The sequence below is a fragment of the Anomaloglossus baeobatrachus genome, chromosome 4 (genome assembly GCF_048569485.1).
Source record: "Anomaloglossus baeobatrachus isolate aAnoBae1 chromosome 4, aAnoBae1.hap1, whole genome shotgun sequence".
Taxonomy (NCBI): Eukaryota; Metazoa; Chordata; class Amphibia; order Anura; family Aromobatidae; genus Anomaloglossus; species Anomaloglossus baeobatrachus.
Window position 1 is genome coordinate 698,131,042 of NC_134356.1, and position 72,089 is coordinate 698,203,130.

A 72,089-nucleotide genomic window follows, 5' to 3' on the forward strand; every position below is an offset into this window, starting at 1 on the left:
ACCATCCTCCAAAACTTTGAGGACTCCACCAAGATGGTGAGTGGTGATGACGCCATTATTAGCGTCACCATACCGCTACTCTGCCTTCTAAAACGGTCTCTGCTGAAAAACAAACATGATGCATTGCAGGCGGAGCGCGATGAGTTGCAGCAAGAAACAGTAGTGGGTGTGGGTGATAACACACAGCCCAGCCTCGTCTCATCACAACGTGCAGTGGAGGACTATGACGAGGAGGAGGATGAAGACATGGAGCAACTCTCCGGCCAAATTGAGGATATGACATGCACACCAGTCATATCCTCGGTTCAGCGTGGCTGGCCAGAGGACAGGGTAGATGAGGAGGAGGAGGAGGAGGAGGAGGAGGACAGCATGTTCAGTCATCTTGTTGGTCAGGCTACTGAAGTCCTGGCTGTTAAGAGTCTGGCGCACATGGCTGACTTTATGGTAAGCTGCCTGTCTCGTGACCCTCGCGTTAAGAACATCTTGGCCGACAATCATTACTGGTTGGTAACACTGTTAGACCCACGCTACAAGGAGAACTTTTTGTCTCTTATTCCCGTGGAGGAGAGGTCAACCAAAATGCAGCAGTTCCGGAAGGCCATACTCACGGAAGTAGGCAAAGCATTCCCCTCACAAAACGCTAGCGGCATAGGTCAGGAATCAGTGGACAACCGAGGCGTACAGCCGAGAGAGGCACAAGTCCAATCCGCCAGAGGTAGGGGAACAGTCTTTAAGATGTGGGACAGTTTTCTCAGCCCCTCACGTACCACAGCCCCTGAGGTGCGGGGTAGTGCCACAAGAAATCCTAAGTTTGCCCAGATGCTGAAGGAGTACCTTGCAGATCGAACAACTGTACTCCGACATTCCTCTGTGCCTTACAATTATTGGGTATCCAAGCTGGACACGTGGCATGAATTGGCTCTCTATGCCTTGGAAGTCCTGGCCTGCCCTGCTGCTAGCGTTTTGTCAGAGCGTGTTTTTAGTGCCTCAGGTGGAATCATTACAGATAAACGCACCCGCCTGTCAACTGAAAATGCTGACAGGCTGACTCTGATCAAGATGAACAAGGGTTGGATTGGGCCAGACTTCACCACACCACCAGCAAATGAGAGCGGAATTTAAAGTTTGCCATGTACCTCCACTCACCCATGGGTACACACTTCTGGACTTTGGATAATCGCTGGACTGCTCCTCCTTCTCCTCATGCGCCACCATGATGATGACCGTTACAAATTGCAATACTTAGGCCTTTGTTTCAGGTATACCCCCAGTGGTAAATTTTTTCGCCCATTCTTTGCAGAATGGACATTACAACGACAGGAGACCCGCTCCTTTGCAATGGGAACAATGTTTTGAGGCCCTCATGCACGTCTCTACCCAGGGACAACATGGAGCCTCCCAATTTTTGGCTGCCCTGCCTAAGGGCTATACTATAATACACCCACTTCCTTAAAATGGACACTTAATGTTTTGAGGCCCTCATGCACGTCTCTACCCAGGGACAACGTAGAGCCTCCCAATTTTTGGCTGCCCTGCCTAAGGGCTATACTATAATACACCCACTTCCTTAAAATGGACACTTAATGTTTTGAGGCCCTCATGCACGTCTCTACCCAGGGACAACGTGGAGCCTCCCAATTTTTGGCTGCCCTGCCTAAGGGCTATACTATAATACACCCACTTCCTTAAAATGGACACTTAATGTTTTGAGGCCCTCATGCACGTCTCTACCCAGGGACAACGTGGAGCCTCCCAATTTTTGGCTGCCCTGCCTAAGGGCTATACTATAATACACCCACTTCCTTAAAATGGACACTTAATGTTTTGAGGCCCTCATGCACGTCTCTACCCAGGGACAACGTGGAGCCTCCCAATTTTTGGCTGCCCTGCCTAAGGGCTATACTATAATACACCCACTTCCTTAAAATGGACACTTAATGTTTTGAGGCCCTCATGCACGTCTCTATCCAGGGACAACGTGGAGCCTCCCAATTTTTGGCTGCCCTGGCAAAGGGCTATACTAAAATAGACCCACTTCCTTACAATGGGCACTTCAGGTTTACAGGCCATCATACACGTCTCTATCCAGGGACAATGTGGAGCCTCCCAATTTTTGGCTGCCCTGGCAAAGGGCTATACTGAAATAGACCCACTTCCTTACAATGGGCACTTCAGGTTTACAGGCCATCATGCACGTCTCTATCCAGGGACAATGTGGAGCCTCCCAATTTTTGGCTGCCCTGGCAAAGGGCTATACTGAAATAGACCCACTTCCTTACAATGGGCACTTCAGGTTTACAGGCCATCATGCACGTCTCTATCCAGGGACAATGTGGAGCCTCCCAATTTTTGGCTGCCCTGGCAAAGGGCTATACTGAAATAGACCCACTTCCTTACAATGGGCACTTCAGGTTTACAGGCCATCATGCACGTCTCTATCCAGGGACAATGTGGAGCCTCCCAATTTTTGGCTGCCCTGGCAAAGGGCTATACTAAAATAGACCCACTTCCTTACAATGGGCACTTCAGGTTTACAGGCCATCATGCACGTCTCTATCCAGGGACAATGTGGAGCCTCCCAATTTTTGGCTGCCCTGGCAAAGGGCTATACTGAAATAGACCCACTTCCTTACAATGGGCACTTCAGGTTTACAGGCCATCATGCACGTCTCTATCCAGGGACAATGTGGAGCCTCCCAATTTTTGGCTGCCCTGGCAAAGGGCTATACTGAAATAGACCCACTTCCTTACAATGGGCACTTCAGGTTTACAGGCCATCATGCACGTCTCTATCCAGGGACAATGTGGAGCCTCCCAATTTTTGGCTGCCCTGGCAAAGGGCTATACTAAAATAGACCCACTTCCTTACAATGGGCACTTCAGGTTTACAGGCCATCATGCACGTCTCTATCCAGGGACAATGTGGAGCCTCCCAATTTTTGGCTGCCCTGGCAAAGGGCTATACTGAAATAGACCCACTTCCTTACAATGGGCACTTCAGGTTTACAGGCCATCATGCACGTCTCTATCCAGGGACAATGTGGAGCCTCCCAATTTTTGGCTGCCCTGGCAAAGGGCTATACTAAAATAGACCCACTTCCTTACAATGGGCACTTCAGGTTTACAGGCCATCATGCACGTCTCTATCCAGGGACAATGTGGAGCCTCCCAATTTTTGGCTGCCCTGGCAAAGGGCTATACTAAAATAGACCCACTTCCTTACAATGGGCACTTCAGGTTTACAGGCCATCATGCACGTCTCTATCCAGGGACAATGTGGAGCCTCCCAATTTTTGGCTGCCCTGGCAAAGGGTTATACTGAAATAGACCCACTTCCTTACAATGGGCACTTCAGGTTTACAGGCCATCATGCACGTCTCTATCCAGGGACAATGTGGAGCCTCCCAATTTTTGGCTGCCCTGCCTAAGGGCTATACTATAATACACCCACTTCCTTACAATGGGCACTTCAGGTTTACAGGCCATCATGCACGTCTCTATCCAGGGACAATGTGGAGCCTCCCAATTTTTGGCTGCCCTGCCAAAGGGCTATACTAAAATAGACCCACTTCCTTACAATGGGCACTTCAGATTTACAGGCCATCATGCACGTCTCTATCCAGGGACAATGTGGAGCCTCCCAATTTTTGGCTGCCCTGGCAAAGGGTTATACTAAAATAGACCCACTTCCTTACAATGGGCACTTCAGGTTTACAGGCCCTCATGCACGTCTGTATGCAGGGGCATTGGTGAATCTCACAATTTTGGACTGCCCTGGCAAAGGAAAATACTACAAAGACTCACTTCCTCAAAATGGGCACATTAGACTCAAGAGGCCTTCATGTACGTCTCTTCTCAGGGACATCGGAGTGCCACACAATGTTTTCACGTAAAATCTTTCATGTATTAATCTCAAAAAGTAACATACACCAGCTCTATCTCACTATTGGGTATGTGCCCTTAACATTTCTGCCATGAAAAATCATTTTGGGGTCATTTTGGAAGGTTTTCTGGTGAGTCCGTAAAAATGGCGTGAAACGCGGACAAAATTGTTCACAGCTGTGACTTTTGAGTGATAAATGCTTCAAGGGGTCTTCCCCATGCTGTTGCCATGTCATTTGAGCACTCTTCTGAGACTTTTGTGACATTTTTAGGGTTTCTCCATGCTGCCGGGGGGTCATTTCACAAAAATACTCGGGTCTCCCATAGGATAACATTGGGCTCGTTGCTCGGCCCGAGTACACGAGTATCTTGGGAGGCTCGGCCCAAGCTTCGAGCACCCGAGCTTTTTAGTACTCGCTCATCACTACTCTCTAATTATTGTTTTACACCTAGGCCTCCAATGAGGACATGGCAGAATCCTCTACGTGTATATGAAAGGTTTGGTAAGGCGTAGTCTAAAGCTCTGAAATTAGAGCCATCTGTTCATAACACATTGTCCATCCTGATAACATGATCATAATGGATAGCAGCAATAATCTCGCAGCCATCCGCAATACCTGATAGTCTGTCATCCACCATCAATAGCACCAATTCCGGATTATCAGAGGCTTTCTGCATTTTCTAGGTCCATACTGAGATAAATGCAATTTAAGAGCTTTGTGTCACAGATGGAAGAACTGTGTCCTGGAGTGGTCAGTATTGGAGCCATGTTTTCAGGTAGTAATGAATGTGCCGCAGCCTCTGACTTATATATACAGATCCAATCTATGTGTGAGCTGGGAGATGGGGGTTTATATTAAATCTATGATTATTGGTGAGGACCCTTGGGTGTATGTAATGGGAAATGAGACATTAGCATACAATTTATTTTAATTGTCCACATCTATCATTGAGTCTCCAAAGATGTTCCTGTTCTGGTTCTCCCTCAGTTGCAGGACTCCGTGTATTGGCGGCCATGCTCCTCTTCTGCTCTATACTTTTGAATGGCGTTATCTTCCCCCAACTTAAAGGACCCCTTTCATTTTCCCACCAAAACTTGTATATTCATTTATAGTTTTATACTTAAACATATATTTAAAAAAAGTATTTTTAAATTCCTTTTTTCAAATGCATATTAGCCTTTTGACTAGTCGATTGGGCATTGATTTCCTTAAACTAGTCATCATCACATTAGTACTCCCCTTTGGACATGATAACATGATTTGCAATAGCCGGTGTCATCGCCAGCTCCTTTCAAATATCTAGCGCATTTTTTACCCACTTCACTGTGCCTCTGAAGCCCTGGTGTAGGCCTCCTGGCTTCAAAGGTGCACCCTGCATCTCCAATCTGTTCCATCTGCCGTTTTCGGCTCCGCCGTGGACAAGTTCCCTGTCGGACATGCGCAGTGCACCTCTGAAGCCAGGACATGTACCCCAGGGCTTCAGAGGCACAATGCGCGATATATTTCTTAAGAGCTGGCGATGATGCTGGCTCTTGCAAAGCATGCTATCTTGCGCACAGGATCGTGATAACATGCTGAGGGGGACGACTATTCTGGGAAAACAAACACATTGTCGTGATTCCTCTGTGCAGGACATCTTGCACACAGGTTATGCTCTGCAGCGCGTTCCTGAACTTCAGAGCCGGCAGTGACATATTTACTTTGTGCAGAGCATCTTGCATTTGGAGATGCTCTGCTGTGTTTCTTTGAGCACTAGCTGGTAGGTTGTTTGACAGCACAGGATTCCATGCAGGTTCTGGGAGATGCTGATTACTCAGGTGTTCCTGGTAATTGATCTATTTCATTACTGGGCATGCTCTCCCAGAACCTCGCCAGTCGTACTCTCTGGTTTTGCAGTTGTGCCCTTAGCTCGTGTTTGTGCTCATGTTCTGATCTAAGTTTCTTGACCCCAGACCATTCATTGACTCCTCTCTGCCCACTCCCTGTTCTTGTCGTTACCTCCTGGCTTCTGACCTTGGGCTGTTATTTGACCACATGTCTGTCTGCTCCCTGAATCTAATGCGTACTCTCCTGGTATTCTGACCCTCGGCCTGTGACTTTACTGCTTTTCTGCTTACTCCCTGTGTACAGTCGTGCCCTCCTGTTTCCTGACCTCAGCTTGCCTGACTACCCTTCCATCTATACTCTCCGTAAGTAGTGACTAGCATCACATACACCCTTGACTAGTTAAAAGCTTAATTTGGATATAAAAAGGAGTTTAAAAATATATTTTTTTAAGCATGTTTAAGTGTTAAACTCTGTTTAGCAAGCAATATACAAGTGTTGGTGGGTTGGAGAGCATCAGGTTCCCTTTAACATTTCGTCAGGTTCCCTTTAACATAGCTGGAAACCCTACCGGCTGTACATTACTCCTGAACACCATAGTGCCATCTTCTTCACCAAACTATGGAACTTTTTTCTCAGCTTTTGTTGTGTAAAAAAATATCCAAAATCTTCAAACAAGATACACCTTTTACTGAGAGAGGTATGATGACATGTATTCCTACTCTTGGTAAAGCCTTGACTTAGGTCTTCATGACCTTCATGATCATTCTAAATTCCGGGTAATGACAATGGATGCCATGATCCTGGGCAAAACCTTTATTATGTTTTTTTTTCAAGAGACTTTTTTTTGCCATATAAAAATGACTCCGAAAGGCTTTGGTCTAAAACACCCTACTCCAAGCACTGTTTAATAAACTTGAGCGAATCATCCCACAAGACCCCGGTTAAGTGGCCATAAAAGTAGTTTGTAACCTCAGGACTCTTGTGATCCTCCTTGGAATCCTTGATTTGTAGGTCCAGTATGGAGTCAAGCTCTTCAGGTGATATATTAAATATAGGAACAATTTTGGTGCTGGTTTGGATTTGGATTTCATGGTGGGCTAGAGATATAGCTGAGAGTCAATGGTGGTTGGGGTAAGGTAACTTTGGGTAGTCACTGCTCCGGCCGGAATACTCACTGGCATCCCAACTTCTCACCAGTATCTAACTTATCTAACAACCTATAAAGCCTCTGAATTTTTTCTGCTACCAGCTGACTCTATGGTGTATAACCATGGTGTTTTCTGACTGCAAAGTCCAGGAAGGAATAGATTCATTGTGCTAGTGGAGATAGAGTAGGATTAGGTAAGCTCGGAAGTGAAAAGTGCCCTCTGAACTCCCTACATCATATTTACCATCTCTCCTGAAATATATTGGAGGTTCTCAGAAAATGGGGAGCGTTCTGGACTCACACAATAGTTGGTAAACCTGGTGGACCCTGTCAACAGCTTCAGTAATTTTCAAAACTTTATTTTGTCGCACTATTTCAGGGAACAATGTGGTAAGAGATGGAGAAGTAGTGGAGAATGGTTGATTTGGGTCATAGAAGTAGGAGCCAAATATGCAGGTCCCATGATGATGCCAGAAGTATGGACTTAATCATTATACATCTACAAACGAATGCATAGGGCAGCCCGATGCATGTGGCTGACTAGTTATTGGGTTAGGTTCCAGTTAGGTAGATCGATCATCTGATAATCTTCTCCTCACTGCTCGATTGGTCACTTGTAAGTTGTTGTCATTCTTCTGCGCTGTTCTCAATGGGAATCAGCTCTTCATGTAATGGTTTCCTGATTAACCTGTCTTCATACTGAATTACTGACCAGCTGAACCTGAGCTGGAGAGAAAAAGTATGAGGAAATGACAGGCCACAAGTTTCCATCTTGGGAATGTCTTATGAAACAGAGAGATCGATTTAAGACTTTGTTATGGTCTACGGGTAGGTATGTGTCGCGCCCCTGAGACTGGGTGCTACAGGGTATTCCGTATTTTATATATGTATTCTTATGTATCGTATAATATCCGTCCAGACAGGCAGAGGTTAACTTGGTAAGGGCCATTTCACATTTGCGCTATTTTAACGGATTCGGGCTCCGTTACAAATACAGTGCAGATCATTTATTTACAGTGGAAGCGCGACATCATGTGGACACAAGCGGATACTGCATAACACACACACGCGCCATAGTAACGCGCTTCAAATGTAAATAAATGAACTGTACTACATTACTGACGGATTCCGTTTGCGTCAAAATAGCGCAAGTGTGAAACTAGCCTGAGTTTTGTTTTTGCTCAAACAGCCTCACACACGTAGTTGAGCCTCCATGACTCCTCTCCTAATGAGCAGGAGCTTCACATAGGCCAGTTCCCATGACAACCTGAAGGGAGGGGGGACCTGAATGTGAAGAGCAGACTGAGGTTTTAGTCAGAACGCCTTGGGACAGCAGAGAGAGTGGAAGCAGTGACGCACACAGCCTTAGTCAGAACGCCTTGGGACAGCAGAGAGAGTGGAAGCAGTGACGCACACTTTTGCAGCTCCCCATGAGGGCTCTCCCTCTCAGGGAGGCAGACAGAGGAACCACCAAGTCCAGACCGGTTCATACACACTTTCCTTACCTGGGTCTAGGTGAGTGGATGGCTGAGGACCCCTAAGCTGAGAGAGCGGACAGCACCAGTTAGGAGGCTCCAGGTCCATTAGCCGGCAGAGCCCTGGAATGGGAGAGGTGGCTATCCGGGATGAAGTACAGAGCCCGCAGCTTCGGGTGGCAGAGTAATGGGTCCCAAGAGTTCCAGTCAGAGGAGGGGACCACCACACGAGCGCCCAGGGGGAGAAGGCCCACAAGCTGCTCTGCAAGACTTAACCTCTGCCCTGCCTGGGAACGAACGGACTCATTGCAGAATATGAAAGAACTGTGAGTAAACAAGATCTGAAACCCGCAACCCAGTGACTCTGACTCTGTTTTTCGTCGCCTTGTGATCCGGCAATTCCCAGTTCCCCGTTCTCCCTCCCGGGGGCTGCTCCACCTGTGGGAAGCGATATCATCCTGGCTGCACCCCAACATCTCCCCCGGCAAGGTACCCTGCAGCGGCGGCCATATCCCTCGCTGCACTCCACAGGTGGCGTAGTCGACATCATCCGTTCCACTCCTGGAGGAGGAAAGGTCGGAGGAAGGGTCCGCAGCAGAGGAGGCCGGGGCCCCAGTTTTTGCGCGATCGTGATTATAATGGCGCTGACACATATTGACAGCGCTATTTAAGGGATTAAAAGGCACAGGCAGAACACAATTCCACTCGTGCCTGGCAGGCACACATGTCAGCTGTACAAATCAGCTGACATGTGCGCTCATCACCAGAGGCTGCTTGCAGCAGCCCACAGGGATTAACACTATGACCGCTACGACGTAATATTACTGCTCACGGTTGTTAAGAGGTTAAACCCCTAACTAAGCTAACTATGTAGCAGCACTGGCACCAGCATCTTCCCTAATGTTTAACATCCACAAAATGGTGCTGACTCCACATGTCCTCATTTTATATGCAAAGGGACATGTGACTTAGGCAGCCAATGACACAACCCCTTGTGTCTGAACCTTGTGGATGTTTGCTGCACAGTGATTGGCTGCAGAAACATCCATAAATTAAGTTGAAAATAAAAAGGTGCTTCTCCCCAGTCTCCGCCTCCTCCACTCATTAAACACATCCTCTGTTCATCATACAGCGCCACAATCCTATCCAAAAGTACAACATGTTATTAGAAAAGCAATTTTGGAAAGTGCAATCAGTTATCAAACAAAACTGAACATTAACGACTTTTGGGGAAAGTGTTCATGTTACCCAGCCTGAGCTGAACAAGCTAAGGCTCATACCACATTTGAAATAGACAAACCTTAATCGAACAGGTTCGCTCATCTCTAGTAGGGAGGTGCAGAACTGTGGAGAAGACGGGTTGATGATGTGGTGTCACATAGTTTTGCACAAACTTCACCAACTGTCATTGCAGTATCGGGCTCTGTTCAGATTGCAGATTCTGACATTCCACCTGATGGGTTCTTTGGTGTCTGGGATCCTCACAAGCAGACTCAGGCATCAACTCAATGTGTGCTAATTAATAGGCAGGCTAGTGTGACGCCCTGGACAAGCCAGGTAGTCACATACATACCAACACACACACCTCCACCCTAGGCAGTTACACCAGCCAAACCAAAAACCCTTGTTGCCTCCCTCCAGAGTCTGATGTCCACACCAGGTGGGGAGGAGCCAGGCGGTTGGCCCCACCCACCAAGGAGTTCACAGGCCTGGAGGCAGGAAAAGTGTCAGTTCAGTCTTGGAGGTGAAAGTGAGAGGAGTGAACACTTGAGGTGTCTGGGTAGGAGCCCAGACACTGACAGCAAGGTTGGCAGATGGTGGTGGCCGTCTGCAGGAGTTGGTGGAGCTCCTCAGAGCCGTAAGGACTGGGGTCGGGCATCGGCAGTCTGCCCGGCCGTGGAAGAACCAGCCGCTGCGGGCCCGAAGGCTCAACCAGTAAGGCCAGCTGTCCATGAGTCCCACGCCTCGGCTGAGGCTGCGCCGTGCTGCCACTGCAACGCAGCAGTTCAGGCCACGTCACCGCAGGACCCCCACAAGAGAGTACCGGTTGTGGCCGGTGTGGGCGCGGTCCAGCGGGGCCCGACCCGAGCGCAGGGGCATGCTAGCGCCCCTTACTGGGACAGGGAGCCAAGCCAGGTGGGCCGAGAAATCGCCGCCAGGGAGCAGCAGAGGGCCGAAGTGATGGCGCGAGTGATTAAGGAGAAGGATGCTCACCGCAATGCCACCTTTCAGGTGCGGGGCCCGGTGTATGAAGACCAAGTCCGGAAGTTTGACCCTCAAAGGGGGTTCGGCTTTATTTACGAACCGGGCCTGTAGGCCGAAGTGTTTGTGGCTCGCCGCGACATTAACTCACACCTCCCAACGGACCACCAAGGTCGCGATCTGTTGCCGGGCGACCTGGTAACCTACACCCGACACTGCGGGGAGAGGGGCTGGTTCGCCCTGGACGTTAAACAGAGGGAAAGCTGCGGTGTGCAGATGCGGTTCCAGCCCCCCTCCTCCACCGTGCCGTCTGGATATCGAGCTGGAAGAGGTCTTGGATGAGTGCGACCTCAAATAGTGGCAGCGGTTCTCCGTTGCAACCAAGTTGTCCCCGTTGGGACCCTCAGCTGAATGAATGAATGAATCCGAATCAACCAAAGTTTTCACCTGATTGTCGTCAGTGATTATCCCGGCCGTTGCCGGCAAGTTGTCCCCGGAGGGACTCTATGTGTTTACCAGCCACATGAGAAACTGCTCATGAACATGGCCGAGAAATGGCAGGCCACCCACAAACTTGTGGGCCTGTAAATAATTTGTGGGCTGGTTTTCCGTCCGTGCCGCCTCCGGAGAGGCAGATTGGAGGAAGGGCCCGCAGCAGAGCAGGCTGGGGCCCGGCCACCACCAGGACCCGTGGTCCTCTTCCGGGGGTCAGGGGTCCCCCTGGACATGGGGTCCCCTGAAGTGACAGCCGGGTGCGAAACACCATACCTGTTCCCGCTCGGATAACCTGGACTAGGACTGGGGAAGAGGGGTGCTGCCCGTTTCTTAGGGGCAGCATCAAGGATCAGGTTATTTGGGTGGGAGAGCGGATGACCATGAACCCGTCCGTTTAATAAAAATGTTTGAAACGTTAAAAGTAATGCACCTCCCGTAAGGGAAGACTTGAAAATATGCGTATGTTGAAGTTTTAATATGTTATTTATCTTTTTACAGTTTTGAAAAATAAAACCGGTGATGGACAAGCCAGGTAGTCACATACATACCAACACACACACCCCCACCCTAGGCAGTTACACCAGCCAAACCAAAAACCCTTGTTGCCTTCCTCCAGAGTCTGATGTCCACACCAGGTGGGGCGGAGCCAGGTGGTTGGCCCCACCCACCGAGGAGTTCACAGGCCTGGAGGCGGGAAAGGTGTCAGTTCAGTCTTGAAGGTGAAAGTGAGAGGAGTGAACACTTGAGGTGTCTGGGTAGGAGCCTAGACACTGACAGCAAGGTTGGCAGACGGTGGTGGCCATCTGCAGGAGTTGGTGGAACTCTGCAGAGCCGTAAGGACCGGGGTCGGGCGTCAGCCCGATGGTACCGTACCGGGGAACGGAGTGAAGCTAAGCACACAGGCAGGGCCATCGGACCCCGACCAGGCTTGGAGCCGCCATCAATAGTCAAATCCGTATGTGACAGGAACCCCAGGGGTTTCCCAACTACTAAGTCCCGATTGAAGGCAACCGTCCACCCAGAGAGGATATACATCCACCGCCACAGGCTAGAGATCCAAGGGCCAGCGCCTGCAGGCAAAAGGGCTCCTACGGCATCTATACGCCGGGGAGCGGACTACCGGTGGGCAACCACAGGAGTCAAGAACATTCTCAAAGGTGCAGGGAAAGACATCCACCATCAGCCGTCCGGTGAGAGCACAACAACAACACTGCAGCCGGCTGCGGGACCTGTCCATCCGGCCGTTTTGGTTTACCTATGACTCTGTCAGTGATTGTCTGAGTGAGTACACCAGTGCCGTCCGGCACCACGCCACGCAGTCTCTGCACCCCAGCCATCCGGCCTCCCCGTCACATCACCGGGCCCCGGGATCACCAACCCCCCTACCCACAGAGGGGACAACATCTCAGCTGCACCCTACCATCTCTCCCGGGATCCCCGTTACCAGCAGCGGTGGTGCCATTATCACCACGACACGTGGGTGGCGTCACGAACAATCTCCCTAAACATACCATCCCCATTTCACTCACGGGTGAGGAGCGCTGCTCGAGTCCCCAGGTCCGGTCCACCGCTCGAACCACCGAGCAGCAGCAGCAGAAGCCCAGGACCCGAGCGTGGCAAGCACGTCCCCTCCGCCCGCGACACTAGCAAGAGTTAATCTCTGCTAGTCTGCTTGCTCCTTTAATCACATGTTGTAGGAAGACCTATCAGATCTGCTCCCCTCTTATTTACACTGTTGGAATCCTTCTACCCATGCCAGCTATAGTTTTTTCTGTGTTGGTCTGTGAGAAGTGGTATCCCAAACTCTCTATGATAAAAGTTGTGTTTAATGGTGCTTTTTCCTTGGTGCAGTTGTATAATTTACCCTTGTAGTTTTGTAGCTTCATTCCTGCTCTTTTTTACTTCCTGAAACTCTTATTGCCTTGTCTTGTGCATGTGTGTGCTGTGTGACAGAGTTTTGGTTCTTCCGTTGTCTGCCTTTTTCTGTAGTTTCAACACAGTCCTCTCTTGTCCCTCCCTGAGGGAGGGGTAGGGAGAATTAGATTAGGACTGGTCAGGAGCAGGGCAGGAAAGAGATTCAGGCCTCCCCAGGGTAGAGCCAGTTCACTGACTGGCACAGGGTAGAGTCAGTGCAGTGACTGGTGAAGGGTAGACCCAGTGCAGTGACTGGTGAAGGGTAGAGGCAATGCAGTGGTTGATGCAGGTTAAAGTCAGTGAAGTGACTGGTACAGGGTAGAGGCAGTGCAGTGACTGGTGAAGGGTAGACCAAGTGCAGTGGCTGGTGAAGGGTAGAGGCAGCCCAGTGTCTGGTAGAAGATAGAGGCAGTGCAGTGACTGGTGAAGGGTAGAGGATGTGCAGTGACTGGTGAAGGGTAGAGCCAGTGCAGTGACTGGTGCAGGGTAGAGCCAGTGCAATAACTGAAAAAGGGTAGAGGCAGTGCAGTGACTGGTACAGAGTAGAGGCAGTGCAGTGACTGGTGAAGGGTAGAGCCAGAATAGTGACTGGTACAGGTAGAGCCAGTGTAGTGACAAGTACAGGGTAGAGCCAGTACAGTGACTGGTACAGGGTAGAGTCAATGCAGTGACTGGTGCAGGGTAGAGCCAGTGTAGTGACTGGTACAGGGTAGCGTCAATGCAGTGACCAGTACAGGGTAGAGCCAGTACAGTGACTGGTACAGGGTAGAGCCAGTGCAGTGACTGGTACAGGTAGAGCCAGTGCAGTGACTGGTACAGGTAGAGCCAGTACAGTGACTGGTACAGGGTAGAGGTAGTGCAGTGACTGGTACAGGTAGAGCCAGTGCAGTAACTGGTACAGGTAGAGCCAGTGCAGTGACTGGTACAGGTAGAGCCAGTACAGTGACTGGTACAGGGTAGAGCCAGTGCAGTGACTGGTACAGGGTAGAGCCAGTGCAGTGACTGGTACAGGTAGAGCCAGTGCAGTGACTGGTACAGGTAGAGCCAGTGCAGTGACTGGTACAGGGTAGAGCCAGTGTAGTGACAAGTACAGGGTAGAGGTAGTGCAGTGACTGGTACAGGGTAGAGGTAGTGCAGTGACAAGACATTTTAAAGGCTTGAACATAGACTTACAGGGTAGCTGTCTATTTGTTACTTGCATGTTCTTCAAATGCAACCCCAAGACTTTGAGCATGCTGTCTAGAAGTTATAGTAGTACCTCAGAGATGGAAATATCAGGATTAGGTATGTTACTAGAGGGTGGAAGCACAAGAAGCGCAGATCTTGAAAAATTGTATTTCAAAAAGAGAGAAGTTAACAATATAATTTCCATTACAATGGTCAAATCTATTCATAGAAAAGTAATGCGCAGTCTAGCATCCAATGAAAACATTCATGGAATCCCATATCTTACATCACATCCATACATGCACTTTACAGGATGAACAAGGTTAGGTTTGGTCCAATTCTTGAACTGGACCCTAAACATGCAAACACTGTACGTCTTACTGTCTGACTGTCCTAATCTCTATGGTTGTGTCATCAGATCTCTCAATATTTGATCTTGGTCATGATTTTACTTGATTGTTCATATTTTGATAGCAGACACTTTTTTAGAACCGTAATTCTGTTCCTTGGATTCTATAGACTTATCTTTCCATTTCTAAGACTGTTCCACGCCCGGGCACAGACAGTTACAATGACCATTTTTACTTCATGGTTCCTCAGACTGTAAATGAGAGGATTCAACATGGGTGTGATGATGGAGTAAAAGACGGCGACCACCTTATCTTGTTTCCCAAAGTTCTCAGAAGGACGTAGATCAGTGAGGAACACAGACACATAGAAGATGGAAACGCAGATGACATGTGAGGAGCAAGTACTGAATGCTTTCTGTCTGCCCCTGGTAGATTTTATCTGTAAAATTGCCACCAGGATATAGATATATGACACAAGTATGGTGGCCAATGAACCTATGGTATAAGATCCTATAATGGAAATCATAATTATATCACAGGTGAAGGTCTTAGAGCAGGAGAGCTTGAGGACTGCAGGCAGGTCACAGAAGAAGTGGTCAACAAGGTTTGGACCACAATATCGAAGACTAAATATCTAAATATACATGAAGCCTGTATTGAACATGGTAACATGCCAAAGGATAAAGCAAAAAGACTCAAAAGCATGCATTTCTTCTCGGTGATTATGGACACATAGCTAAGAGGGTGGCAGATGGCAACATAGCGATCATAAGACATATTCGACAGGAGAAGAACCTCTGTAGCTGCAAATGTAGCAAAGAAGAAGAACTGAAGAGCACAACCATAAAATGTGATGACCTTTCTTACAGAGACCAGGTCACTAATCATCTTAGGAGCCACAGATGAGGAGTAGAAGAGATCCACCATCGAGAGGTAACTGAGGAAGTAATACATCGGCGTGTGGAGCGCAGACGTCTTATAGACAATGGTGAACAATCCAATGTTGCCCACCACAGTAATGAAGTAAACAAGGAGGAAGAATATGAAAAGGAAAATGGCGACAGACGGATCATGAGTCAGTCCAGAAAACTCAAACATGGTCACTTGGGTCTTGTTCATGTCATTCATATCTGATCTTTCTCTGTTGGGATTAAATCAATGACATTAATAACCAAAAGGGTAGAATTGTAAAAAATCAATGTGACAGGTCACCATATATGATCAAGTCCTAATGTGCTTGTCTACTCAATGGATTTCCTGATACGGTGAATGCCAGGTGGGTCATAGGTGAAAGTATGACTTGGACCTCCAAAACCCCGTGTATAATTAGCTACCAGGGTTGGGATTTGTTGCTGCTGAACCTTTTATATCTAGACCCAATCTCATAGGATGAGAGACAGGTTAGGTGTTTTAGTTGAGGGATATAAAAAAATGTCCCCAAAGTTGAAGGAATCAATGAATCGAATCAATGTTGAGACCTTATAGCCTGGATCCCACCAATGAAAGCTTCTGATGTGCTATGTAGCTGTGACATTTTACTAGCTTTCCAAAAGATTTTAATGTCAGGAATTTATCAAAGATCCTGCGGTTACACAAAGTATCAGGCACCTAATAATTGTGAAGGAGCCCAAAAGCTTTAATGACCAGCCTAGAAGTATTAATCCGACCGTGGAACAAACAATCCAATTTCATGTCTGTAAAGGTAACTCCATCTACTGTACATCAAAGGGTTACCACCACTGAAAAGTATTTAGGTTTCACGGCAGAAAGGACTTTTTTTTGGCACCTCAGTGTATAGTATCCTAGTAATCTGCATGTAACGTGTGTATATGAGAAGAACGACACAGTAGAGAAGTAGAGAAATGAGACGGTCGGCTCCAGAGACTGATCTAGCAGAAAACATTGCGTGTATAGGGTGATGGAAAAAACCTCATCATAACCTGCATGCAAAAAAGATATTGGAAAATAAGGTAGGTAGTGATGATGGACATTGTGATGGTGGAACTGGTGTAAATGTTGATAGTGGCGATGATGGCTTTGTGGTGAAGGCGATTCTTATAATAACTGTAATAGTAGGGATGACAAAAATGGTGATCATGACAATGGTTATGGTGAGGATGAAGATGTGATGATGGCCATGGTTGTAGTGAGGATAAAGACGGAGATGATGAAAATGGTTGGAATGCGGATATAGATGGTGATAATGACAATGGTTGGAGCAAGAATGAAGATGTTGATGATAAAGATTTTCTAGTAAGGATAAAGATTGAGATGATAATGAAAATGGTTATGCTGAGGAAGAAGATAGTGATGATGACAGTGGTTGTTAAGATGAAGCTGGAGATTATAACAATGGTTGTTGCGAGGATGAAGAGGGAGATTATGGCAATGATTGTGGTCAAGATGAGCATGGTGAAGAAGACTGGTTGTGGTGAGGATAAAAATGGTGTTCGTGGTGGAAGTGAGGAAAAAGATGATGATTAGAGTGGTTGTTGTGAGGATAAAGTTAATGATAGCAGTAATTGTTGTGAGGATGAAGATGGTGATGATGACTGTGCTTGTGGTGAGGATGAAGATGAAGATAATAATGTTGATGGTTGTGATGAAATTGGTGATCGTGATGAATATGATGGTAACGATGAGGTTGATAATGGTGGGGATGACCATAGTGGTGGTGAGAATGATGATGGTGATGTTATGGATAATAATGGTTATGGCGGTCCTGGTAGAATAGTTGAGGATGACGTTGATGATGATGAATGAAATACATAGAATAACACACAATGACAGGACTTCACACTTCTGGTGTCGCAGTGTCACCTTCTCTCAGGAATGTGATTTTCTAGATGGATTCCCACATCTCACAGTAGACATCGCCTGACATGGCACATTGATTCTGGCTTCTTGTCCTCTGCGTCCTTATATAACTGACCTCATTATCTCGGTATTACTGAGGTCCCCCGAGGCCCATTTATTGAAATGAAGGAAGTTCTGGATAATTACATCTGAGTCTGCAATTAACAGTTCACTTCTATGTATCTTCATCGTCATCTCTGGTCTCTGTGGATTTTTCTGTTATATATTATTAGTTCACAGCCTCATACATAGAACATATCCAGTCCCTAGAGGCCTAATGCCAGTCACGTAGAGCTGGTCAGACGCTTGGACGGGCTCAATTCGAGTAACGAGTATGATGGAAGTCAATGATTGGACACCTCGTCTCTGTGCCCACATACAGCCAGCCATAAACAGAGCATTTCTGGGGAACGGTGGGCAGGGTTTTTTCTTGGGACACACTACATACCCAGAGAGAGACATTTGGAGACTGCAAGAGGCTCTCACCAGGGGGCCGGATCATATCATTCACTGGAGCAAGCTGGCACGTCAGCAATGTTCACCCTAAATTGGCCCCAGCTTGTTTATCTATCTATCTCTATCAAAAAAATTTTAAAAAAACTACCTCATGTTGGCCTAATGCATATTGATCTGTATGTATTGGAACAACTATTGTTTGTTTAATATGATGTGATTTTATGTCAGCATGCATATTGTTCAGATGTTAACAAAGTTAAAAAAAAAAAAGGTCCTCATTCACAGACAGGATGTTCCTCCTTCTTCTCCCAGTGTGTATTCTAGTGTGGAGCTGGAAGCTGAAGGTCACAGCAGATCTCTCTCCCTCTCCCGGTGTGTGTATTCTAGTGTGGAGCTGGAAGCTGAAGGTCACAGCAGATTTCTCTCCCTCTCCCAGAAACCAGACTGATCCTATTCTCATGTTGTAAGCTGGATGTTTTTAATTCTCAATAAATGAACATTCTCTGTTGCTCGCTGTGGACATCACGCTGATTAACCTGCTGCTAACAGGTTATGGGCCCAGAGGCACAGCAGTCCCAGACCTCCAGAGCACAGAGATAAAAAGACAACAGCGAACTGAGAAGAAGTAAAGATGGCCTCCAGCAGCAACTCAGCAAAGTTTACAGTGCCAAGCCTGAATAGCCAGAACTACCAATCCTGGAAATTCAAGGTGAAGATGCTGCTGATAAGAGAAGGTACGTGGAAATATACTCAGGAGTCTAAGTCTGACCCAGTACCACAGGAATGGCTACAGATGGATCAGAAAGCACAGAGCACCATATCACTCAGCATAGAGGATGATCAGATTGTGCATGTGTGTAAGTGTGAATCTGCAAAGGAAATGTGGGAGCAGCTGCAGAAAGTACATGAGAGGATAAATCTAAGTAATAAACTCTATCTAATGAGAAAGCTGTATCAGTCTAAGCTGCACAATGACCAGGACATGCAGGACTACATTAGAAACACTCTAGAGACCGTAGAGCGCCTGCGGGGCATTGGGGAAAATATGAAGGACTTCCATGTAGCAGCACTACTACTTAGTGGTCTCCCAGAAAGCTATGACCCGCTTGTAACTGCACTAGATGCACGCCCAGATGATGAGCTTACATTGGAGTACGTCAGAGGAAAGCTTGTAGATGAATATAAGAGAAAGACAGAAAGTGTGAGCGGCAAGATATGCAACAAGGAAACACGTGAATGGTTTGTATGCAAGAAGCCAGGTCATTTAAAAGCTGAATGCAGAGTCTGGAAAGATAAAATGAATCAGCTGAAGAAGCAAAACAGTCAACAAAGAGTTAAGAGCGCTGTATCTGAAAATAATGATCCTGTAAATACTGAAGCTGCATTCACATCAGTCAATGCATTTAAATCAAAGCATGCGGGGTGTATAGATTCTGGTGCAACCAGTCACATGACCAATGACAGAGACTTCTTTACTAAGCAAGTCAGAGAAAGTGATAATGGCGAATGGTCAGTGTATGAATTCAGAAGGCATAGGAGATGGTTATATTGATTGTAACATCTCTGCAACACAAAGCAGAAGGATCCATGTAAGGCTATGTGCACACGTTGCTTTTTTTTCTGCGCGGAAAAAAACGCACCCTCTGGCAGAGGAGAGAATTGTAAACAATGCTTTTTGAGAAACAACGCATCGAAAACGCATGCGTTTTTCATGCGTTTTTCATGCGTTTTTTTAGGTGCGTTTTTTAAGACTTGTCAGTGTTAATAAAGTTGGTTGAACACAGACCTTTGGGAAAAAAAACCTGTGATGTCATTTCCTTCTTCTCCACATTCTCTACATTCTCCATTGTGGAAAGAGAGTGATCTTGGCTGTTATAAAAAATGCCACAAACCACAGGACAGATACGTCTGCGCAGGGCCCAACGAAGTCGGCTGCTTATTCTACTGTTATTACTTTGTCGTCGTAGACGCCAGGTAATTTTTTGGCCAAAATTGTATAATGTTTCTGTTTTCTTTATTGTTCTCTATTAACCAATACGATATGTTGCAGGCAATGACCAAAAGGATGTGGGTGCATCCTCTCGTTATGGCACGTGAGCAGAAAGGCCATTTCACCTTACTGTACAGCGATTTAAGGCGGTGAGCAAAACCTAGTCTTTTTATTTTGCTACATATGTATATCTTTATGTAATACCATATTTCTATATGGGTCTCTATAGGTTATTTTCCTTTTTTTGTTGACATATACAATCTGGATCTAAGGCTATGTGCGCACTTAACGTTTTTTGCCGCGGATTTCCTGCGGTTTTGCTGCATGTTTCGCTGTAGAAAATGTTCATAACATCTCTGCAGTGATTCACCAGCAAAACCTATGTGAAAAAAAAAATGCTGTGCGCCCTATGCGGAATTTGATAGCTGCATGTTTTGCAACGGGATTCCCGCTACTAAAACAATTGCATGTCACTTCTTTTCCGCACGTCGCTGTGTGATTTCACTCCATTGACTGCAATGTAATCGTGAAATCCCGCAGGGAATAACGCAGGCAGCAAATTCTGTGCAGTTCATTGCATTTTCATGCGTAATTCACAACGGTATTTCGCGGTTTACCTGCGGTAATGTACATTGCTGCCCTGCGATTTGCAGGGAAGTGATGTTATTATGACAGGAAGAGGAAGTGGAGCAGGGAGTAAACACACACACATCACAGACCCAGGCATAGAACTTACACACACCACTCACACACCACTCACACACAGACATATAGAATACACATACAAATCAAACGGACAAATTTAATAAAAAAAAAGACGTGTGCTCCGCCTTTTTGTACCGTACAGCCAGGTAAACACACAGCGGTGGCCCGGTATTCTCAGGCTGTGGAGGGCGGGGGGCAAGGTTAATGCCCCCCCTCCTCCTGCAGCCAAGAATATCAGCCGCAGCTGCCCCGGGACTGTCGCATCCATTATGCAGCAGTACCGGAGTGTCCCCGGCTCTTCCTGTTGCCGTGATGCAGTGGCAATCAGGGTAATATAAGTAGTTAATGGCTGCGCATCGCCGCAACCAAGTCCAGGCTTGATCATGGCAGCGTCTATGTGACAGCTGACATGATCAACCCGTAAGTAAAGTGAATAAACACACACACCGAAAAATACTTTATTTTAAATAACACACAAAAAAGTGTTTGTTTGAGCTCTGTAATCTCTGCTTCTGGTTGTTACTGCCCAGGTTTTTTTTCTAATTATTATTTTTTTTTTTTTAAAAAAGCTATCCAGACAAATTCATTTCTTTTTGTCGGCTACCCATCCACGCTTTTGATCGGCTACTATCAATGGTCAAAACTGAGCTAACATATAAGGACAGTGTGATGCGACAATCTATCTCTGCTGAGGAAAGACTGCTCATCACCTTGCGGTAAGTTGTAATGTACTATATACAAAACACTGTTTTTTGTTGATTGTGTGTCTGCTACAGGAATCTGCACCCTTGCATGTTTATTCTCGACATTTTGGCCACACTCATGTGACACAGGGAATGACGTAGACTATGCTTTGATTGTAAAAATGTTAATGTCGCACAAATTAATTTCACAAAAAACCTGGCTCCATTAAAGTCAATATAGCTGTTACACAATGCAGCCTGCACTTGAGGAGAATGCGCAGCCACCACCTTTTGTATGTAATGTTTTCTTGTCAGAACACAGCCAGCAATAAAAGACACAAAGAAATACACACAAAGAGATAGAAAGAGAGAGGGAGACATCGAAATAGTGGGAGTGAAAACAAAAGAAATGTCACGTTCAACACAGTGTAGTGAACCTACTTGACATGTCTAAACGAAATGGGTGAATTCAATTGCAAAGTATGTAATTTTTGAAAAATGTGAAAAACTGGTTTTAATTTCATTTTCTTTTCTTTTCCAGATTTCTGGCCACTGGAGAGAGTTTTGCATCCCTGCATCTTCAATTTCGGGTTGGTAAATCTACCATTTCCAAAATTGTGAGGTGCACATGCAACGTGATCTGGCAGAAGTTGCAGCCCATAGTGATGCCTTCCCCAACCGAGGAAACTTGGCTACAGGTTGCAGCAGGCTTTCAGACTGTGGCCAACTTCCCCAACTGCATAGGTGCAGTTGATGGCAAACATATTAGGGTTCAGAAGCCACCGCGATCAGGATCACATTTTTTTAATTACAAAAAATATTTTTCTGTGGTCCTCATGGCGGTGGCTGATGCCCATTACAACTTTGTGGCCATTGATGTTGGTGCTTATGGCAGTACGGGAGATTCTCGGGTGTTGAGAACATCACAGATTGGACTGCAAATTCTTCGAGATTGCGGAACACTCCCAGCCCCTCAACCTTTGCCGGGCTCCACAGATCCAGTCCCCTTTGTGATGGTATCGGATGAGGCCTTCCCTTTACTAACAAACCTGCTGCGCCCATACCCACGGAGAGGACTGGATGACCGGCGGAGGATTTTTAACTATCGGCTGAGTCGTGCACGTAGATATGTGGAGTGCACCTTTGGAATCATGAGTAGTCAGTGGAGGATCTTTCACACAGCCATCCAGTTACAACCAAGCACGGTTGATGCTGTCATAAAAGCGTGCTGTGTGCTCCACAATTTTGGTCGTCAGTACACCAGTGATGTATTTGAAGAAGCACAGGCACGAAGCTTTATGCCAGTATTAACCGTTTCTGGTCGGCCAAGTAACTCTGGTGTCTCTGTGCGAGATACCTTCACTGACTACTTTATGAGTCCGGAAGGTGCCGTGCACTGGCAATACTCCAGTGTCGGTGTTGTGCAGCCGGATCAGCAGAGAAGACAGGAACCCGCTTGAAAGACAAGATGTTACAAGTTTTTTTCACCAGTCATTAGCATGGGACACTTTGGCCGGCGACCTTTGTGCTAACAGTCTGACATGTTTGTGTTTTTTGAATTAAAAATGTGTTTTTAAAGAATGTTGTTTTTATATTTAAAACCTTGAATGTTTTCAAAACCTTGCATTTAAATAACACACACACAGCAAATATAGTGTATAACAATATATTTATTAAACTTTTTATTACTAAACAAATATAAGTTTGTTATTTAATGAAATGATTAATTTAAAGATTAAAAAAATCTCGCGAGAAGTACCCGCCCATGGCTTCCGAGCCTTGGGATGGCCCTGACATCTGGTGGTCAGTAGGGTCAACTGTTGCTTGGCTGACATGTTGCAAATATGTGTTGCTAGGTCTCACATGTGAAGCAGGATACTGTTGGAAGGGTGTGGTACAGGTAACATGTGTGACAGCTGATCGTTGCGGTATAGCGACATTTTGTGGTGGCTGTCGTTTCAAGGTAAACATTTTTTCGACACCACACACCAATTCACCCGCAGTGGGGAACGGCCCTTCTTCCTCAAACCCAGCAAGCAAGCCACAAAAGGCCGTCATACAGGCCGATTGTTTGGCTTTGTTGTTCAGTTGCCTCAAACGCTTGGCCATGCTTGAAGCAAAAGTATCAAACTCATCTTCCGTTGATGTGTTTTTAAGGAATTCCAAAGTTCGGTTGGTCAGGGGGTCATTTGGTTTGGTACTAGCCAGTGTTGTGGGGTTTTTTCTTTTTTTGGCTCTCTGGATCTCACGACCACCAGTGCCAGAACTGGGCGCAGCTGTAGAAGACCCGCTTGTGGTGGGACAGAGAGGGTCTACACTTATTATTGGCGGCACCACCAATTCTTCTGAGGCATGGCTTGACTGGTCTTCATTGTCGTTGGTGCTCTCAAGCGCAGGCTCCTCTGGCTGACCAATATTTCCTTCTGTCCTGTGAATACATAACAAAATGGATGTAATCATGAATTTACCAACTTTTTTTTTTTTTTTTTTTAAAACTTACTGGCGTAACACTCTTCCGCTGCACAAGAACTGCAACTCCTCCTGGTATGCAATATGTGTTTTGGAAGGCGAAGCACCACTTTTGTTACATTCGGAGATACACTTGAAGAAGCGGTCCTTCACTGATCTCCATCTTTTGCGGATGTCACTTTCTTTAAAAAAAAATAAAATAAAAATATATATATAAATAAATACAACACATTTGTTACAAATATAGTTTCCCATGGTAGGAAGCATCATTGCACATTACCAATGTTATTCTGAAGATTGGCATCGGCCTCATGCCAACGTGGGTACAGCTCCCGGCAGACCGTAATCCAGCTATTTTCCCTCAGCTGCTTCTTGCTGTAGTCTGGTGAAGCCATATCCCATAAGCATGGCATAGACTCCACCTAATAAACAGAAAATAGTGACTGACATGAAATCATAACACCCATGTGCTTGAAAAAAAAAAAAAAAAAGAAGGGGAAACTATTATAAAAAGGATGGATAAATAGAAAAGCATAGAAGGATGGATGGATAAACAGAAAGAAAAGCATAGAAGGATGGATGGATAAACAGAAAGAAAAGCATAGAAGGATGGATGGATAAACAGAAAGAAAAGCATAGAAGGATGGATGGATAAACTGAAAGAAAAGAATAGCCTAGAAGGATTGATAAATAGAGAGATGGAAAGAAAAGATAGATAAGTACTGAGAGGCAACAACAAAATGTGGACCCCACAGGTTGTTTTCCAATTTTTTGTGAGCGCAGGGATACCCCACATGTGGCCAAAAACCTGTTTGGATAAATGGGAGGGCTTGGAATGGAAGGAGCACCATTTTAATTTTGGAAAAGTTGAAATAAACTTTGCGCACCATGTCACATTAGCAGGGCCTCTTGGGTACCTATACGTCAGAAAACCCCCACAAGTGACCCCATTTTGGAATCAGCACCCCTCAAGGATTTTATTCAGGAGTATATTAAGCATTTTGAATCCACAGCTACTTCCCCCAAAATGTAGCTGTAGCAACAATATTCTCACTGTTGGGCTATGTGGCCATGATCCAGCGACACGGCGTCTAGCACACAGTGTCAGCCTTCCTGCAGAGATGTGAGTGTTGCCCACGGGAGAACGCAGCTGCCCATGCCCACGATTTGGGTTCAGGCTGCTGTGGAGCTCTATGCTACCTGCAGAGAACACTCATCTCCGCAGCATAAATTGACATGCTGAGGGCTCAGGAAGCTGCGCCACCGGTCGGTTTATGCTGCGGAGAAAAGAAGCACAGTGGGCACGAGAGTTCTAAAAATCCTTCCACTGTGCTTCTACTGCACAACGCAGCGTCATGGACGTAGGGAAAACACTCTGCGCCCAAAACGCTGCAAACCCCGATTGTGGACATCCAGCCTAAAAAGCGTCAATGGAGGTCAAATATATATACAACGTCCCACCCCCCCCTGCATATTCTAAGCTGACGCCCTTTAGTACCTTTCATGTGGCACTAAAGGGTGCCTAACCTAGTTTTTATCACATAAACAAAAAAAAAAATGGCGTGGGGTCCCCCCTATTTTTGATAGCCAGTCAGGGTAAAGCAGACAGCTGTAGCCTGCAAACCACAGCTGGCAGCTTCATCTTGTCTGGTGATCAATTTGGAGGGCTCCCCAGGTTTTTTTTTTTATTTATAAATAAAAATAAATAAAAAAAAAATAACGTGGGGTCCCCCCAAATTAGATCACCAGCCAAGGTGAAGCTGACAGCTGAGGTCTGGTATTCTCAGGGTGGGAAGAGCCATGGTTATTGGACTCTTCCCAGCCTAAAAATAGCAGGCCACAGCGGCCCCAGAAGTGGCGCATCCATTAGATGCGCCAATCCTGGCGCTTCGCCCCAACTCATCCCGCGCCCTGGTGCGTTGGCTAACGGGGTAATAAATGGGGTTGATACCAGATGTGTAATGTCACCTGGCATCAAGCCCAGCAATTAGTGATGTCACGGCGTCTATCAGACACCCGACATAACTAATTGACAGTAAACAAAAGCAAAAAAAGACAACAAAAAATTTTTTATTAGAAAAAAAACACTCCCCAAATCATTCCCTTGTTCTCCAATTTAATAAAAAAAATGGGTCCGCAGAAATCCATTTGGATGTCCCACGTCGCCTCTGGACCTTCTAGAATATGGGGGCACGTTCAGGGAACGTATCCCCCATTTTCTAGGAGGGCAGACCTTCCATTTGAGGAGAGTGGGTGCAAAAATCTGCACCCACTCTCCCCGGGTCACAGCTGCAGACTGCCGAGCAGCCAGCACAGCTCACACTGAACACAGTGCTGGCTGTCAGCTGCTCTGCTCATGTGACCGGCCAGCGTGCACTGTGAAGGAGGAGGGAGCCGCGGGGGATCAGCGCTGCGACCGGACAGGTATGTATGACACCGGGGGGAATTGGGGTGAACGGGCAGGGCCTGGGTGCATTTTTCTGTCGCATGTCTCAAGGCACATGCGACAGAAAACATAGGAGTATGGCGGCCGGTGCGCTACTGTGCGCGCGGCCATTTTGGACTTTCGGGAGGGGGTTGGGGGTCGTGGGGGAAGTAGGTGAGGGGGTTGCGGGACACCGGGGGACCGGAGGAAACCGGGGAGGAGATTTATCTCCCATTTGGCATGTTTGATCATGCCAGATGGGAGATAAATCATTTTTTTTACCGGCGCTGTCATTGATCATCCGTATACGGTGTATACTGGAGATCTGGTGAGCGGGGACCGGGAATCATAATCTCCAGGGTCTCAGCTACCCCCGGTAGCTGAAATCCTGGTGATTTTCTGAATCTTGGGGGCGCTCTACCATTTTTCCCGACCGCCGTAAAAAAGCGGCGGATCGGAAAAAGTACCTTACCGCCGTTCAAAGGCGGATCGGCGGTAGTTAAGGGGTGAAAACAAAAAACACTACATACTCACCAGACTAATGAGCTTAGGGACATCCATCTTCCTTCTGTTGTACCACGCCATGGCCCACAGATTACTCAGGAATGGCGATTCCTCGGGAGTCGGGACAACAGCTAACCGGCTTTCCAGGACTTTTGCCAGGAAGTGAGGTCAACAGGAAACCTCTTGACCTCACTTCCAGGTTATATGCCTGCGTTCTGGCGTGCCGATAAAGCCCGCGGACCGCAACAAAAAAGCAGGTCCATGCGGTGTAGCTGCGTTCTGACCCCACATCATTGATTTCAATGGGGGAGAGAACGCAGCCACAACGCACAAAAGAAGTGACATGCTGCTTTTCTTTCCGCACCGATTTTTGGCATCCAAAACGCTGCGGAAAGAAACGCAGCATGTGCACTGATTTTTCAGCTTTCCCATACACTTTGCTGGGAAAGCTGAACGCATGCAATTTGCCACTGAAACGCTGCGGTTCAAAACGCAGCGTTTCCGCGGTAAAAAACGCAACGTGTGCACACAGCCTAAAGGATGTGCTATACAGTTAGGTCCAGAAATCTTTGGACAGTGACACAATTTTGGCGAGTTGGGCTCTGCATGCCACCACATTGGATTTGAAATGAAACCTCTACAACAGAATTCAAGTGCAGATTGTAACGTTTAATTTGAAGGTTTGATCAAAAATATCTGATAGAAATTGTAGGAATTGTACACATTTCTTTACAAACACTCCACATTTTAGGAGGTCAAAAGTAATGGGACAAATAAACCAAACCCAAACAAAATATTTTTATTTTCAATATTTTGTTGCGAATCCTTTGGAGGCAATCACTGCCTTAAGTCTGGAACCCATGGACATCACCAAACGCTGGGTTTCCTCCTTCTTAATGCTTTGCCAGGCCTTTACAGCCGCAGCCTTCAGGTCTTGCTTGTTTGTGGGTCTTTCCGTCTTAAGTCTGGATTTGAGCAAGTGAAATGCATGCTCAATTGGGTTAAGATCTGGTGATTGACTTGGCCATTGCAGAATGTTCCACTTTTTTGCACTCATGAACTCCTGGGTAGCTTTGGCTGTATGCTTGGGGTCATTGTCCATCTGTACTATGAAGCGCCGTCCGATCAACTTTGCGGCATTTGGCTGAATCTGGGCTGAAAGTATATCCCGGTACACTTCAGAATTCATCCGGCTACTCTTGTCTGCTGTTATGTCATCAATAAACACAAGTGACCCAGTGCCATTGAAAGCCATGCATGCCCATGCCATCACGTTGCCTCCACCATGTTTTACAGAGGATGTGGTGTGCCTTGGATCATGTGCCGTTCCCTTTCTTCTCCAAACTTTTTTCTTCCCATCATTCTGGTACAGGTTGATCTTTGTCTCATCTGTCCATAGAATACTTTTCCAGAACTGAGCTGGCTTCATGAGGTGTTTTTCAGCAAATGTAACTCTGGCCTGTCTATTTTTGGAATTGATGAATGGTTTGCATCTAGATGTGAACCCTTTGTATTTACTTTCATGGAGTCTTCTCTTTACTGTTGACTTAGAGACAGATACACCTACTTCACTGAGAGTGTTCTGGACTTCAGTTGATGTTGTGAACGGGTTCTTCTTCACAAAAGAAAGTATGCGGCGATCATCCACCACTGTTGTCATCCGTGGACGCCCAGGCCTTTTTGAGTTCCCAAGCTCACCAGTCAATTCCTTTTTTCTCAGAATGTACCCGACTGTTGATTTTGCTACTCCAAGCATGTCTGCTATCTCTCTGATGGATTTTTTCTTTTTTTTCAGCCTCAGGATGTTCTGCTTCACCTCAATTGAGAGTTCCTTAGACCGCATGTTGTCTGGACACAGCAACAGCTTCCAAATGCAAAACCACACACCTGTAATCAACTCCAGACCTTTTAACTACTTCATTGATTACAGGTTAATGAGGGAGACGCCTTCAGAGTTAATTGCAGCCTTTAGAGTCCCTTGTCCAATTACTTTTGGTCCCTTGAAAAAGAGGAGGCTATGCATTACAGAGCTATGATTCCTAAACCCTTTCTCCGATTTGGATGTGAAAACTCTCATATTGCAGCTGGGAGTGTGCACTTTCAGCCCATATTATATATAGAATTGTATTTCTGAACATGTTTTTGTAAACAGCTAAAATAACAAAACTTGTGTCACTGTCCAAATATTTCTGGACCTAACTGTATGTGCCTAGTCTTCAAGGTAATCTATTATCTGTGAAAAAGCTCACAAAACAAGGGAATGAAGTTACATTTAAGCACGATAGCTGCATCATCTCAAAGGAGGGTCACACACTAGCAAAAGGAAAAATCAGAGATGAACTGTATCAGTTGAAATGTAAAGAGTGTGTATACACAGCTAAGCAAGAACTGCACAAGAACTGTATTCATGTATGACACAGGCGGCGTGCGCATAGAGACCCAGAAGCAATAAGAAAGTTATTTCAAGAACAATTAGCTGATGATATTACAATTGATCCATGTAACCAGACAATGAAAGCTGTATGAAAGGGAAAATGTCCAGAAAGGCCTTTCCTAAGAAAAGTACTACAAGAACAGAACAACCACTAGATTTAATACACACGGATATCTGTGGTCCAATGCGTACTCAGACCCCTAGAAAGAAGAGATATTTTCTTACATTTATTGATGACAATTCAAGATACACAGTTGTCCATCTACTTCACAGCAAAAATGAAGTTCCAGAGAAACTTGAAATATATCTAGTTGAAGTATATAACAAGTTTGGGAGAATGCCAAAAATTCTACGTGCAGATAATGGGACTGAATATACAGTGAGGATGAGGTAAACTCCTATTGGAACACTTGATGAGCTGGGGCACCTCATCCTCACTACAATCCTGAAGTGCAGTTTCTTCAAATTCATTTAAAGGCACTTGGAACGCTGAAATTGCTGCTTATAATTTAAGCCTCTATTAAAAACCTTTTTGCTTATGGATTGAAAAAAACTCTCCAGGTATCTGAAAAATCATATTGCAGTGATAGTTTCAATTGGCATTAAATATCATATGCCTTGAAGCATCACTTAATATACTATGCTAAATTTAATAATTGCTCTACTACCGGCCGGGGTACTGCAATCAGACACCTGGTATCTGTTTGCTGCACTAACAATCACTTATTCTTTATTTTTACTTTTATTTTTATTTCTACCATATGTGGTTTATTCTTCTTTCTTTTTCCTTGTTCTATTGTGTGAATTGTTTTGAATAAATTTGTGTCTAAAACAAAAATAGCAATAAAAAGTATAAAATATTAATAAAAAAACCTCTTATCAGCGCTGGTTTATTGGGGATTTTTTATTTTAAAAAATCTCAATTAAAATTCAGTCCTGGATGGAGTATGCTGAGCCTTGTAGTTCTGCAGCTGCTGTCTGCTCTTCTCCATACAGACAGACAACAGCTGCAGAACTACAAGGCTCAGCATACTCCATCCAGGACTGTATCATAGTATCATAGTATCATAGTATCATAGTTTTAAGGTTGAAGGGAGACTCTAAGTCCATCTAGTTCAACCCGTAGCCTAACATGTTGATCCAGAGGAAGGCAAAAAACCCCAATGTGGCAAACAAGTTCCAATGGGGAAAAAATTTCCTTCCTGACTCCACATCCGGCAATCAGACTAGTTCCCTGGATCAATACCCTGTCATAAAATCTAATATACATAACTGGTTATATTGAATTTTTCAAGAAAGGCATCCAGGCTCTGCTTAAATGTTAGTAGTGAATCATTCATTACAACATCATGCGGCAGAGAATTCCATAGTCTCACTGCTCGTACAGTAAAGAATCCTCGTCTGTGATTATGATTAAACCTGCTTTCCTCAAGATGTAGCGGATGCCCCCGTGTTCCAGTCGCAGGCCTAGGTGTAAATAGATCTTTGGAAAGGTCTCTGTACTGTCCCCTCATATATTTATACATTGTGATTAGATCCCCCCTAAGCCTTCGTTTTTCCTGTCTTGGTATTGCAGCCCCCCATTCCTCTAATAATCTTGGTCGCTCTTCTCTGCACCCTCTCCAGTTCAGCTATGTCCTTCTTATATATCGGTGACCAGAATTGTACACAGTATATAAGTGCGGTCGCACTAGTGACTTGTACAGAGGTAGAACTATATTTTTTTCATGAACACTTCTACCTCTTTTAATACATCCCATTATTTTATTAGCCCTGGCAGCAGCTGCCTGACACTGGCCACTAAAGTGAAGTTTACCATCCACCCATACACCCAAGTCTTATTCTGTGTCTGTTTTACCCAGTGTTCTACAATTAAGTACATAATCATAAATGTTATTTCCTCTACCCAAGTGCATGACCTTACATTTATCTACATTAAACTTCAATTGCCACTTCTCAGCCCAATCCTCCAATTTACATAAATCTCCCTGTAATATAAAATTATCCTCCTCTGTATTGATTACCCTGCAGAGTTTAGTATCATCTGCAAATATTGAAATTCTACTCCGCATGCCCCCAACAAGGTCATTTATAAATATGTTGAAAAGAAGCGGGCCCAATACTGACCCCTGTGGTACCCCACTATGAACTGAGACCCAGTCCGAGTACGTACCATTAATAACCACCCTTTGTTTCCTATCACTGAGCCAGTTTTTAACCCAGTTACACATATTTTCCCCTATCCCCATTATTCTCATTTTATGTACCAACCTTTTGTGTGGCACCATATCAAAAGCTTTTGAAAAGTCCATATACACAACATCCACTGCATTTCCCTGGTCCAGGCTTGAACTTACCTCTTCATAGAAGCTGATCAGTGTGACAGGATCGATCCCTCATAAACCGATGTTGATACTCTGTCATAAGGTTATTTTTCTTGAGATACTCCAGTATAGCATTTCTCAAGAAACCCTCAAGGATTTTACCAACCGTAGAGGTTAAACTTACCGGCCTATAATTTCCCGGCTCAGTTTTTGTCCCCTTTTTGAATATTGGCACCACATTTGCTATGCGCCAGTCCTGCGGTACCGACCCTGTTATTAAGGTATCTGAGAAGATTAAAAATAATGGTCTATATATCACAGAACTCAATTCCTGTAGTACTCTGGGGTGTAGCCATCCGGGCCCGGAGATTTGTCAACCTTAGTGATTTCGAGGCGGCGGCGTACTTCCTGCTGGGTTAAGCAGGTAATATTCAAGGGTGAATTTATGGCATCACTGGTCATGTCATCTGCCATGGCATTTTCTTGTATAAAAACCGTAGAAAAAAAGTCATTCAGCAGGTTGGCTTTACCCTCATCCCCTTCCACCATTTCACCAAGACTATTTTTAAGGGGGCCAACACTATCGCTTTTCAGTTTTTTACTGTTTATGTAGTTAAAGAATATTTTAGGATTATTTTTACTTTCTCTTGCAATGAGTCTCTCTGTCTCAAACTTAGCTAACTTAATTTGCTTTTTACATATTTTATTTAATTTTCTATAATTATATAATGCCTCATCACTACCTACCCTCTTTAATTCTTTTAAGGCTTTCTGTTTTTCTTTTATTGCTTCCCTTACAGCTCTATTTAGCCATAGGGGTTTCCTCCTATTTCTAGCATGTTTGTTCCCATAGGGTATATTTTCTGCACAAGCCCTATTCAGGATGCTCATAAAAGTCTCCCATTTGCTTTGTGTACTTTTATTACTTAGTACATCATCCCAGTTTATTGCACTAAGATCATCTCTCAACCGTTTAAAATTTGCTTTCCTGAAGTTTAGTGTCCTTGTAGCCCCTCTACTAGACATCTTACCAAAGAATACATGAAAACTTATTATTTTGTGATCACTATTCCCCAAGTAACCCCCAACTTGTATATTTGATATGCGGTCTGGCCTATTGGTTAGTACAAGGTCTAGTAGTGCTCCCCCTCTTGTGGGGTCCTGGACCATTTGTGAAAGGTAATTATCTTTCATTGTTATCAAAAATCTATTTCCTTTGCTGGAACTGCAAGTTTCTGTTCCCCAATTTATATCAGGATAGTTAAAGTCCCCCATAATAATTACCTCTCCGAGACTCGTTGCTTTATCAATTTGCTTTATGAGGAGATTCTCTACCTCTTCCATAATATTCGGCGTCTTATAACACACCCCTATCAGTATTTTATTATTCATTCTCCCCCCCTTATCTCCACCCATAGGGACTCTACATTCTCAGTACCCTCACATATGTTGTCACGCAGGATGGGTTTTAAGGATGATTTTACATATAGACACACACCTCCCCCTCGCTTATTTGTACGGTCATTCCTGAATAGGCTATAACCCTGTAAATTAACAGCCCAGTCATAGCTCTCATCCAGCCATGTCTCTGATATCCCCACTATATCATAATTTTCTTCCAACAATATTAATTCTAATTCCTCCACCTTATTTGTGAGGCTTCGGGCATTAGTGTACATGCACGTTACGTATGACTCTGTACCTGTATTCCTGCTTACTGTATTAACTGTCCTAACCCTTCCCCCCGTACCACCCCCAATTTCATTACTTGTGCCCTGGTCACTATCTGCACTACATTCCGCTTCTATAAAGTGAATATCCTCGCCCCCCATTCCTAGTTTAAACACTCCTCCAACCTTCTAGCCATTTTCTGCCCCAGCAGAGCTGCACCCTCCCCATTAAGATGCAGCCCATCCCTAGCATAGAATCTGTAGCCAACTGAAAAGTCGGTACTGAAAAGTATGCAGAAGTTTTTTGCCCCCTGAAAAAATTATGTGGGCTTCGCCATATTTTTGTATGCTAGCCAGGTACAGCAGGCAGGTACGGCTGCCCCCAACCCCCAGTTGCCTATTTGTACCCAGCTGGGAACCAAAAATAAAGGGAAGCCCTTTTTTTATTATTTCATGAATTTCATGAAATAATTAGAAAACAAATGACGTACTCTTCGCCCCATTTTTGTGTCCAGCCAGGTACAACTAGGCAGCTGGGGATTGGAATCCGCAGCACAGGTTGGCCTGAGCTTTCTGGGCCCCACTGCTGCGAATTGCAGTCTGCAGCTGCCTCAGAAAATGGCACTTTCATAGAAGCGCCATCTTCTGGCGCTGTATCCAACTCTTCCAGCACCTGCCTGCTATACCTGGCTAGCATACAAAAATATGGCGAAGCTCACGTCCTTTTTTTGTAGTTTTTTGGCAAAAAAAAAAAAATTCTTCCCTGGATTTTCCATTGCCAGTGAAGGTAACACCAAGCAGTGGGGGTTAGCAGCCAGTAGCTGCTTGGATTACCCTTAGCTAGCAATACAAAAAATGCAGCGGGAGCCCATATATATTTTTTTCAATTATTTATTTAAATAACTAAAAACAAAATGGGCTTCCCTGTATTTTGATTGCTGGACATCACAGTGCTGTAAAAATAAATCTTTAAAAAAAATGACGTAGCGCTCCGCGGTATTTTTGATTCTCAGCGCAGATAAAGCAGACAGCTATGGGTTGCCACCCCCATCTGCCTGCCGTTACCTTGGTTGGCAATCAAAATACAGGGAAGCCCATTAATTTTTTCTATTTAAAAAATAGTTAAAAAAAAAATGACGTTGGGTCCCCCCATTTTTGATAGCCAGCTAGGGTAAAGCAGACGGCTGTAGCCTGAAAACCACAGCTGGCAGCTTTACCGTGGTTGGGGATCCAATGTGGAGGTCCCCCCAGGCTCTTTTTTTATAATTATTTTATAAATAATAATTACACAAAAAAAGTAGGGTCCCCCCCAAATTGGATCACCAGCCAAGGTAAAGCGGACAGCTGTAGTCTGGTATTCTCAGGGTGGGAAGGTCCATAGATATTGGGCCTTCACAGCCTAAAAATAGCAGGCCGCAGGCACCCCAGACGTGGCGCATCCACTAGATGCGCCAATCCTGGCGCTTCACCCCAGCTCATCCCGTGCCCTGGTGCAGTGGCAAACAGGGTAATAAATCGGGTTGATACTAGCTGTAAAGTCACCTGAGATCAAGCCCAGCAGTTTGTGATGTCATGGCGTCTATTAGATACCCAACATCATAAACTGTCAGTACTAAGAAAAAAAAAATCGACAAAAGAAATTTATTTGAAAAAACAGTCCCCAAAACATTTCCTCTTTCACCAATTTATTGTAAGAAATAAAATAAAGGGGTCCCACGACGACTCTGGACCGTCTAGAATATGGGGGGAGACACTCAGGGAACGTATCCCCCATTTTCTAGGAGTGCAGACCCTTCATGTGAAGAGTGTGGGTGCAATGAATCTGCACTCACTCTCCCCGGGTCCACAGCAGCAGAGTCCATGTCGTAATGGTTGCTACCAAAGCTGCAATGCCCTGCTCATGAGGTAAGGGCATGCCTAATCAGGAGAACTATTCTACATTTCCAAATATTAGTATTTGCTGATATTATTGCTATTCCACCTACTATATATTGGGGATAGGATCTTGGAGATGGAATACCCCTTTAAGTCCAGTTATCCAGCTGAATGAATACTTAACAACAGAGCTCGCTATTTAGATGTGTTTTCTTGTGGCGTATAACGGACTCTCATGTTTGGTAGTCGTTCAGCAGGGAAACTATAAAAGCAAATCCCTCCATTTGGAAATGTAATATATAGCTCTCCTGATCAATTATGTTCCTTACCTCATGAGCAGGGCATTGCAGTAATAATAATAATTTATTCATTTATATAACGTTATTATTTCCATAGCGCTGTATGTCTTTGGAGTGTGGGAGGAAACCGGAGTACCCGGAGGAAACCCACGCAAACACGGGGAGAACATACAAACTCCTTGCAGATGGTGTCCTTGGTGAGAATTGAACCCAGGACCTAAGCGCTGCAAGACTGCAGTGCTAACCACTGAGCCACCGTGCCACCCATTTAGCTTACAGATGCATAACCACCACTCACTGTGTCTGAACACAGGAAGCTGAGCTGACAGCCGCTCTGTGCATGCAGCAGCGTCTATTGTGAAGGAGAGGGCCGTGGGGGGATCAACGCTGCACAGTTACCGTGGGACACCGGGGAACACCGGTGGGGTTATAGGGGGTGACCTGGCAGGGCCTGGGGAAGAGTTTTCTGTCGTATGTGTCATGGCACATGCGACAGAAATCAGAGGAGTAGGGTGAATGCGGCTGGCGCGCTGCTGTGCGCGTGGCCATCTTGGATTTCTGGGAGGGCATCAGGGGGGCACTTTGGCGACACCGGGGGACCGGAGGGGACCGGGGAGGAGATTTATCATGTTTGTTCATGCCAGATGGGAGAAAAATAATTTTTTACCGGCGCTGTCATTTACTGTAACGTGATCATCGGTGTACGGTGTATACCTGTGATCACGTGAGCGGGGACCGGAAAAACCGTCCTGAATCATGATCTCCAGGGTCTCAGCTAGCCCTGAAACCCCGGAGATTTTCTGATGCTGGGGGGCGTTATTCACTTATTTCTGCCTGCTGTTTATAAACGGCAGATCAGAATAAGGCTACATTAACACGACCGATCCATTTTTGCGGTCTGCAAAAAACAGTCCGTTTTTTTTTCACGGGTGCATCCGTGTGGCATCCGTTTCCGTTCCGTACACGGTCCGTATGTCATCTGTTTGTCATCCGTGTGCCTTCCGTTTTTTTTATGTACTGCAAAAAAACTGAAGGAGGGTAAATGCATAAATTTACCCAGGATCCATAGCTTCATCCTACATGAGGCGGTCACATGTTCACTCCAGTGCCATTTTCTACTGCTTTTCACAGCGTAGAGCGCTCTGGTGATTTTCTTGTGCTTGTGCACTTCATATCAGTCTTTTCTGTCATTATAATGGCAGAAAGACACATAATGTCCCACTCTCCTGCATTTTGTAATTTTGCACCCTTTGGTGCCTTTCATGTGGCACTAAGGGGAGCTTAGCCTTGTATTTAGCCAAAAAAATGAAAAAAAAATGACGTAGGGTTCCCCCTATTTTTGTAGCCAGCTAGGGTAAAGCAGACAGCTGCAGCCTGCAGTCCACAGCTGGCAACCTCACCTTGGCTGGAAATCCAAAACTGAGTGCACCCCATGCTGTTATTTTAAATTAAATAAATAATGTGTGCAGAGTGCCAGGTGGGCGGAGCCTAGCGGGACGATGTGTGCAGAGTTCCAGGTGGGCGGAGCCTAGCGGGACGATGTGTGCAGAGTGCCAGGTGGGTGGAGCCTAGTGGGAGGATGTGTGCAGAGTGCCAGGTGGGCGGAGCTATGTGTGCTGGCGGCGGAGTGCGACGTGGGTGGAGCCTAGTGGGGTCATGTGGCGCTGTGGACATCAGTGTCGTGGACTGCTTGGCTAGGGACAGGTGAGTGTGATTGTGTGTGTGTGTGTGTGTCTGTGTGTGTGTGTGTGTGTGTACATGCCGCGGGCAGGAGGGGGCGGAGTGAGCTGAGCGGGGAAGTGTGGGCTTCCTGCACGTAACTACGATAAATATTGGGTTACTAACCAAAGCGCTTTGCTTGGATACCCGATGTTTATCTTGGTTACCAGCTTCTAGCAGGCTGCCAGTGATGGCTCCTGCACACTGTAGCTGTAAAAAGCCCTGCTTTTTGCTGCTAGAACCGTTCTCGAACGTAACTAGAACTATCGAACTTTTAGCAAAAAGCTCGAGTTCTAGTTCATTCTAGAACAGCCCCCAAAATCACTCGAACTGCGAACTGGAGAACCTCGAACAGCGAACCGCGCTCAACTCTAGTCAAGACACTATCTGATTCAGTGCCACAGTCATGGGATGAAATGCAAAAACTACCTGTCCATGAAAGAACAAAGTGGATCAATGCCGCTAATGAAGAAATGAACTCGCTTCATCAACTTCAAACTTGGAAACTCACTGAGTTACCACAGGGTAAAAAGGCAATCAAGTGGGTATTTAAAACCAAATATGACTCTGAAGGTAAAGTCCACAGATTTAAAGCAAGGTTGGTCGCAAAAGGATATTCTCAAAAGTATGGCGAGGACTATGATGCTACTTTTTCCCCAGTCGCCAAGCAGACAACATTTAGAGCCTTGATGGCCGTAGCTGCTGTACAAAAGATGTTTGTCAGACATTTGGATATCAAAACTGCATTTTGAAATGGTGACATTGAGGAGGACTTATACATGACTCAACCTGAAGGTTATATAAAGGAAGGTGAACAGAATCTTGTTTGCAAACTACAAAAATCTCTTTATGGTCTTAAGCAATCGGCAAGAGCATGGAACACCAAAATGAACAAAGTCTTGTTAGAATAAGGATTTAAAAGAGGTCAAGCGGATCCATGCTTATATACGAGATATACAGATGGAAAGTGGATGTACATTCTCTTATATGTGGACGATGTAATTGTAGTTCATAAAGAAGAAGCCAAAATTGGGAAAATTACTGAAATTTTGAACCAGCATTTTGAAACAAAAGAGCTTGGAAATGTGACATATTATCTAGGAATCCATATCCAGAGAGAGGAAGATGGAAGTTTTCTTCTACATCAAAGTGCAAAAATTAATTTAATTTTGAATCAGTTTGGAATGAAAGAAACCAAAGGTGTATCAACGCCAATGGAATCATCCTACCTGAGACTGGAAGAAGATGACCTGTGGCCTAACAATGAGAAATATCGACAGGCAGTGGGGGCACTTCTATACATATCGACTATGACTCGACCAGATATTACAACAGCAGTTGGAATATTGTGCAGATATGTGGAGAAACCGCGCCAAAAGGACTGGAATGCCGTTAAAAGAGTTCTCCGATATTTAAAAGAGACACAAGGTGTAAATTTAAAATTATCTGCAGCAGGAAATCTAAAACTCACCGGCTATGCTGATGCAGATTGGGCTGGTGATTCGCATGATCGTAAATACACAAGCGGATACGTATTGAAACTTGGAGAAAGTTCAATCTCCTGGTCTAGTAGAAAACAAGTATCTGTTGCTTTGTCATCTACAGAAGCTGAGTATGTGTCCGCAGCCTATGCAAGTCAGGAGATCATTTGGCTAAGACAACTGATGGATGAGCTTGGTAAACCGTTAACTCAGCCAACGGTGATATATGAGGACAACCAAGGATGCATTAAACTTGCATGCAGTGAAAAGATCAGTGCTAGAACTAAGCACATCGACGTCAGATATCATCATCTACATGATTTGCTAGATCGTGGCATAATTCAGTTTGTTTATTGTGAGACTGATAAAATGATAGCTGACATTTTGACCAAGCCATTGCCACGACCTAGGTTCCAAGGATTGAGAACCACTATGGGACTAACAGAATAAGTAGTTGTTGAGTGGGGGTGTTGGCCTAATGCATATTGATCTGTATGTATTGCAACAACTATTGTTTGTTTAATATGATGTGATTTTATGTCAGCATGCATATTGTTCAGATGTTAACAAAGTTAAAAAAAAAATATCCTCATTCACAGACAGGATGTTCCTCCTTCTTCCTCCCAGTGTGTTCTTTCTAGTGTGGAGCTGGAAGCTGAAGGTCACAGCAGATTTCTCTCTCTCTCTCCCAGAAACCAGACTGGATCCTATTCTCATGTTGTAAGCTGAGATGTTCTTAATTCTCAATAAATGAACATTCTCTGTTGCTCGCTGTGGACATCACGCTGATTAACCCCGCTGCTAAACACCTCAGAAAGGCTTGGTGAACGATTCTCCCATCTATCAAAGGCCAGAGGTACAAAAACTTCACACTTTAGCCTTTATTAAGAAACCTGAACTTACTATAAGGGCCCCATGGTGTTGCATCTATGGAGTAGCTTCTGGCTAGAAGAGCAAGCCTAAGCCAAGCATTGACAGAAACCATGTACAGAAATAGGAGATAAAGCCATAGTCTCAAGATGAGGTGAGGTAGTAGTAGCAGGAGGTCGGGTTTAAACAAGTTCACATAAACTAAAGTCAGGTCAGGATGGCGGGACTATAACACCAGGACCCGATGGAGATAGTAATAATTAGCATGTGTGAGTGTGTGACATCTTCCTATCATGCTTGCACAAGTACTAATTGGCTTCCTGAGGAACCATTTGGCGAAATGCATTGAGGTGGAGCTATAGAGACATTTGATGGATTGATAATGAAAGCTTCTAATTGCTGAGTGTGATATCTGAACCTTCAGACATGCAGTTGACCTCTTCCGAATCTACAGTTGCCCAAAAAGTATCAGTTTAGGCAGTTTATGGTGGTGCAGGAAGAGCTGTAGGTTATTGTAGTCTAGGTCTTCAGGGGATGCACCCCAGTGAGTGAGAATAGTTATACAGTTAGGTCCAGAAATCTTTGGCCAGTGACACAATTTTGGCGAGATGGGCTCTGCATGCCACCACATTGGATTGAAATGAAACCTCTACAACAGAATTCAACTGCAGATTGTAACGTTTAATTTGAAGGTTTGAACAAAAATATCTGATAGAAATTGTAGGAATTGTCACATTTCTTTACAAACACTCCACATTTTAGGAGGTCAAAAGTAATTGGACAAATAAACCAAACCCAAACAAAATATTTGTATTTTAAATATTTTGTTGCGAATCCTTTGGAGGCAATCACTGCCTTAAGTCTGGAAACCCATGGATATCACCAAACGCTGGGTTTCCTCCTTCTTAATGCTTTGCCAGGCCTTTACAGCCGCAGCCTTCAGGTCTTGCTTGTTTGTGGGGTCTTTCCGTCTTAAGTATGGATTTGAGCAAGTGAAATGCATGCTCAATTGGGTTAAGATCTGGTGATTGACTTGGCCATTGCAGAATGTTTCACTTTTTTGCACTCATGAACTCCTTGGGTAGCTTTGGCTGTATGCTTAGGGTCATTGTCCATCTGTACTATGAAGCACCGTCCGATCAACTTTGCAGCATTTGGCTGAATCTGGGCTGAAAGTATATCCCGGTACACTTCAGAATCCATCCGGCTACTCTTGTCTGCTGTTATGACATCAATAAACACAAGTGACCCAGTGCCATTAAAAGCCATGCATGCCCATGCCATCACGTTGCCTCCACCATGTTTTACAGAGGATGTGGTGTGCCTTGGATCATGTGCCGTTCCCTTTCTTCTCCACACTTTTTTCTTCCCATCATTCTGGTACAGGTTGATCTTTGTCTCATCTGTCCATAGAATACTTTTCCAGAACTGAGCTGGCTTCATGAGGTGTTTTTCAGCAAATTTAACTCTGGCCTGTCTATTTTTGGAATTGATGAATGGTTTGCATCTAGATGTGAACCCTTTGTATTTACTTTCATGGAGTCTTCTCTTTACTGTTGACTTAGAGACAGATACACCTACTTCACTGAGAGTGTTCTGGACTTCAGTTGATGTTGTGAACGGGTTCTTCTTCACCAAAGAAAGTATGCGGCGATCATCCACCACTGTTGTCATCCGTGGACGCCCAGGCCTTTTTGAGTTCCCAAGCTCACCAGTCAATTCCTTTTTTCTCAGAATGTACCCGACTGTTGATTTTGCTACTCCAAGCATGTCTGCTATCTCTCTGATGGATTTTTCTTTTTTTTCAGCCTCAGGATGTTTTGCTTCACCTCAATTGAGAGTTCCTTAGACCGCATGTTGTCTGGTCACAGCAACAGCTTCCAAATGCAAAACCACACACCTGTAATCAACCCCAGACCTTTTAACTACTTCATTGATTACAGGTTAACGAAGGAGACGCCTTCAGAGTTAATTGCAGCCCTTAGAGTCCCTTGTCCAATTACTTTTGGTCCCTTGAAAAAGAGGAGGCTATGCATTACAGAGCTATGATTCCTAAACCCTTTCTCCGATTTGGATGTGAAAACTCTCATATTGCAGCTGGGAGTGTGCACTTTCAGCCCATATTATATATAGAATTGTATTTCTGAACATGTTTTTGTAAACAGCTAAAATAACAAAACTTGTGTCACTGTCCAAATATTTCTGGACCTAACTGTATCCCTCCTACTAGGGTAATCTCAGACCTGGGCATTTTCATTGTCCCCACAAGCCCCAGAATGGGTTTCTCTTCTTCTTTGATGCCTAAAGCGGGCTTTACACGCTGCGACATCGCTAATACGAAGTCATTGGGGTCACGGAATTTGTGACGCACATCCGGCCACATTAGCGATGCCGTTGCGTGTGACACCTATGAGCGATTTTGCATCGTCGCAAAAACGTGCAAAATCGCTCATTGGTGACATGGGGGTCCATTCTCGAATATCATTACTGCAGCAGTAACGAAGTTGTTCCTCGTTCCTGCGGCAGCACACATTGGTACGTGTGACACCGCAGGAAGGAGGAAGCTCTTCTTACCTGCCTCCCACCCGCAATGCGGAAGGAAGGAGGTGGGCGGGATGTTACGCTTCTATTGGGCGGCAGTTCAGTGACGCTGCTGTGACGTAGCTGTGTCACTGAACGAACCGCCCCCTTAGAAAGGAGGCGGTTCGCCAGTCACAGCGACGTCGCTACGCAGGTAAGTATGTGTGACAGGTCTGGGCAATGTTGTGCGACACGGGCAGCGATTTGCCTGTGTCGCACAACCAATGGGGGCGGGAACACACACTAGCGATATCGGTACCGATATCGCAGCGTGTAAAGCGGCCTTTAGAGCTAATTTATGATGAACCTGACAGAATCCAGGTCATTGCGGCTAAGATCATGAACTTTATGCACCACTGCTGACTATAGTCCACCATGTCCACCAAAGGCCAGTGGAATGATGTGTCTGTGGCGCCCCAGGACCTGGTCGCCACAACAGCATTGCCCCTCCAATGGTGATGCTGAGCCTGGAGGTAATTGGGAGGTCTATTGGCCAGTAAGTTTAACATCCAACGCAGTTCTCCCTCAGACCAGTAGGGGGAGCTCTGAACCTGGAGTTCCAGGGAGCATTCCTTAAGTCTGGCCTGAGGGAGGAGTTAGTGGTCAGTCTGTAGAGAGAAGTGATATCAAGCAGACGCAGAGTAGTGCTGTCTTGTGGAACTGGGGCCTGGAGCTGGAGTAGCTTGGCCCAGTGAGGCAGGAGGAGCACAGAGGCAAAGAAGAGACTCGGACATCGGAGTCTGTGGCCACCAGGGCCTAAAATACTCCCTGGTAGCCGAATCCGAAGGGCAGGAGAGCTGCAAGCACCTGGCCCATAAACAGCTCGAAGGTACAGCTGCAGCATCAGGGCCCGGTGTGGACTCCAGCAGAGAAGCACCAGAGAGGGCCTGTGCAGCCTACCACAGAGGGAAAGGGACGTACCACCGGTCCCAGCAGCAAGAGGGCCATTGCTAAATCCAGAGAGCAGGGTCCTATCACAGCAAGGAAAAGAACAGGAGTAGGCCTCATACTCATCTGGCCAAAACGACAGCTCAGTTACTTCCAGGCCAGCCGGAGCCCTCTACCACCTGTAACGGTCTCCCAGGACTAACCGTTTGGGAAGTAAAAGAGGAGAAGGTAAAGAGACTGTTGTTTGTGCCTGTTTCTTTCATTGCCTGTCGGCCCTGCACCGTGTTTTCCACACCACACCATAGACTCTCACGAGCACCAACAGTGTCCCCGGGGCACCGCTTCACCTGTGGGGAGCAGTACCACCATTGCTGCCATATCATCACCCCGGAGGCCTTACACAGCAGCGGCGGCTTAATAGCCGCATACCACAGGTGGCGTCACGAACACAAACTTTATTAACCAAGCCACATATAAAACTGACACCCACGAGGGCCACGGAGTCGGGCCCCGCCACCACTGACGACCCCCGGACTAGTCCGGCCCGGCACCGGGTGTCCCATAGCCCTGGGGTGGGCGAGTCATGTCCCTCAGATGTCAGTTTCATAGAGGCCTTTCAAGGATCTTAACCATTTCACGCCATGGCCATTTCCATTTTTGCTCTTTTGTTTTTTACTTCCCTTCTTCCAAGTAGAGATAAGCGAACCTGTTCAATAAAGGTTCACCAATTTCAAATTCGGTACGAGTGATAGCCCTGTTCGGATCGGGCTCGGTAACATGAGCAATTTCCCCATGAGCAAAGTTCATTTTTATTCGATAACTGATAGCGTTTTCCAAAAATGTTTTTCTAATAACATGACATGCTTTTGGATAGGATTCCTCTACCTCTCCTAGGGCCTCTACCTGCGCCCTCAACCTCTCCATTAATGTAACACTCATTCCAAAAGTGCAGAGAGAATCCCCCCAAGTCTGTAGAGCTCAGCCGGGCCACAACACAATCAGGTAGTGCTGAAATTAATCTGCACCGGAGATCGCAGTCACAGAGCTACAGAGTTGTGGACCGCTATCCGGGCCGAGTTTGATCAATGGCTGTCTCCACTGAATCTGGAGCCAGGGAAGACCATATGCGATAACAGTGCAAACCTGTTGGCGGCCCTACGCCTGGGCCACATCACACATGTGCCTTGAATGGTTCACGTCCTCAACCTGGTTGTACAGAAATTTCTAGCCCACTATCTCGGGCTGGATGCGCTGCTACAGAAGGCACAGTCGGTGTGTGCTCAATTACGCCACCCGAACCTCGCGGCTAATTGACTCGCAACTAGAGATGAGCGAACCGGTCGCGGTTCGGCTCGAGGTTGGTTCGCCGAACGGACCTCCCGTTCGAGTTCGGTTCGTCGAACGTTCGACGAACCGAACTCGAACTGCATAGGAAACAATGGCAGGCAATCACAAACACAGAAAAACACCTAGAAAACACCCTCAAAGGTGTCCTAAAGGTGACAAACAACTCAAACACATTGGAAAGTGACAAGGACATATACTCATGCGAAAACAAAACAGCTGGACAAGGAAAAAGAGGAGGACACACAGATATAGGCATGGCACGCCCTTCTAAAATCATGTAAAACACCGCAAGGTGACTCCAAGCGGAGTCTCCATTTTTTCCAAAAATTGGGCCACACACACCCACCCCTTCAGTGGCAGCAGTTGTGCCCCAGTTGTACACTTCACAGCTACATTTGCATCAAGCACATTCAAAAATACGCCATTCTTATCCATCCCCAGGATGACACCGGGGTAGGTAGCAAAGTCTTTGCTGACCCATGACTTGTTCATCTTGGCTTCTTTTAAAAACAATGTAAGCAAGGGTTACTCCAAGCGGAGTCTCCCTTTTTTCCAAAAATTGGGCCACACAGACACCCACCCCATCAGTGGCAGCACTTGGGCCCTAGTTGCAAACAGGATGTTTTGATTTGCATCAAGCACATTCAAAAATACGCCATTCTTATCCGTCCCCAGGATGACACCGGGGTAGGTAGCAAAGTCTTTGCTGATCCCAGCTCTGTTCATCTTGGCTTCTTTTAAAAACACATCAAGCAAGGGTTACTCCAAGCGGAGTCTCCCTTTTTTTCCAAAAATTGGGCCACACAGACACCCACCCCATCAGTGGCAGCACTTGGGCCCTAGTTGCAAACAGGATGTTTTGATTTGCATCAAGCACATTCAAAAATACGCCATTCTTATCCGTCCCCAGGATGACACCGGGGTAGGTAGCAAAGTCTTTCCTGATCCCAGCTCTGTTCATCTTGGCTTCTTTTAAAAACACATCAAGCAAGGGTTACTCCAAGCGGAGTCTCCCTTTTTTTCCAAAAATTGGGCCACACAGACACCCACCCCATCAGTGGCAGCACTTGGGCCCTAGTTGCAAACAGGATGTTTTGATTTGCATCAAGCACATTCAAAAATACGCCATTCTTATCCGTCCCCAGGATGACACCGGGGTAGGTAGCAAAGTCTTTGCTGATCCCAGCTCTGTTCATCTTGGCTTCTTTTAAAAACACATCAAGCAAGGGTTACTCCAAGCGGAGTCTCCCTTTTTTTCCAAAAATTGGGCCACACAGACACCCACCCCATCAGTGGCAGCACTTGGGCCCTAGTTGCAAACAGGATGTTTTGATTTGCATCAATCACATTCAAAAATACCCCATAATTAACCGTCCCCAGGATGACACCGGGGTAGGTAGCAAAGTCTTTGCTGACCCATGACTTGTTCATCTTGGCTTCTTTTAAAAACAATGTAAGCAAGGGTTACTCCAAGCGGAGTCTCCCTTTTTTCCAAAAATTGGGCCACACAGACACCCACCCCATCAGTGGCAGCACTTGGGCCCTAGTTGCAAACAGGATGTTTTGATTTGCATCAAGCACATTCCAAATCCACAAGCATTTACTCTCTCCAGGATGACACAGGGGTTGTAAATTCCTTCTGGATCCATGACTTGTTCATTTTGATGAACGTCAGTCTGTCCACATTGTCACTGGACAGACGCGTGCGCTTATCTGTCAGCACACACCCAGCAGCACTGAATACACGTTCAGAGACAACGCTGGCAGCTGGACACGACAAAATCTCCAAGGCGTAACTGGAGAGCTCTGGCCATTTTTCTATGTTTGAAGCCCAAAAGGAGCAAGGCTCCAGTTGCACAGTCATGGCATCGATGTTCATTTGGAGATACTCCTGTATCATCCTCTCCAGCCGTTGAGTATGTGTCAGACTTGTTGTCTCTGGTGGCCTTGCAAAAGAGGGTCTAAAAAAATTATGAAAAGATTCCATAAAATTGCTGTTACCGGCACCAGATACGGTCCTACTGGTACGGGTAGACTGGTGAAGATGACGATGCCGTCCCATGTTTGTCAAGTTACAACTGGGAGATTCCCTCCCTGCACCTGCATGGTTGTTTGGTGGAAAAGCCGAGCTAAGATCGAGTAACAGCTTCTGCTGATACTCCTGCATACGTGCGTCCCTTTCTATGGCTGGAATTATGTCACAAAATTTGGACTTGTACCGGGGATCTAATAGTGTGGCAATCCAGTAGTCATCATCACTTCTAATTTTGACAATATGACTGTCATGTTGGAGGTAGTGCAACAAAAAGGCACTCATGTGTCTTGCGCAGCCATGCGGACCAAGTCCACGCTGTGTTTGTGGCATAGAGGTGCTACCCGTTCTTTCTTCCTCTGACATCTCCCCCCAACCTCTTTCAACTGAAATTTGACCAAGGTCTCCCTCATCCGCTGAGTCTTCCATGTCCATGGACAGTTCGTCCTCCATTTCTTCATGTTCTCCTGCACCTTGCTCAACATTTCGCCTGCTACTATGCGCCCTTGTCGATCCCTGTTCCCCATGGTCCCATGCCTGCTGCGTTGGTGATGATGAACGTCTGGACCTTGGTGATGTTGTTGTCCCTTGCACATATGAATCCTCCTGTAGTTCCTCCCCTTCATGTTGTCCCACCCCCTGACTCCGAATAGTGTTTAGCGTGTGCTCCAGCATGTAAATGACTGGAATCGTCATGCTGATAATGGCATTGTCAGAGCTAAACATATTCGTCGCCATGTCGAAACTGTGCAGAAGGGTGCATAGGTCCTTGATCTGAGACCACTCCATCAGGGTGATCTGCCCCACCTCTGCATCTCGTTGGCCCAGGCTATACGTCATGACGTATTGCACCAGGGCTCTGCGGTGCTGCCACAGTCGCTGTAACATGTGGAGAGTTGAATTCCAGCGTGTCGCCACATCGCATTTCAGGCGATGAACCGGCAGGCCGAAAGACTTCTGTAGCGATGCAAGTCGCTCAGCTGCGGCGCTTGAACGCCGGAAGTGAGCAGACAGTTTTCGTGCCCTGTTCAGAAGGCCATCTAGGCCGGGATAGTGTGTTAAAAATTGCTGCACGACAAGGTTCAACACGTGAGCCATACAAGGTACGTGTGTCACCTTGCCCAGGCGAAGGGCCGCACCCAGGTTTGCAGCATTGTCGCACACGGCCTTACCAGGCTGCAGGTTGAGTGGAGACAACCATTTATTAAACTCGGACCGCAGAGCTGACCACAACTCCTCAGCTGTGTGACTCTTATTACCAAGACATGTCAAGCTAAAGACCGCCTGATGCCGTTGCGCTCGGCTGCCAGCATAGTAATGAGGCGTGCGTGATTCCTTCTGCGCAGTGAGAACGCTGGTGGCCTGACCAGGCAGGCTTGGGGCGGAGGTGGAGGACCCAGATGAGGTGGAGGATGCAGAAGCTGTGGCGGAACTTGGACAGACAGAGGATTGACACACAAGTCGTGGGGACGGCAAGACTTGTGCAGCAGACCCTTCACCATCTATCACCATAGTTACCCAGTGCCCAGTCAGCGACATGTAACGTCCCTGTCCATGCTTACTGGTCCAAGTATCGGTGGTGAAATGCACCCGTTCACACACAGAGTTTCTCAAGGAAGCGGTGATGTTGTGTGCGACATGCTGGTGTAGCGCGGGCACACCTTTCTTAGAGAAGTAGTGGCGACTAGGCATCTGGTACTGGGGCACAGCGACAGACATAAGGTCTCTAAAATCCTGTGTGTCCACTAGGCGGAAAGGCAGCATTTCGGTAGCCAACAGCTTACAGAGGGATAGAGTCAACCTCTTAGCTTTGTCATGGGTCGGAGGAAGTGGCCTTTTATTTGACCACATCTGAGGGACAGAGATCTGGCTGCTGTGTGTAGACGGTGTTGAGTAGGGTGTCCCTGGAAAAATGCAGGTTTGTGAGGAAAGTGCAGGCGGAGACATGATGTTGCCTTCATCCAACGTTGGTGCTATCGATGTCTGAGAGAGCTGTACACACTCACTTGTTTCCCCTTCCAAACCAACTGACGACCTTACAAGCAAACTGCCTGTTGCGGTTACAGTGGTGGAAGTTTTGCGTGGAAAAACAGGTGTGACAGCTGTCCCCACAGTCCTAGAAGATGAAGAGCGCGCGGATGCACTGGAAGGGGCGGGCGGTGGATGGTTCGCTCCGCTAGCCGGCATTGCAGCACGGTGAGCTTCCCACCGGGACTTATGATATTTATTCATGTGACGATTCATGGAAGAAGTTGTCAAACTGCTGAGGTTTTGACCTCTACTAACAGAATCATGACAAATGTTACATATCACATGAGTTGGGCGATCTTTTTCGATGTGAAAAAAGGCCCAGGCTAGGCAAGGCTTAGAGGCCATGCGACCTGTTGATCCACCCCGAATAATGCTCATAGGCAGAGTGGTGGCTGAGGATGCAGTTGTAGACGTGCTACCAGTGCTCCGACTCTGTCCAGGAAGGCGCAAGGTAACTTCGTCGTCGGTTGCATCCTCCTCCACCGCCTCTGTTGACCTCCTCGAGTGCCTGACTGGGGGTTGACAGTAGGTGGGATCTAGAACGTCATCATCAATTGTTGTGTTCGCACTCCCCTCCCCCTCAGACCGAGCCTCTTCTTGCCCTGACCGAATATTTAAGTTGTCATCCCAATCGGGTATCTGCGTCTCATCTTCATCAGTATGTTCCTCATTGTCTATAACCACAGGTGTTACAGTTTGTGACAAAGGGTCAACATTATGCTCAGAAACTTGGTCCTCACGGCCTGAATCTGAGTCACAAAGGTTCTGGGCATCACTGCAGACCATTTCCTGTTCTGTACTCACTGTAGCTTGGGAGCAGACCTCTGATTCCCAGGCTATAGTGTGACTGAACAGCTCTGCAGACTCAGCCATCTCAGTTCCACCATACTGTGCAGGGCTGATGGAGACTTCAGAGCTGGGAGAAATCAAGTGTGATTGGGATGACAACTCAGAGGAATGGTGTTTTTTGGATGCGGTACTTGAAGTGGCTGAGAGGGCACTTGTTGGACCACTTGAGATCCATTCAAGCATTTTCCTTTTTTGCCCATCATCTACCTTTGTTCCTCTTGTTCGTGTCCGTAAAAAAGGGAGCACATCGGATTGTCCACAATAAGTAGTAGACATCTTACTTTTGCTAGTAGATGGTCTATCTTCAGCAGATGATAATGGAGCTTTGGCACCTTCCCCACTGACAAAACCTTTTTTGCCTTTTCCACCACGCCTCTTCCCCTTTCCACCAGCATCTGTCATTTTGCCACTCATGTTGATTGCGACAAGATTGTGGACTGAAAATGTGGTAGTAAAAATTGAGAGGTGGTGAAGATTGCAGTGGTGGTCTAGCTTTATTAACAGCAGAATAATAAAGAATAAATATCCCTGACAATGTAACTTAGTTATAATTCGTTGGAGTGTGCAACGCAGGCAGACGTGCTGCAAATGTCTTGGCACTAGTGGGACTATAGCAAAGTCCAATAGCCACGTATAGGATGCCACTAGGTACACTGAGTGTGTGCTAGTATAATGGCTTAGTTATAATTAGTTGGAGTGTGCAACGCAGGCAGACGTGCTGCAAATGTCTTGGCACTAGTGGGACTATAGCAAAGTCCAATAGCCACGTATAGGATGCCACTAGGTACACTGAGTGTGTGCTAGTATAATGGCTTAGTTATAATTAGTTGGAGTGTGCAACGCAGGCAGACGTGCTGCAAATGTCTTGGCACTAGTGGGACTATAGCAAAGTCCAATAGCCACGTATAGGATGCCACTAGGTACACTGAGTGTGTGCTAGTATAATGGCTTAGTTATAATTAGTTGGAGTGTGCAACGCAGGCAGACGTGCTGCAAATGTCTTGGCACTAGTGGGACTATAGCAAAGTCCAATAGCCACGTATAGGATGCCACTAGGTACACTGAGTGTGTGCTAGTATAATGGCTTAGTTATAATTAGTTGGAGTGTGCAACGCAGGCAGACGTGCTGCAAATGTCTTGGCACTAGTGGGACTATAGCAAAGTCCAATAGCCACGTATAGGATGCCACTAGGTACACTGAGTGTGTGCTAGTATAATGGCTTAGTTATAATTAGTTGGAGTGTGCAACGCAGGCAGACGTGCTGCAAATGTCTTGGCACTAGTGGGACTATAGCAAAGTCCAATAGCCACGTATAGGATGCCACTAGGTACACTGAGTGTGTGCTAGTATAATGGCTTAGTTATAATTAGTTGGAGTGTGCAACGCAGGCAGACGTGCTGCAAATGTCTTGGCACTAGTGGGACTATAGCAAAGTCCAATAGCCACGTATAGGATGCCACTAGGTACACTGAGTGTGTGCTAGTATAATGGCTTAGTTATAATTAGTTGGAGTGTGCAACGCAGGCAGACGTGCTGCAAATGTCTTGGCACTAGTGGGACTATAGCAAAGTCCAATAGCCACGTATAGGATGCCACTAGGTACACTGAGTGTGTGCTAGTATAATGGCTTAGTTATAATTAGTTGGAGTGTGCAACGCAGGCAGACGTGCTGCAAATGTCTTGGCACTAGTGGGACTATAGCAAAGTCCAATAGCCACGTATAGGATGCCACTAGGTTCACTGAGTGTGTGCTAGTATAATGGCTTAGTTATAATTAGTTGGAGTGTGCAACGCAGGCAGACGTGCTGCAAATGTCTTGGCACTAGTGGGACTATAGCAAAGTCCAATAGCCACGTATAGGATGCCACTAGGTTCACTGAGTGTGTGCTAGTATAATGGCTTAGTTATAATTAGTTGGAGTGTGCAACGCAGGCAGATGCGCTCTGCAAATGTCTTGGCACTAGTGGGACTATAGCAAAGTCCAATAGCCACGTATAGGATGCCACTAGGTACACTGAGTGTTTGCTAGTAAAATTGCTTAGTTTAAAAAACTTGGAGTGTGCAATGCAGGCAGATGCGCTCTGCAAATGTCTTTGCACTAGTGGGACTATAGCAAAGTCCAATAGCCACGTATAGGATGCCACTAGGTACACTGAGTGTGTGCTAGTATAATGGCTTAGTTATAATTAGTTGGAGTGTGCAACGCAGGCAGATGCGCTCTGCAAATGTCTTGGCACTAGTGGGACTATAGCAAAGTCCAATAGCCACGTATAGGATGCCACTAGGTACACTGAGTGTTTGCTAGTAAAATTGCTTAGTTTAAAAAAGTTGTAGTGTGCAATGCAGGCAGACGTGCTCTGCAAATGTCTTTGCACTAGTGGGACTATAGCAAAGTCCAATAGCCACGTTTAGGATGCCACTAGGTACACTGAGTGTTTGCTAGTATAATGGCTTAGTTATAATTCGTTGGAGTGTGCAACGCAGGCAGATGCGCTCTGCAAATGTCTTGGCACTAGTGGGACTATAGCAAAGTCCAATAGCCACGTTTAGGATGCCACTAGGTACACTGAGTGTGTGCTAGTATAATGGCTTAGTTATGAGTTGGAGTGTGCAGAGGACAGGAGGGTACAGTGGCAGGATTGTGGGGCTCTGGGTAGAGGAATGGAAGCCTGCCTTTCTATTCCCTCCTAATGGTGAAATGCAGGGAGGAAATCCCTGACCTGGGCTACACAGACGCTGTTGCTGTTTGCAGGACCTGTCACCTATGGCTCTCTGACCCTGCCGGTTTGAGCCCTTAAAAGGACTGCTAGAATGTGCTCTCCCTAAGCTGTCTAACGCTGTGTATGCAGCGCATACAGCTGTATCGGCGATAGGACTCAGGAGGACGGAGCTGCGACAGTGATGTCTGACACCAAAGACGCAGAAGGCAGATAATGGCGTTCGTGAAGAAAATGTCCGGTTTTATAATGCAGGGACATGTGACATGCAGATCCTATCACACATGCCGTTGCTTCTCTGGCTCAAAGTCCACTTAGCTGTGTGTGTGTCTGTGATTGGCTGACATGCTGGCCCGCCCCACAAGACGCGCGCGCTTAGGGAAGGAAGACAAGAAAAAAAAAAAAAAAATGGCGATCGCCATTATAGAAACAGCAGTGATCTGAAGGCGCTGTTCCCGCACAGTATACACTGAAATGTGATAATAGTTTGATTCACAGAGTGACTTACACTATTACAGCAGAAACCAAGCTAGGATTTAGCTGTTTTTTGGCTGCTAGAACCGTTCTCGAACGTTTCTAGAACTATCGAGCTTTTGCAAAAAGCTCGAGTTCTAGTTCGATCTAGAACATGCCCCAAAATCACTCGAGCCGCGAACTGGAGAACCACGAACCACGAACCGCGCTCAACTCTACTCGCAACATTACAACAAAAATCTTTCGGTCTTATCGGATTTGCGATATGCCGACATATTGGAATTCCACTCTGCAGTGCACATGTTGCAGCAACTGTGGCAGCAGCACCATGCCCTGGTGCACTATGCCATAAGGCATAGCCTGGGACACCGCAGTACAGATGTAAGGCAAATCACCATGGCGGATTGGCACAGATGAAGTACATCTGCATCCTCTTTTACAGTTTTGAAATTTCTATAAAGATGTTTAGTGCTGACGATGCTGTCATCAGCATCACGTTTCTGCTAACCTACATGTTGGATCACACTTTGAATAGCCTGGGGAGGAGGTTGGGGTCCCAGAGGAAGAGGAAGAAGCAGAGGAGGAAGAAGCAGAGGAGGAAGAGGAAGAAGCAGAGGAGGATGAGGAAGGGATACCATGTCCTGTAAGATCTGAACAGTCATCGCACAGACCCTCATGGTAACAGACAAACTGGCAGTGAAAGTGCAGGAGTGGAAGAACAAATGGAGGAGGAAGAGGTGATGGGCGCAGAAAACTCCGGAGATGAAGATATTGATCCTGTCTCTTTTGTCAATGGTTAGTGGGAGGGAATAGAGGAGATAAGCTTGAGTGTGGTCCCGCCATCAACACAACATGGACTTGGACCTCATGGAAGCGTCCAACACATGAGCGCCTTTTTACTGCACTATCTGCAACATGATGTCCATATTGTAAGGCTTAGCAATAGTACTGACTACTGGGCTGGCACTCTGTTAGATCCATGGTACAAGAGTAAATTTAGCAAGATGCTTCCTCCCTGGAAAGTGATGCACAGATGCTGGAGTATCGAAACAAGCTTGTAGACCATCTTAACAGTAGTTTTCCACAAGACAGTAGAGAGGCACAGAACGTGCATTGGAAGATCTAGAATTCCAACCATTTTCAGCAGCAGTTCAAATGGCAAATGCAATTTCTGTGATTTGTGGGACACATTTTTTACACCATCGCATGTACAAGCAGAACAGAGTAGAAGTCTGAGAGACAGTCAACAACTGGAGAGCATGGTGCAGGAGTATCTAGAGCTCAATATCGATGCCAAAAGGGGGAATTGGACCCTTTTGCATTTTGGTCTTCAAAAATGGAAGAGTGGCCTGAGCTCGCCAGTAACACCTTTGACGTTTTGGCCTGCCCGGCAGCCAGCGTTCTCTCAGAACGTGTCTTCAGCGCTGCTGGCAGTGTATTGATGGATAAGTGCATCCGGCTGTCCCCTGAAAGTGTAGACTGCCTAACTTTAAGAAAGATGAACAAGTCGTGGATGTCCAATGACTTTGCCGTTCTAGTCCCAGACTGTGAAGACTAGGAGATGGTGTAGTGCCAGGAATCAGGGAGTACCAGCCCTACGCCTATCTGTCGTCTTGCTGTCTCTGGTGAAGGTAGAAATATTTGTTTAGGTCTTGTTACATAGCCAGTCCCAAGCATCCAGGTTGCTTTGTTGGACTATTTGTAGTCTGTGTCAATTGTTGCCCATTTTCCTGTTGCCTGACTTTAATTTTTGGAAATGGGGCGACTCCAAAAAGGGTCTCAGAATTGTGTCTTGTCTGTACTGGCAGGGGTGTGGGAGCAAGAGGCCTAATCCTGTCACTCATGCTTCTCTTGATTTTTAAAATGAAAATGCCATTCCACATCCTGTGTGAAAGTCAACACAATCAGGCAAACCTTAAATTAATGAACATTGGAGAATGCAGTCACAGCTGCAGAGTTGTGGACCACTATCTAGGCAGAGTTTGATCAATGGCTGTTTGCACTGAACCTCTAGCCAGGGAAGGCCATGTGTGATAACGGTGCAAAACTGGAGGCGGCACTATACATGGGCGATATCACAGATGTGCATGGCTCACGTCCTCAACCTGGTTGTACAGACATTTGTAGGCCACTATTCTGGCCTGGATGCACTGATGCAGAAGGCATGGTCTCTGTGTGCTCACATTTAAAAATGGAAATGTCAGGCCAGATCCTGTGCGTAAGTTAATGCAATCAGGTAGTGATGAAATTAATATGCATTTGAGAATGACGTCACACAGCTGCAGAGTAGTGGACCACTATCCAGTGTGGGTTCGATCAATGGCTGTCTCCACTGAACCTGGAGCCAGAGAAAGCCATGTGCGATAACGGTGCAAATCTGGTGGCGGCACTACGCCTGGGCGACATCACACATGTGCATTGCATGCCTCATGTCCTCAACCTTGTTGTACAGATATTTCTAGGCCACTATTCAAGCCTGGATACGCTGATGCAGAAGGCACGGTCGCTGTGTGCTCACTGTTTAAAATGGAAATACCAGGCCACATCCTGTGTGTTGCATGGCCAATACTTCTCTGCTGTGCAAAGACATTATGGGGAAATGGGGGTGGGGCAATTGATGCCAATGTTCTGCTTTCTGCCTGAAGTGTTTTTAAATCTCAAGAATCCAAGATGGGTCTCCAAGGTGTGTCTTGTCTGTACTGGCAGGGGTGTGGGAGCACCAGCCCTATACCTGTCTCTTATTCACCTCAATATTACCTATGTTAATATTTTAGGAAGGTAATGGCTATGCCAAACATTGGGGCTGCAATGTAAAACTTATTTTGCTGTTTTGGAAGCTTTTTGACACCCCTAAAGGTGTTTTCTGTGCCTTAGGTTTGGCCTCCAATTGAATTCAATGGGGCCTAATCCTGTCACTCATGCACTTTTTGATCTTTAAAATGGAAATGTCAGGCCACATCCTGAGTGTTGTATGGACCATACTTCCCTACTGTGCAAAAACATTTTGGGGAAAGGGGGGAATTCTTGCTTCTATTCAGCTGTTTGCTTGAAATGTTTTTAAATCTCAAGACTCCAAGATGGGTCTCCAAGTTGTGTCTTGTCTGTACTGGCCGGGGTATGGGAGCACCAGACCTACACCTGTCTCTCATCCACCTCAATATTTCTCATGTCAATAGTCTAGGAAGCTAATGACTATACCAAAACAGTGGGGCTGCACTGTAAAATGTATTTTTGCTGTTTTGGAAGCTTTTCGATCCCCTCATATGTGTTTTCTCTGCATTAAGTTTGGGCTCCCATGAATCCAATGGGGTTCAAAAATGTTCGGAGTTTGGTTCGGCGAATATAGCGTTCAGCAAGGTTCGATGAACCGAACTTTGAAAGTTTTCATCCTCTGTAGTAGCGATGAAGCCTGAGAAATCCAGCATTGATTGTTTCTCACCACTTTCGGCACAAAGTGACAAATTTCAAATGTGCTCAAATTTTGTAGGAACGTTTTGATTTGTATCATAAACTTTGATGCACATCTCATGTACTTCATGATTATAATACATATTGGGTGTTATAAAATAAATCAACTGATACTCCATCTGGACTCAACTTTTTCCCGGCATGCAACATCCCCTTTTCTCTCTGCCAAGACTTTCAATGCCAAGTAGCTCTATTGTGCCATGATTTGTATCTCCTGAGGTCAGAAGGGGACATCGTAAAATGGGCAAAAGGAGTGGCCAATGGGCTCGGATGGTGAGACACTTGTGCAGCCAGGGGAGCACCAATTTTTTTTATTCTGGGTTACACACTATGCATATTCACTACAGAAGTAATCTGTAACATCCATGTCTCTATATCCTTCATATGCAGCAAACAATAGACGACTGATGCCACGTTCTGCTGAACTTGTGCTTATATTTGGAGGCTAAACAGAAGAAACTGATGTGTAGGTTAGAATTAGCGATGAGTGAGTGTGCTCGCCACTGCCCGTTACTGGACTAGAGTACCGAGTACACCGTGTGCAGAATTATTAGGCAAGTTGTATTTTAGAGGATTTTTTTTATTATTGATCAACAATTATGTGCTCAATCAACCCAAAAGACTCAACCCAAAGCTTAATATTTTTGGCAGTTGGAGTGGGTTTTTTTTAGATTTGGCTTCTTAGGAGGATCTGTTTGTGCAGGTAATTACTACTGTGCAGAATTATTAGGCAACTTAATAAAAACCAAATCTATTCCCATCTCACTTGTTTATTGTCACCAGGTAAACCAATATAACTGCACAAAATTTAGAAATAAACATTTCTGACATGCAAAAACAAAACCCCAAAAAATTAGTGCCCAATATCGCCCCCTTTCTTTCTGATGACACTCAGCAGCCAACCATCCATAGATTCTGTCATTGCTTGATCTGTTTACGCTCAACATTGCGTGCAGCAGCCACCACAGCCTCCAGACACTGCTCCGAGAGGTGGACTGTTTTCCCTCCCTGTAGATCTCACATTTTATGAGGGACCACAGGTTCTCTATGGGGTTCAGATCAGGTGAACAAGTGGGCCATGTCATTATTTTTTCATCTTTTAGACCTTTACTGGCCAGCCACGCTGTGGAGTAGTTGGATGCATGTGATGGAGCATTGTCCTGCATGAAAATCATGGTTTTCTTGAGCGATACCGACTTCTTCCTGTACCACTGCTTGAAGAAGTTGTTTTCCAGATACTGGCAGTAGGTCTGGGAGTTAAGCTTCACTCCATCCTCAACCCAAAATAGTCCCACAAGTTCATTTTGATGATACCAGCCCACACCAGTGCCCACCTCCACCTTGCTGGCGTCTGAGTCGGAGTGGAGCTCTCTGCCCTTTACTGATCCAGCCTCAGGCCTATCCATCTGGCCCATCAAGAGTCACTCTCATTTCATCAGTCCATAAAATCTTTGAGAAATCAGTCTTAAGATATTTCTTGGCCCAGTCTTGAGGTTTTATCTTCTGTTTCTTGGTCAGAGGTGGTGGTTTTCGGCCTTCCTTACCTTGGCCATGTCCCTGAGTATGGCACACCTTGTGCTTTTTGATACTCCAGTAACGCTGCAGCTCTGAAATATGGGCAAACTGGTGGCAAATGGCATCTTGGCAGCTTCACGCTGGATTTTACTCAATTCATGGGCAGTTATTTTGCGGCTTTTTTGCTCTACACGCTTCTTGCGACCCTGTTGGCTATTTGCCATGAAACGCTTGATTGTTCGGTGATCACGCTTCAAAAGTTTGGCAATTTCAAGATTGCTGCATCCCTCTGCAAGAAATCTCACAATATGGACTTTTCAGAGCCCGTCAAATCTCTCTTCTGACCCATTTTGCCAAAGGAAAGGAAGTTGGCTAATAATTAAGCCCCCCTTATATAGGGTGTTGTGTCATTACACCGCACCCCTCCTCATTACAGAGATGCTCAGCACCGGAGTTACTTCATTGGTAGTTGGCTCTCAGCTTATACAGCTTGGAGTAGGACGACATGTATAAAAAGCATCATGTGATCAAAATACTCATTTGCCTAATAAGTCTGCACACAGTGTGTAATGGAAGTCAATGGGAAATACAAGCATTTGCAATCTCCATTGCTCGGTGCTCGATGGAGTAACTAGCACTGCTCAGCACGCTCGGGCATCACTAGTTAGAATGCATTGGATGTAACATTGTGAATTGAAGATCATTTCTAACAGTGGATAAAACAACCCTAATTTACTGAATCTACCAAAATGTTAATTTTGTCAGATTTGCTCAAAATCGGACAATTCAATTTGCATCTAATTTATTCATCAGTTATGTTCTGTTGTCTTCCAACCCCAATTATAAACAGATCGATTGGGAGGGTGTTAAAAAGAACCATGCACATCTACATGCGCCTATCCCCTCAGTTGTCTCTGCCGCTGGATCTCTGCTGTCTGTCACGGGATGGCAGGCGATAACAGAGGTCCTATAATGGCCCTCAGGCTAGGGGGCCCTGGCTGCCCATGATCCCAAAGATACGTCTGAAGGTGACCATGTCTGAGTCGCCTTCCTAACCCTGCTCCTGACCAGCCCTGATCTAGTACCCCCTCCCTGCCTGCCGCGGGAGGGGGGTGGCCGGGACAGGAATGTGTAAACACCAACAGTGATAGACAAACAGGGGACTCCAAAATTCTATCACACACCACGCTTACAAAGAGTAATCAGACAGCAAGGGAGGAAATAACAAGACAACAGGAGGAATTCCACACACACCAAGCAACATGCAGTAAGTCATCAGACTGGAAAATAACAGCACACAGACTGGTGTAGCAGAAAGCTATAGTTGGCAAGGGAAGACATATTCCTCCATCTTAAAAAGGTGGGAAGTACCTATGGTAGATCTCCTGCAGCATTTGATCAAAAAGTAACCAGAAATTAACTGATGTTAGTCCAATCACTAATGAGCACACAGCTGGTCGATGCCTGAGTCTGACTGTGCAACTCAGAAGTATGGTGAGACGTGACAGAGTCTGTGGTCTGAACAGCGTCTGATGCTGCCATGAAACTTGTCAAGTTTAGGGCAACACACCGTTTGACACTCTTTCTCTAAACACCCGCTCTGCTCCGGTGCCGCTTTTCCGCTCCTCTTCGCTTTACACCAGCCCTTCACGACGTTCCATCATTACGATGTCATGATCATGCACAGCAGGACGTCAGAAAGAGCATAAGTCTTACCAAGGAAAGTAATAGCAAAGAGTGAAGAAAAGCCCAGAGCGGAGGCGTAGAAAGACCGAAGAGCGCCAGCGGGTATTGTAGAAGCAGGACAGGTGGAAGGCTAGATGACTATGATTTTTTTGTATTTTTGTTACCCCTTCTGAGCTCATATGAAATCTTCTTCGCTGCTGTTTTTCTGGATTTGCATGAATCAAACTCCCAAAAAAATCAGAATTTGAGAGTTTTGGGAATTCACTCCTCCTTGATAATTATATCATTTTTAACTCCACATCTGCTGTAATATGCACAGAAGCTGCAACACAGATTTATAGATGGAAAATATATTCTGTGATTGACTTCACCTAAGAGGATGAAAAGGACACAAAAAAGAATTCCCTGTGTAGTGCGAAGACTGTGTACGGTCCGGGGATCACTATCGTGTAGAGGTGGTGTTCATTGAGCATTTCCATAATCTTTATTGGACTCCATGGAATAGTCAAACTTTAATTACCTCCTGGCCATAGACCCACCACTCTCAAGGAATGGGGAAAGGTTTGAGTCTTTATTTGTATTATACCCCAAACAACCAAATAAATACATAATAACGTCCCACCATAAACGTTACCACCATGAAGATTTACAAATTGGGCAACACCTACCAACCACTGACAATCATCACAACTTTCACAATTTTGTTCTTATCCTAATATACCATATTTTTAATTTTATAAGGCCCACCAGATTATAAGACGTACCCCAAATCAAGAGATAAAAAAGGCAAAGAAAAAATGGTGTCCGTCTTATACTACGGTGGTGTCTTACCGTAGCGGAAGTGGCAGCAGTGGTGGAGGGGGAAGGCAGGGGCGGTGCTGGAGTAGTGTGACACTGCAGGCGCTGCAGTGTGGGCTGTGCTGGCTGCGGTGGGGGCTCTGGAGGCTGTGCTGGCTGTGTGGAGCAGGGCAGTGCAGCGGGTGTCATAGTTGCTTTGTGAACAGTGCGGGCTTCAAATAAATGGCGCCCGGAGTTGGCGCATGCTCAGATTGAGCTCCCGGCTCAATGACCAGCTGAGATCTCATGTGTGCATGTACCATCTCCGGGCGCCATTTTTATTAAGACTGCTGATGGGAAATCAATGGGCCGGAGGGGGCGCGTGCTCAAATGAGATCTTGAGCCAAGAGCTCCATCTGAGCACGCGCCACCTCCGGGTGCCATTATTTGAAGCCCGCACCGCTAACAGACTATTTCACCCGCCGCACCTCCTTGCACTACACAGCCCCCACTGCAGCCAGCACAGTCCCCACTGCAGCTAGCACAGCCCCAACCGCAGCCAGCACAGCCCCGAATTCAGCCAGCACAGCCCAAACCGCAGCCAGCACAGCCTTAACCGCAGCCAGCACAGCCCCAACCGCAGCCAGCACAGCCCCAACCGCAGCCAGCACAGCCCCGACTGCAGCCAGCACAGCCCCAACCGCAGCCAGCACAGCCCAAACCGCAGCCAGCACAGCCTTAACCGCAGCCAGCACAGCCCCAACCGCAGCCAGCACAGCCCCGACTGCAGCCAGCACAGCCCCGACTGCAGCCAGCACAGCCCCGACTGCAGCCAGCACAGCCCCGACCGCAGCCAGCACAGCCGCCACCGCAGCCAGCACAACCTTCACCGCAGCCAGCACAGCCGCCACCGCAGCCAGCACAACCTTCACCGCAGCCAGCACAGCACCCATTCTCCACCTCCCGGTAGCTACATTCACATAATAAGACGCACCCCTTGTTTTCCACTCAAATTTTGGGGAGGAAAAGTGTGTTATAATCCAAAAAATAAGTTAATCAGTATTTAGATATTTTCCTTTGATTGAAAACGACTCCACTCGAATCCTTAAGATGACTCACTTTTAAACCTTGAAGACTGTGCAACGCCTGTACAATGACCGTCTTCACCTCTTGGTTCCTCAGACTGTAAATGAGAGGATTCAACATGGGTGTGATGACGGAGTAAAAGACAGAAGCCACCTTATCTTGTCTCTCAAAGTTCTCGGAAGGAGGACGTAAGTAAGTGAGGAACACAGACACATAGAAGATGGAAGCGCAGATGATGTGTGAGGAGCAAGTGCTGAACGCTTTCTGCCTACCCTTAGTTGATGTTATGTGTAAAATTGCCAGCAGGATATAGATGTATGACACCATTATGGTGGCCAGTGTACCTATGCTATAAGTTCCTACAATAAAAAGAGTAATCATCTCACAGGTGAAGGTATTGGTGCAGGAGAGCTTGATCACCGGAGGGACGTCACAGTAGAAATGGTCAATGAGGTTTGGGCCACAATATTGAAGACTGAATATGCAACATGTCTGCACTGAAGATGGTATGATGCTAAAAGAAAGAGCAAAAAGACCCAAAAGCTTGCATTTCTTTTTGTTCATTATGGACACGTAATGTAGAGGGTGACAGATGGCCACATAGCGGTCATAAGACATATTCGAGAGGATAAGAATCTCTGTTACTGCAAAAGTAGCAAAGAAGAAGAACTGGATGGCACAACCATTGAAGGTGATGACCTTCCTCACCGAGCTAAGGTCTGCGATCATTTTAGGAGTCACAGATGAGGAGTAGAAGAGGTCCACCACTGATAGGTAACTGAGGAAGTAATACATCGGGGTGTGGAGGGTGGAGGTCTTATGGACAATGATGAACAAGCCAACATTACTCACCACAGTTATAAAGTAGACTAGGAAGAACAATATGAAAAGGAAAATGGACATTTTTGGATCATTGGTCAACCCAGAAAACTCAAACATAGTCACTTGCGTCTTGTTCATATCATTTCTGTTGTATCTTACCCTGTTGAGATAAAATTAATAATGGATATCAATAACTATTGTACTATTAATCTATTTGCTTAAAGTGAAAACTCAACTTCAAGTGAAGCTTCTGGACCCAAAATAAAGTCTGTACTACGACCTCTTTTACCCTGTGCCGATAATGTCTTCTTGTATGACCGAGGGGCCAATTGACCTTCTCAGGTGGCATGGCCTAGATAGACTCGCCCAGTGGCACCTTCTACGCATCAATGAGATTAGGTTTTAGGAAAAAACAGCCATTTCAGCTGATAGATTTTACAACTAATTTTTTGCTATACAATGAAGCCAAACATAGTTTATAAAATGAGAAAAGAAGGGAGGCAACGCTAAAGGGGTTTCCTTCCCAGATCCACAAGAGCAAGTGCCCAAATATGTTTGAGGAAAAATGATGCTTTGTTATATGTCCAAGAATTGATCAGTCCTTACTACAATATGTTCCATAAAAGTGTTGTAGATGGCCCGATAAGGACCACTTGTGAATTTCTTGAGGCACACGGAGACAACCTTATTGGTTCAGATTAGTGCCTGACTTGTGTGTCTTTAGTCCTGCCAGGAGAGAGAACTACTAATATGTGGTACTGACATTTTCATTGGGTGGGATTTATTCTGTGGGACCCCTACCATTAACTAAGTTTGTAAAGCATTTAACAGATCACCTAATGTTAGAGTCCCAGCTCTGGCTCCACTGGCCATGTCTCGTCTGTACTGTGCCTTCATTATAGACAATCATCTGTCTCCAGTTCTTCCATGCTCTCTGTGGCCTCTGTGATATTTTAGTTGGAGTCACACTTTAAATGGCTTTAAAAATGTAATTTATGAGGCTTCTAAACTCGAATTTGTTTAACCAGTTCAGGCTTATCATGGATATAAAGATTGAGGCCCAGTAGCGTTAAAGACCAGACAAGCAAACAGTTTGGTCAGGTGTCCTGGATCAGAAAAGATAATTCTATATCAGTAAAGGTAACTTCATCCACATAAAAGACTTCCCCCTCCTCAAAACTATGAGAACCAGTAAACGAGACAGTAGAACGGAAAAGATCCCAGTTGGAGTCCCGTCATCAAAAGTTTGACCTCTAAATTTGTTATCATAGAAATCTGCGGGTAATCGATGTACCTGAGCTAAGCAACGTAAAAAGGACAACAGGTGAGGAGGAAAGTAGTGTTCAAAATGATGTTGGTGGTAGGGAGAATGCAGGATGGTGACAATTCTAGAAGGGAAGAAGGTGATGATGGCTTTGGTGGAAGTGCAGATCAAGTTGGTGATTTTACAGTAGTGGTAGTGAAGATAAATTGTTGATGTTGTTGATGGTGGTGGATGTGAGGAAGAAGTAGTTGATTGTGACACTGACAGAGAAGGTGAATGTGATGACGATGGTGGTATGGTGGGGTAAGGTGGTGATGAAGTTGCTGGTGTAAGTGAAGGTAATCATTATAGTGAAGCTGATGGTGAGGGCGGTTGTGGTAGTGAGGATGTAAATGGTGATGATTGCAGTGGTGGAAATGAAGATGGTGATGATAACAGTGGTGGAAACGAAGATGGTGATGATTGCAGTGGTGGAAATGAAGATGGTGATGATGACGTGGTGGAAATGAAGATGGTGAAGATGACAGTGGTGGAAATGAAGATGGTGATGATGAATGTGGTGGAAATGAAGATGGTGATGATTACAATGGTGGAAATGAAGATGGTGATGATTGCAGTGGTGGAAATGAAGATGGTGATGGTGACAGTGGTGGAAATGAAGATGGTGATGATGACAGTGGTGGAAATGAAGATGGTGAAGATGACAGTGGTGGAAATGAAGATGGTGATGATAACAGTGGTGGAAACGAAGATGGTGAAGATGACAGTGGTGGAAATGAAGATGATGAAGATGACAGTGGTGGAAATGAAGATGGTGATGGTGACAGTGGTGGAAATGAAGATGATGAAGATGACAATGGTGGAAATGAAGAAGGTGAAGATGACAGTGGTGGAAATGAAGATGGCGATGATGACAGTGGTGGAAATGAAGATGGTGATGGTGACAGTGGTGGAAATGAAGATGATGAAGATGACAGTGGTGGAAATGAAGATGGTGATGGTGACAGTGGTGGAAATGAAGATGGTGATGATTACAGTGGTGGAAATGAAGATGGTGAAGATGACAGTGGTGGAAATGAAGATGGTGATGGTGACAGTGGTGGAAATGAAGATGATGAAGATGACAGTGGTGGAAATGAAGATGGTGAAGATGACAGTGGTGGAAATGAAGATGGTGATGGTGACAGTGGTGGAAATGAAGATGGTGATGATGACAGTGGTGGAAATGAAGATGGTGATGGTGACAGTGGTGGAAATGAAGATGGTGATGGTGACAGTGGTGGAAATGAAGATGGTGATGGTGACAGTGGTGGAAATGAAGATGATGAAGATGACAGTGGTGGAAATGAAGATGATGAAGATGACAGTGGTGGAAATGAAGATGATGATGATGACAGTGGTGGAAATGAAGATGGTGATGGTGACAGTGGTGGAAATGAAGATGGTGATGATTACAGTGGTGGAAATGAAGATGGTGATGATGACAGTGGTGGAAATGAAGATGGTGATGATTACAGTGGTGGAAATGAAGATGGTGATGATTACAGTGGTGGAAATGAAGATGGTGATGGTGACAATGGTGGAAATGAAGATGGTGATGGTGACAGTGGTGGAAATGAAGATGGTGATGATGACAGTGGTGGAAAAGAAGATGGTTATGATGACAGTGGTGGAAATGAAGATGGTGATGATGACAGTGGTGGAAATGAAGATGGTGAAGATGACAGTGGTGGAAATGAAGATGGTGATGATGACAGTGGTGGAAATGAAGATGGTGATGATTACAATGGTGGAAATGAAGATGGTGATGATTGCAGTGGTGGAAATGAAGATGGTGATGGCGACAGTGGTGGAAATGAAGATGGTGATGATGACAGTGGTGGAAATGAAGATGGTGAAGATGACAGTGGTGGAAATGAAGATGGTGATGATAACAGTGGTGGAAACGAAGATGGTGAAGATGACAGTGGTGGAAATGAAGATGATGAAGATGACAGTGGTGGAAATGAAGATGGTGATGGTGACAGTGGTGGAAATGAAGATGGTGATGATTACAGTGGTGGAAATGAAGATGATGAAGATGACAATGGTGGAAATGAAGATGGTGAAGATGACAGTGGTGGAAATGAAGATGGCGATGATGACAGTGGTGGAAATGAAGATGGTGATGGTGACAGTGGTGGAAATGAAGATGATGAAGATGACAGTGGTGGAAATGTAGATGGTGATGGTGACAGTGGTGGAAATGAAGATGGTGATGATTACAGTGGTGGAAATGAAGATGGTGAAGATGACAGTGGTGGAAATGAAGATGGTGATGGTGACAATGGTGGAAATGAAGATGGTGATGATTACAGTGGTGGAAATGAAGATGGTGATGGTGACAATGGTGGAAATGAAGATGGTGATGATTACAGTGGTGGAAATGAAGATGGTGATGATGACAGTGGTGGAAATGAAGATGGTGATGATTACAGTGGTGGAAATGAAGATGGTGAAGATGACAGTGGTGGAAATGAAGATGGTGATGGTGACAATGGTGGAAATGAAGATGGTGATGATTACAGTGGTGGAAATGAAGATGGTGATGATGACAGTGGTGGAAATGAAGATGGTGATGATGACAGTGGTGGAAATGAAGATGGTGATGGTGACAATGGTGGAAATGAAGATGGTGATGATTACAGTGGTGGAAATCAAGATGGTGATGATTACAGTGGTGGAAATGAAGATGGTGATGATGACAATGGTGGAAATGAAGATGGTGATGATGACAGTGGTGGAAATGAAGATGGTGATGGTGACAGTGGTGGAAATGAAGATGGTGATGGTGACAGTGGTGGAAATGAAGATGGTGATGGTGACAGTGGTGGAAATGAAGATGATGATGATGACAATGGTGGAAATGAAGATGGTGATGATGACAATGGTGGAAATGAAGATGGTGATGGTGACAGTGGTGGAAATGAAGATGGTGATGGTGACAGTGGTGGAAATGAAGATGGTGATGGTGACAGTGGTGGAAATGAAGATGGTGATGATGACAATGGTGGAAATGAAGACGGTGATGGTGACAGTGGTGGAAATGAAGATGGTGACAGTGGTGGAAATGAAGATGGTGATGATGACAATGGTGGAAATGAAGATGGTGAAGATGACAATGGTGGAAATGAAGATGGTGAAGATGACAGTGGTGGAAATGAAGATGGTGATGGTGATAGTGGTGGAAATGAAGATGGTGATGATGACAGTGGTGGAAATGAAGATGGTGATGGTGACAGTGGTGGAAATGAAGATGGTGATGATGACAGTGGTGGAAATGAAGATGGTGATGGTGACAGTGGTGGAAATGAAGATGGTGAAGATGACAATGGTGGAAATGAAGATGATGAAGATGACAGTGGTGGAAATGAAGATGGTGATGATGACAGTGGTGGAAATGAAGATGGTGATGATGACAGTGGTGGAAATGAAGATGGTGATGGTGACAATGGTGGAAATGAAGATGGTGATGATGACAGTGGTGGAAATGAAGATGGTGATGATTACAGTGGTGGAAATGAAGATGGTGATGATGACAATGGTGGAAATGAAGATGGTGATGATGACAATGGTGGAAATGAAGATGGTGAAGATGACAATGGTGGAAATGAAGATGGTGATGGTGACAGTGGTGGAAATGAAGATGGTGATGATGACAGTGGTGGAAATGAAGATGGTGATGATGACAATGGTGGAAATGAAGATGGTGAAGATGACAGTGGTGGAAATGAAGATGGTGATGATTACAGTGGTGGAAATGAAGATGGTGATGATTACAGTGGTGGAAATGAAGATGGTGATGATTACAGTGGTGGAAATGAAGATGGTGATGGTGACTTTCGATGCAATGAGGGTGAAGATATTGATGATGACAATGATGGAAGTGCTGGACAGTGATGAAAGTGAGGGGATGACAGAAGTGCTGGTAATGGCGAGGATGATAATGGTGATAAGAACGGTGGTAATGATGATAGTCCAATGCTGGTGAGGATGGCAGTGGTGATGACCATAATGAAGGTCTTGGAGTTCATGTTGGCAGTGTGATGAGGATGATAACGATGGTGGTGGCAGATATTCTACTGATAATAATAGGGGTACATAACGTACTTACATTATACAACTGAGCGTCTCACTACTGCCGTCTCCTCGTCACCCGTGCAGCATAAATGCATTGCCTTGGATGGATTCTCACCAGTCTCACAGTAGACATCGCAGGACGCAGCAGACCAGGAACATTCCCGGCATCTGTGACTGTGTCTTTATATAACCCACCTCATTATCTGTACGTTTCATTGTGGAGGTCCCCCGAGTCCATGTCGGGAAAGTGGAAGGGGTTCTCTCCAATTAACACTTTCATCAGATTCCATAATTAGCATATTTACATCTTATTTCTGATTCTTAAATATTAGTTATTTATTAATAGTTTTTAACATCATCTATCGTTGTGATAAACTCCACAACTGTCCATGAAACTAGTCCCTCAGTTTGTGATACAATTCAAGAATATTAAACTTGGCAAATGTCCAGGGTCATTGCACATGGGGGTCCCCAAAAACTGGAACAGAGTGGACTCAATCACTCCTCTACCAAACCAAGCTCTCTACTACAGGGGCAGCTCAATAACTGAGAACAGAATCAAAGAGCTAATTTATTTCAGTAATTCAATACAAAAAGGAAACACAAATTATATAGTCATTACACACAGAGGGATCTATTCCTATATATTATATAGAGTCATTACACACAGAGGGATCTATTCCTATATATTATATAGAGTCATTACACACAGAGGGATCTATTCCTATATATTATATAGAGTCATTACACACAGAGGGATCTATTCCTATATATTATATAGAGTCATTACACACAGAGGGATCTATTCCTATATATTATATAGAGTCATTACACACAGAAGGATCTATTCCTATATATTATATAGAGTTATTACACACAGAGGGATCTATTCCTATATATTATATAGAGTCATTACACACAGAGGGATGTATTCCTATATATTATATAGAGTCATTACATACAGAGGGATCTATTCATGTATATTATATAGAGTCATTACACACAGAGGGATCTATTCCTATATATTATATAGAGTCATTACACACAGAGGGATCTATTCCTATATATTATATAGAGTCATTACACACAGAGTGATGTATTCCTATATATTATATAGAGTCATTACATACAGAGGGATCTATTCATGTATATTATATAGAGTCATTACACACAGAGGGATCTATTCCTATATATTATATAGAGTCATTACACACAGAGGGATCTATTCCTATATATTATATAGAGTCATTACACACAGAGGGATCTATTCCTATATATTATATAGAGTCATTACACACAGAGGGATCTATTCCTATATATTATGTAGAGTCATTACACACAGAGGGATCTATTCCTATATATTATATAGAGACATTACACACAGAAGGATCTATTCCTATATATTATATAGAGTCATTACACACAGAGGGATCTATTCCTATATATTATATAGAGTCATTACACACAGAGGGATCTATTCCTATATATTATATAGAGTCATTACACACAGAGGGATCTATTCCTATATATTATATAGAGTCATTACACACAGAGGGATCTATTCATATATTATATAGAGTCATTACACACAGAGGGATCTATTCCTATATATTATATAGAGTCATTACACACAGAGGGATCTATTCCTATATATTATATAGAGTTATTACACACAGAGGGATCTATTCCTATATATTATATAGAGTCATTACACACAGAGGGATCTATTCCTATATATTATATAGAGTCATTACACACAGAGGGATCTATTCCTATATATTATATAGAGTCATTACACACAGAGGGATCTATTCCTATATATTATATAGAGTCATTACACACAGAGGGATCTATTCCTATATATTATATATAGTTATTACACACAGAGGGATCTATTCCTATATATTATATAGAGTCATTACACACAGAGGGATCTATTCCTATATATTATATAGAGTTATTACACACAGAGGGATCTATTCCTATATATTATATAGAGTCATTACACACAGAGGGATGTATTCCTATATATTATATAGAGTCATTACATACAGAGGGATCTATTCATGTATATTATATAGAGTCATTACACACAGAGGGATCTATTCATGTATATTATATAGAGTCATTACACACAGAGGGATCTATTCCTATATATTATATAGAGTCATTACACACAGAGGGATCTATTCCTATATATTATATAGAGTCATTACACACAGAGGGATCTATTCCTATATATTATATAGAGTTATTACACACAGAGGGATCTATTCCTATATATTATATAGAGTCATTACACACAGAGGGATCTATTCCTATATATTATATATAGTTATTACACACAGAGGGATCTATTCCTATATATTATATAGAGTCATTACACACAGAGGGATCTATTCCTATATATTATATAGAGTCATTACACACAGAGGGATCTATTCCTATATATTATATAGAGTTATTACACACAGAGGGATCTATTCCTATATATTATATAGAGTCATTACACACAGAGGGATCTATTCCTATATATTATATATAGTTATTACACACAGAGGGATCTATTCCTATATATTATATAGAGTCATTACACACAGAGGGATCTATTCCTATATATTATATAGAGTTATTACACACAGAGGGATCTATTCCTATATATTATATAGAGTCATTACACACAGAGGGATGTATTCCTATATATTATATAGAGTCATTACATACAGAGGGATCTATTCATGTATATTATATAGAGTCATTACACACAGAGGGATCTATTCATGTATATTATATAGAGTCATTACACACAGAGGGATCTATTCCTATATATTATATAGAGTCATTACACACAGAGGGATCTATTCCTATATATTATATAGAGTCATTACACACAGAGGGATCTATTCCTATATATTATATAGAGTCATTACACACAGAGGGATCTATTCCTATATATTATATAGAGTCATTACACACAGAGGGATCTATTCCTATATATTATATATAGTTATTACACACAGAGGGATCTATTCCTATATATTATATAGAGTCATTACACACAGAGGGATCTATTCCTATATATTATATAGAGTCATTACACACAGAGGGATCTATTCCTATATATTATATAGAGTTATTACACACAGAGGGATCTATTCCTATATATTATATAGAGTCATTACACACAGAGGGATCTATTCCTATATATTATATAGAATCATTACACACAGAGGGATCTATTCCTATATATTATATAGAGTCATTACACACAGAGGGATCTATTCCTATATATTATATAGAGTCATTACACACAGAGGGATCTATTCCTATATATTATATAGAGTCATTACACACAGAGGGATCTATTCCTATATATTATATAGAGTCATTACACACAGAGGGATCTATTCCTATATATTATATAGAGTCATTACACACAGAGGGATCTATTCCTATATATTATATAGAGTTATTACACACAGAGGGATCTATTCCTATATATTATATAGAGTCATTACACACAGAGGGATGTATTCCTATATATTATATAGAGTCATTACATACAGAGGGATCTATTCATGTATATTATATAGAGTCATTACACACAGAGGGATCTATTCATGTATATTATATAGAGTCATTACACACAGAGGGATCTATTCCTATATATTATATAGAGTCATTACACACAGAGGGATCTATTCCTATATATTATATAGAGTCATTACACACAGAGGGATCTATTCCTATATATTATATAGAGTCATTACACACAGAGGGATCTATTCCTATATATTATATAGAGTCATTACACACAGAGGGATCTATTCCTATATATTATATAGAGTCATTACACACAGAGGGATCTATTCCTATATATTATATAGAGTCATTACACACAGAGGGATCTATTCCTATATATTATATAGAGTCATTACACACAGAGGGATCTATTCCTATATATTATATAGAGTCATTACACACAGAGGGATCTATTCCTATATATTATATAGAGTCATTACACACAGAGGGATCTATTCCTATATATTATATAGAGTTATTACACACAGAGGGATCTATTCCTATATATTATATAGAGTCATTACACACAGAGGGATGTATTCCTATATATTATATAGAGTCATTACATACAGAGGGATCTATTCATGTATATTATATAGAGTCATTACACACAGAGGGATCTATTCATGTATATTATATAGAGTCATTACACACAGAGGGATCTATTCCTATATATTATATAGAGTCATTACACACAGAGGGATCTATTCCTATATATTATATAGAGTCATTACACACAGAGGGATCTATTCCTATATATTATATAGAGTCATTACACACAGAGGGATCTATTCCTATATATTATATAGAGTCATTACACACAGAGGGATCTATTCCTATATATTATATAGAGTCATTACACACAGAGGGATCTATTCCTATATATTATATAGAGTCAATACACAGAGGGATCTATTCCTATATATTATATAGAGTCATTACACACAGAGGGATCTATTCCTATATATTATATAGAGTTATTACACACAGAGGGATCTATTCCTATATATTATATAGAGTCATTACACACAGGAGGATCTATTCCTATATATTATATAGAGTCATTACACACAGAGGGATGTATTCCTATATATTATATAGAGTCATTACATACAGAGGGATCTATTCATGTATATTATATAGAGTCATTACACACAGAGGGATCTATTCATGTATATTATATAGAGTCATTACACACAGAGGGATCTATTCCTATATATTATATAGAGTCATTACACACAGAGGGATCTATTCCTATATATTATATAGAGTCATTACACACAGAGGGATCTATTCCTATATATTATATAGAGTTATTACACACAGAGGGATCTATTCCTATATATTATATAGAGTCATTACACACAGAGGGATCTATTCCTATATATTATATAGAGTCATTACACACAGAGGGATCTATTCCTATATATTATATAGAGTCATTACACACAGAGGGATCTATTCCTATATATTATATAGAGTCATTACACACAGAGGGATCTATTCCTATATATTATATATAGTTATTACACACAGAGGGATCTATTCCTATATATTATATAGAGTCATTACACACAGAGGGATCTATTCCTATATATTATATAGAGTTATTACACACAGAGGGATCTAT

At 44.7% G+C, this 72,089-nt stretch overlaps 2 protein-coding genes and 1 pseudogene across 2 annotated transcripts; 1 reads left to right on the forward strand and 2 right to left on the reverse strand.

Annotated features, from left to right (window-relative positions):
- Positions 1 to 14,624: 14,624 nt before the first annotated feature.
- LOC142303045 (olfactory receptor 5AR1-like) lies at positions 14,625 to 15,589 on the reverse strand (annotated as a pseudogene).
- Positions 15,590 to 18,404: 2,815 nt separating this feature from the next.
- On the forward strand, positions 18,405 to 22,611 carry LOC142303046 (uncharacterized). Its single transcript, XM_075344143.1, has 3 exons — positions 18,405 to 19,139; positions 19,824 to 19,912; positions 21,693 to 22,611. Exons 1-3 carry the CDS (start codon positions 18,405 to 18,407, stop codon positions 22,609 to 22,611), a joined length of 1,743 nt encoding a protein of 580 aa, XP_075200258.1.
- Positions 22,612 to 60,642: 38,031 nt separating this feature from the next.
- Positions 60,643 to 61,632, reverse strand: LOC142303048 (olfactory receptor 5AR1-like). The gene has a single exon (XM_075344144.1). It carries the CDS (start codon positions 61,630 to 61,632, stop codon positions 60,643 to 60,645), a length of 990 nt encoding a protein of 329 aa, XP_075200259.1.
- Between the last annotated feature and the right edge of the window lie 10,457 nt (positions 61,633 to 72,089).

What these genes read in the sequence shown, in the direction of transcription:
- LOC142303046 (XM_075344143.1), top strand. Translation starts at nt 18,405, where the DNA reads ATGGCCTCCAGCAGCAACTCAGCAAAGTTTACAGTGCCAAGCCTGAAT. An exon ending in TATCTGAAAATAATGATCCT is followed by an intron (nt 19,140 to 19,823) that starts GTAAATACTGAA and finishes GATATGTTGCAG; the next exon opens with GCAATGACCAAAAGGATGTG. An exon ending in CTGTACAGCGATTTAAGGCG is followed by an intron (nt 19,913 to 21,692) that starts GTGAGCAAAACC and finishes TTTCTTTTCCAG; the next exon opens with ATTTCTGGCCACTGGAGAGA.
- LOC142303048 (XM_075344144.1), bottom strand. Translation starts at nt 61,632, where the DNA reads ATGAACAAGACGCAAGTGACTATGTTTGAGTTTTCTGGGTTGACCAAT.